Source organism: Pygocentrus nattereri, chromosome 2, assembly GCF_015220715.1.
Source record: "Pygocentrus nattereri isolate fPygNat1 chromosome 2, fPygNat1.pri, whole genome shotgun sequence".
Lineage (NCBI taxonomy): Eukaryota > Metazoa > Chordata > Actinopteri > Characiformes > Serrasalmidae > Pygocentrus > Pygocentrus nattereri.
The window spans coordinates 300,916-372,636 of NC_051212.1; the positions used below are offsets into that span (position 1 = coordinate 300,916).

The window sequence follows — 71,721 nt, forward strand, 5'->3', positions numbered from 1 at the left end:
GGAGGGGTATGATCCTGAGGGGCAAAGCTGGATAGCAGCATGGGACTAAAGCCCAAGGCTAAAAGCTCAAGCACCTAGTGAAGTAGTGCCAGTGGTTCCTGTTGCATACTGAGCATTGCTTGTCCATAAGCCTGATCAGTGTATGACCTGTTTTTTGTGTTTATTGCCTTTCCTTCCGGCAGTGCTGGCGATGGCAGCAGCTGGGCTAGCTCTCCACTAATGTGCAGTTTTTTTTGTCTGTTTTTTTTTAGTAATTTGTCCGTTTCGTCTACTGTTTGTCCACAATGTGCAAGTCTAACATTGTGTACCACCGGCAAACATTATTGGACATTGGAAAACGGTGTACGGACTTAACATTCAGCCTGCTGTTTCTCAACCCCATGCTGCATATTGTTCGATCCAGAGAAAACCATAAAACAAAAACCATAAAATAAGTAAAATATCTTCATTCAAAAAAAGTCCAAAAACAAGCATTTTACGGAAATTTTCAATAAAGGTTTTGCAGGAAAAATGTTATTTTACAGATTTTTCTGATAATATTATGATCAAATACTTCTATTAAAATGAAAGCACAAAAGGTTCTGCATACAAAACCGCTATTTTACTGATTTTACCAAATTAATATGATCAAAAACCTTCAATTAAAGAATAACACAAAAATGTTCTACAGATAAAAACTGTTATTTTACAGATTTTTTCTAAATTAATATGATCAAAAACCTTCAATTAAAGAATAACACAAAAATGTTCTACAGATAAAAACCGTTATTTTACTGATTTTACCAAATTAATATGATCAAAAACCTTCAATTAAAGGATAACACAAAAATGTTCTACAGATAAAAACCGTTATTTTACTGATTTTACCAAATTAATATGATCAAAAACCTTCAGTAGTGATAGCACAAACGTTCTTTAACAGATGGTTTTTATTTTTACAATCAAACACCTGTAACAAAGTAAGAGCCCTGAAAGTTTCTTTTCTCTGAACCGGTGGAGATTCTGGACCTGAGAGATCCAGTTTCTGAGAGCAGTGGGTGTGGACGTGTCCGCCGAGCTGGGCCGGGATGAAACCCTCCCGTTAGGTCTTCTCTTTCTAACCGCTCTAGTTTGTCGGAAAACGGGTAGGATTAGAAAAATAACACACACAGTTTCACAGTGACGACGTGCAGTCCAGGTGGGGGCGCAAGAGCTAAAACTGTAGTTCTCCAAATTCAGCAAAGCAGAAACGAAGAGGAGCAGAAACGACAGATCTGCTGAAGGTAAAGAGCCGTTTCTCTCTTTTTCTCTCTGTTTCTCTGTTTATAACTCACTCTAACAGAAATAGAGAGAAACGGGAGCCGATCTGCTGAAGGTAAAGAGCCGTTTATCTCTTTTTCTCTCTGTTTCTCTGTTTATAACTCACTCTAACAGAAATAGAGAGAAACGGGAGCCGATCTGCTGAAGGTAAAGAGCCGTTTATCTCTTTTTCTCTCTGTTTCTCTGTTTATAACTCACTCTAACAGAAATAGAGAGAAACGGGAGCCGATCTGCTGAAGGTAAAGAGCCGTTTATCTCTTTTTCTCTCTGTTTCTCTGTTTATAACTCACTCTAACAGAAATAGAGAGAAACGGGAGCCGATCTGCTGAAGGTAAAGAGCCGTTTATCTCTTTTTCTCTCTGTTTCTCTGTTTATAACTCCCTCTAACAGAAATAGAGAGAAACGGGAGCCGATCTGCTGAAGGTAAAGAGCCGTTTATCTCTTTTTCTCTCAGTTTCTCTGTTTATAACTCCCTCTAACAGAAATGGAGAGAAACAGGAGCCGATCTGCTGAAGGTAAAGAGCCGTTTATCTCTTTTTCTCTCTGTTTCTCTGTTTATAACTCACTCTAACAGAAATAGAGAGAAACGGGAGCCGATCTGCTGAAGGTAAAGAGCCGTTTATCTCTTTTTCTCTCTGTTTCTCTGTTTATAACTCCCTCTAACAGAAATGGAGAGAAACAGGAGCCGATCTGCTGAAGGTAAAGAGCCGTTTATCTCTTTTTCTCTCTGTTTCTCTGTTTATAACTCCCTCTAACAGAAATGGAGAGAAACAGGAGCCTAAGTGGTCTATTGTAGGAAATGCCGTACTAAGATCAAGGAGAACCGTTAAAGATGCATTTCCTTTGTTAGAGAATAACAAGATACTTTTATTTATTTATTTATTTATTTATTTTAATACAATTTTCACTAGTGCTGTCTACGTACTCTGATGTGGTCTTATTCCAGACTTAGAATGTTCATGCATATGATAACTTAATTCCTACTTGCATAGTAATTTTTCTCTGCTGAAGATTGACAGATCACTTTATTAATCCCAGAAGGAAAGTTCTATTGCAGGAGTGCGGTGCACATTAAAGAGCTAAATGAACAGGAGCAAAGTGTTGTCGTACACTGTTTACACATGCATAAATATAAAGATAAATAATAAAATAACTTGTATTAAAACAATACAAATAATGTGCAGTACAAAAGAAGTAAGTTGCATACATTCTATGCAGTTAACAATGCAGTGGTGCATGTCCCTACCAGTGAATGAACTAGTGATTATGTACAGTTGTGCAATATGACATGTGTATATACATAAATAAAGAGGCAGTGCAATATGGAACATGTAAAGATATATAATCAAAGTGGCAGTGTATGGTAATATGAGTGGAGAGATGTAATGTCCAGTTGGTGCCCAATGAGCAAGCCCTGTTAGTGTCTCAGTATTCAGTAATGCCCTGCCACAGTGATTAGGTGTTGTACAGTGTAATCGCTGTGGGTACAGTACAGTACAGTCTCCTGTACAGTTCCTCACTACAACAAAGCTGATAGAGTCTGTTGCTGAAGGTGCTCCACTGTCTGACTAGTAGGTCGTGGAGGGGGTGTAATGTTTTGTTCAGGATAGCAGTGTGTTTATTGAGTGACCTCCTTTCAACCACCACCACAAAACCATCCAGTGAGCATCCCAAGAGTGAGCCAGCCTTCCTGATCAACTTGTTGAGATTAGAGGGGGAGATGTAAATAATGCTGCCTCCCCAGCAGACTCCTGCAAAGAAGACAGCGCCTGCAACAACAGACTGGAAGTAGATCGCTGACATCTTGGTGCACGCATTAAAGGACCTAAGCCTTCTCAGAAAGTAGAAGTTCCTGTACACAGCCTCCATGTTGGCTCTCCAGTCCAGTTTGTTGTCAAGCAGGACACCCAGATATTTGTAGCTGTCTACCAGCTCAATGTTTGACCCATGATGTTAGCAAGACTGATCGTTGTCCTCTTCATCCTGAAGTCCACCACCATCTTCTTGGTCTGGGTCACACTGAGTATCAGGTGGTTCCTCATACACCACTCAACAAAGCTTTCCACATGGTTCCTATACTATCCTTCCTGCCCATTCCTAATGCACCCAACTACCAAAGAGTCATTAGAAAATTTCTGAAGGTGGCAGTGGTCTGACCTATTTTGGAAGACCATTGTGTACAGGGAAGGGGGAGATCAGGAAGGGGGAGATCACAGTTCCCCGAGGTGCTCCAATGCTTCTGACAAGACGATCTGACAGGCAGATTCTCAAAAACACATACTGGGGTCTTCCAGACAGGTAGTCCAAGATCAGTGTAATCAGAGACGTGTCCACATGGGTTTTCTCCATCTTTTCCCCCAGTATGAGAGGTTGGATGGTATCAAATGCACTTGAGAAGTCAAAGAAAGTGATTCTCAGTATGGTGGTGTTCTGGTCCAAATGGGTATGTGCCTACTACAGTAGATAAATAACAGTGTCATGCACACAAACCTGCTGTTGATAAGCAAACTGCAGGGGGTCCTGAGGCCTGACATGTGACAGCACTAGTCTCTCCAGGACTTGGGATGTAAGGGCCACTGGTCTGTAATCATTAACAGAGGAGATTAATGACATCTTTTGAAGAGGAACTTGGCAAGATGTTTTTCCACAGCTTTGGCACACACCCTTGTTTAAGGCTCTGGTTCAAGAGATGCTGAAGAATCCTACAAGGCTGATAGGTGCAAAACTTCAAGACTCTATGGCTGATCCCATCAGGTCCAGCAGCTTCTCACTTTCAGCTTCTCCAGCTGTCTCTTCACCTGGCTGGTTGTCAAGTGAGGGGTTGCGAATCTTCTGACGGTGGCTGTGAAGTGGGTGTGAATATGGGTGTGAGAGAGGTGAAGGTGGAGGGAGAGTTGTCGGTTGCCGTTGCTGATGGAGGGGGATGGTATTGTGCTGAACCTGTTGAAGAATACATTCAGCTTGTGTCCACACTACCCCCAGCAGTTTGTTGCTTTGTCTTGATGCCAGTGATGATCTTCATACCAGCCCACACATCCTTTGCATTGTTTTGCAGAAATCTTCTTTCCAGCTTCCTTTTGTAGGCCTCCTTGCACTCCCTCAGTCACACCTTCAGCTCTCTCAGTACACACTTAGTAGCTCTTTGTCCCTCAACCTAAAAGCCTGCTTCTTCCTGTTCAGCAACTTCTGGTTCTTGTTGATCCATGATTTGTTGGGTAAACAATGCACCCACCTGGTTGGGACAATAGTATCCATGCAGAAATTGATAATTAAAATTTAGAATCATTTACCAACTGTGTTTGCACACAGTTTAGACACCACATACACACTAGGGAGCAGTAAGCACATTTGGCCCACAGTGGTGGGCAGCCATATCCACAGTTGCCTGGGGAGCATTTGAGGTTTAAGTGCCTTGCTCCAGGGCACTTCAGTCATGTCCTGTCAGCTAAGGGGATTAGACCTGTGACTTTCTGGCCCCAAGCTGGTTCCCTAACCTCCAGCCCACGGCTTCCCCAGTGTCATCTTGTTGATGCACTTCTTTTGTATTTTACATCAATGGGCAACAATGTACAGCTGAACCAAAGATGGAAGATGTGATATGGTTTATATTGAAGCTGCATCAGCAGCACTTGAAGCATTTTAAAGTTTTACCCAGAAAGTTTTACCCTGCTAAAGTTTACTGCAGAAAGTGCAGGCAGTGCTGGTCTTTATTCATGACTGTTATCATGTGTGTGTCCTATTTGAGCTCCTACTGAATGATGGTGCTTAGAAATTTCTAAGATTCTGGTTTGGTGAGGGCTTCTCCCTCAGGGTCGTGGGGGGAGGGGGGGGGGTGCTGGAGCCTATCCCAGTGGTCTTTGGGCGGAAGGCAAAAAACATCCTGGACAGGTCACCAGTCCATTGCAGGGCAGACAGACAGACACAGACAGTCACTCACACCCAGGGGCAATTTAGCATGTCCAATTGGCCTAACTGCATGTCTTTGGACTGTGGGAGGAAACCGGAGAACCCGGAGGAAACCCTCGCAGACACAGGGAGAACATGCAAACTCCACACAGAGAGGACCCCGGTCACCTGGCCGAGGAATTTGTTTTTCACGTCTTGAGTGAAATATGTTTAGCTTGTTTGTGAATAGAGGGTCTGCAACATTGCAGGCTTTTGGTTAGTAAAGGTCTAGAGCCCTCTTCAGATACAGGAACTGTCATTTGAGAAGCAACTCTATTCCAATTTGTCCTTATTTGCATTCGACACCCTTTGATGACTGCACACGTATATCCCTTTCATATGGACCATGGTCAGAATAGCTTTAGCTTCATTCTTGCTTATGGATAGTGTGGACGAAACCAGTCCTGCGTGTTCGTTGATGCAAAATAAATGAGACGAGTAGATCAGACTGAAGTGAAACAAACGGTTTTATTACAGAATTCTGGAGAGGTTACAAACAGAGAACATGCATCATGTATCTCCCAAGTCAGCTCTGACCCCTTCTCATCTGACTCCCTTCTTATAGTCGCATGACCGCTCCTTCCTTACCCAAGATATCAGTAGATTCCATCAAGCCTCCAAATGTGTGTGTTAGGCCATCTCACTAATCCACATCATAAAAGTTTAAGGATGCGCTCGAGACGTGAGCGCGTCTGCAAGGTCAGCTTAAGGTATTCCCTGTGTTTACCAACTCCCCCCATTTTCCAGACAATGGCTCTGCTTATCTGACCAGATGAACCACATGTGTGGTGTGCTAATCCCAGTGTCTACTACTATTAGCTTCGAGGTATTTCCTGTTATCTAACGTCCTTGTGTATTCCACCATTAGTCAGCACACAGCCTTATGTGCTGACTCTTAGCTCTTAGAATTGTACAATATAACCATTAAGCGTTCAATGCTAAACATAATACATCTTAAAAAGTAATATGAACAATACTAAGGCTAATAATTCCACAATTCCCCCTTTTGACCTTTCACCCGAAAGGTCAACATTCAGACATAGCATCGTAACCTCTATATGTTGAGTTCTGACCTGCGCAGTTAATGACAAATCAAATATCCATGCTGTGGAGCTGCCTAGGGTCTAGTCTAATTGTATTCCCCCATATCTACTAATACAACGGTCTTTGTTCGTAGTTGATCGTCTATACACCTCATATTCCCCCCTTCGTGGCTATACAGGGCCTCAAAAAACAAAAGATGAACATGAGTGCGACTACACATATAACACATTACATTTGCTTAACAACTGGACATTGTCTGGAGTGTGAGAGAGAAAAAACCTGTCAGGCAGCCAACTTTCCTGAAATTTCCATCAAACAATTTGGACAGGAAAAATTCTCTCACGGTTCTCCTGCCACAAGCAACCTCCTTTATGGAACTCCAGTCCAACGTTAAAAGAAAAATTCAATATGTATGCAGCTGACTTAAGCTAATACATATGGAACCCCAAAAATAAACAAATTAAAATAATGTTCGTTAGCGGGCTAGACGACCTATCGGACCCGATAACAAACCTAAAACCCATTTCCCTAACTCGTAAAAAGAAAAGAAAAGAAAAGAAAAGACATCTGAGGTCCCAACGTACTCAAGCAAAGACATATGAACACATCAGTGTATCAGACTGAAACTCTTCCACATGTCGACTCCCCAAGTGGTGTTGATGGTGTTGGGTGTAGACCTTCTTATTCAGAGTCTCTCAGTCCATTTTTATCGTCCATCCGTGAAGGTGTGTACCCCTTCAACGCATCCCGATCTCCAAACACTAAACCTCCCCCCTTTCTTTCTAAAAGGGAAAGAAAACAACAGCGAGTCTTTGGCAAAAACAACAGACACATCATATGCGAATCACAACTCCATAAGATAATGCCAGATCCACTAAGAATGAATATAAAATGATTAAATATTCAAAAAGAATATTCTTCCACCAGTTCACCTTCTTCCACCTCATCCTCGTCTTCATCATTAATGTTAATGGGAGTGCTGCTACCCAATTTAAACCTGTCTGCTGACAGATTTTGGCAATGCGATTTTTCAAACTAGCATTCATTTTTTCACAATTCCCTTGACTTTATGGGTGGTAAACTGCTCCAAGATGTTGTCTAATCCCCAATTTTGCAAAATCATTCTTACTATCTTATCCACAAACTCTTTCCCATGATCTGAGGAGATATGGAAGTCCCTATCTACCTATGACTTCTTTACACAAAATTTAGGTACTGATAAAGCTACTACCACTAATAAATATCTTTTCCCTTCAACTGGTTTTATGATGCCAACAAAAATCCACAACAACTCATGCATAGGACCCCTTGGAGTCGGAATGTGACCAGGAGGAACTATCATACCCTTCTGAACATTATTTCTCCAACAGATTGTGCACCTGCCTATGACATAATCAATCTGCTCAAATAAGTATGGTGCCCAAAATCCAGACGCCTTTGTGATTTTACTTCTAACTTCCCCTCTTGCAAGATAAGCTAACCCATGTGCTTCATCAGAGCATGCAACAGCTGGAGGTATCAATGATAGCTGAGATAGTTAGAGCTGAACCTGACTCAGCTATTGTTGTGATGATAGCTGATTTAGCAGAGACTGACTCTATTTGACCAAAGCCTGCTTCTTCTCCTTCTTCTTGTCATCCCCACCTGGTTGGCTATATGATCTGTATTCACACCTTTTGCCATACTTCCAAGGCCAACCACCTCTGCCAGTTTGCTCCTCACTGGTAGGGGCAACCTCTTCTGTATTTTGGCTCGCAAAATGGACTGTTCCATTTGATTCAAATCCGGATCATTTCCTGTAACATTTCTCCACACTTGAAGGGCTCTTGAAACATAAGCTCTCGGGTTTTCTTTCAGTCCGAGTGGCTCAATCAGAATATTATCAGGATGCGCATTTGTCGGAAATGTATCACTCAATGCTCTCTACATTCGACCTTAAACTGCAGAAAACAGCTCTGGATCATTCACAGCAGTCCCCACATATCGATTTAGTCCAGCTTTCTGTAGAATCTCGTCCATAGCTGGAACCCCTAGGAGATTAGCTAAAAGTCTCCTGATACCTCCTATGGCAGGCTGTGTTCCCACCATAAACTCTTCTGCACAACATCAACCAGATTTACATTTGACACCTTAGTTTGCTTTTTGTCTTTTTTAACAGTTCCCTTATTAACCCTTTTTGTTAATTACAAATTTCTTTATTCATCAATAAATGAACACACACTGAAGATTTATAAACAGTGCTAGCTAGAATTAAATGCCCTTACATCTAAATACTAATTTCTAAGTTTGTGAAAGAGTTTGTGGATAAAACAGACGCCTCTTAGACCCCCACAGATGTCTTCAATGGAGCTCAGGTTACGTAATGCACTGGTTCTCCGCCCACAGTCATCTGGCTCTCTCCTGCTCATTCAAACAAAAGTGAATATGACACAACAAAAGAGTTAATCCCAATCCATTCTTTTAACAATGCACACATTTATACACTTATCTGTCAGCACACTGGTTATTTACTTCCTCAACTATTCTGTCCTTTCTTGGGAGCTCATCTCATTTATATATATATTTTATCGACGTCTCTGAAAAGAGGTTCATAGATTTTACTTAACTCTTAGATGTCCACGATATAATCAAAAGTCCTCTTTTGTCTCCCAAAGAAGACTCATTGTTGTTTATAACCATATAAAGGTAAAACAAAACATAGGACTCCTTATCCATATGACTTTTCCTCCTCACATTAAGAATATTCAAATTTTATAAACATTAGTTACTTTAACTAGTGATTTTAAGTTTAATTGTCCTCCATATAAGACGCTCATAAATCTATTTATTTATTTATTAATTTTTTCAGCAAAGTCCCCTCCAAAGGCTCCTTAAGTTTTAACTATATAAAGCAAATATCATTCCTTATCAATCCTCAACTCTCATAAAGTTACTCTATAGACACACAGCAGGTCAGAGAACATAAACGCTTCACCCCCAGAAAGAGAAGAGGGAGGGGTGGCGCTCAGACACACACACAGACCCAAATCTGCACACACACACGTCTTACTCAGAAAAGGAGGGGCTGACACACAGACGAAGTCCAGCTTCACACACACACACACACACACACACACACACACACACACACACACAACACACAGAGAGGGAGAGAGGGAGAGAGAGAGAGAGAGAGAGAGAGAGAGAGAGACCAACCCCCCTTTCTCTTCCTTTTTTCTCTAAGAACGAAAAACTATACAACACACACAGAACGAGCTCAGCATTTTCCTTAAAGTCGACTCATTCATACATTACTATAGCATGCTTTTGCCACCATTCACTTTTCTTTATTAACTTTATCTACCAAATTCCCTGGGCCCGGGGCATTCCCCATATTTTATCAAGCCAAATCCGACTATTTCTCAAAGCCAATTTTCACACAGTGGCTAATCTACAGATATCTTACCATTTAAGAAGCTATAGGCCTAGTACTTGTTCTACCCATGCCAAGGCGTTACTTATTAAGTGAGTACCATTATCTGAGTGAATTCTTTTGGGAAACACGTGTTGGGGAATCCAGTGATTGATCAACATTTTACGGACTGATTTGCCATCTTTCCTCATAGTGGGGAACGCTTCCACCCAATCCAAAAATACGTCCACGAGCATTAACAGATACCTGTACTTCCTGACTGTCTGAATCATATCTGTATAATCTATCTGAATGTGTTCCCCTGGGCCATTGGGCTTAGGGAATTTTCCTACCCCTGGTTTGCAAGTTTTTTGCCACATTATTTACATTACATACTTCACATTCTTTTACATGTGTGGCTATCATAGCGGTTAGAAATGGATGCCACCATCCTTTCAAGTTTTCCCTCATCTGTACCTTTCCTACTTGTGCCAACCCGTGAGCTTCTCCCAGCCCTGCTTTTACCAAAGTCCAGTGGGACCATCCCAGACTAATTCACTCTTTCTACCACCTTTATGCAGCCACATAGACTTTTCTTCTGGGCTAGCCTGGTCCTGCACTTGCCTGAGCTTTTCTCCTGTCGGAATTGGTTCCCATGGTTCACCTTCCTTCAACACCATCTGCCAACTTCGTTCTTTTATAACCTGCTGCTTCCTTTGCTGCCTTGTCTGCTGTCTCATTACCTCTTTCCACCAATGAGTCCCCTTTCTGATGTCCCTTGCACTTTATGATGGCGACCTGTTTTGGTAGTTGTATCGCTTTCTCTGGTGCTAAGAACTCTTCCTTGTGTTTTATGGGTTTGCCTGCACTGGTGAGATAACCTGTCTCCTTTCATGGTGTAGTCTGGTCTAGCAAGGTCAGCCGCATGCACTAGTTCCTGCTTTAGTTCAATGAATGCCTGCTCTAGCTCAGGTGTCTGTGTCAAAATGCCTGGCGTTAGGTTATCATAGGAGGGTGGGGATACTCGGGGATACTTACCATTCTATCCAGGTTGCCATTATATGTGCACTTCAACCTTCTGACCTTAGCTATTTCCTGTTCTGCATCTGATAACCTCTTCCTGGCTTTTCCCTTCTTAAACATTCCTGCCTTTTCATGTTCTGCCTTAGCCTCGTCTAATTCCTTTATTGCTCTAGCTGTAAAATCATTTAACGCCTGTCCCAAGGAAATCTGGTCATGGGGAGACAGTTCTTTATCCAACATCCATTTTCTCAACAGTTTCTCTGTTTCTGCCTTCACTTTTTTCCACTTTTTTGGGTCTATCTCTAAGTCATAAACCGCTTTAGCCAAAATGATTATCTGTCTCTCCAATGTTTTCCATTGCCAATTCCCCACTCCAACTGTATTATCCAATTCTTTTCTAAATCTCTTTTACTGTATTCAGCCATGTTGATCAAAAACTGGTACTCACCAAGACGTCTTTGAAGTTTTACTTGCTCGACTCACAATGCTCAGTTGTCACCGTTAGGTTTGCTGCATGTGAGGAACTTCAAACTTATCACGAATGGGCGCTTTAGAGGACCACCCTCAGGGACTCCAACCCGGTACTTTAGAGGACCACCTTCAGGGACTCCAACCCGGTACTTTAGAGGACTCAAACCTCAAGGACTCCAACCTGATACTTTTAGAGGACTTGAACCTCAGGGTCTCCAACCTGGTACTTTAGAGGACTTGAACCTCAGGGACTCCAACCCTGTTTTAGGGAGAGCCAATCCCAGGGACTTTCAACCCAGTCCTTATCCCATTCACTCGTCAGATGACGGGAGGGGTTCACCAATTCCCGGCAAAAAACCACAGACCCAATACTTATTAATCACTCAGTATATTTTTACCTTATGTTTGTTCTAATTCAGTCCTTTAAATTTAATCACCTGATCCAACCTCTTTTACCCATCCATAATTTAGCAGTTGTCAATATGCAGAATTTATTCAAATAGGTTTCTGCCAACCTGAGTAAATGGCGCGCCTGTGATGAGTAATGGAGGAGAAAGATCAAGCCTGTTTTTCCAATGGTCTCCTTTGCATCACGTCGGGGTCATCAAATTGTGGACGAAACCAGTCCTGCGTGTTCGTTGATGCAAAATAAATGAGACGAGTAGATCAGACTGAAGTGAAACAAACGGTTTTATTACAGAATTCTGGAGAGGTTACAAACAGAGAACATGCATCATGTATCTCCCAAGTCAGCTCTGACCCCTTCTCATCTGACTCCCTTCTTATAGTCGCATGACCGCTCCTTCCTTACCCAAGATATCAGTAGATTCCATCAAGCCTCCAAATGTGTGTGTTAGGCCATCTCACTAATCCACATCATAAAAGTTTAAGGATGCGCTCGAGACGTGAGCGCGTCTGCAAGGTCAGCTTAAGGTATTCCCTGTGTTTACCAACTCCCCCCATTTTCCAGACAATGGCTCTGCTTATCTGACCAGATGAACCACATGTGTGGTGTGCTAATCCCAGTGTCTACTACTATTAGCTTCGAGGTATTTCCTGTTATCTAACGTCCTTGTGTATTCCACCATTAGTCAGCACACAGCCTTATGTGCTGACTCTTAGCTCTTAGAATTGTACAATATAACCATTTAAGCGTTCAATGCTAAACATAATACATCTTAAAAAGTAATATGAACAATACTAAGGCTAATAATTCCACAATAGCTTCAAAAATCCAGTGGAGAACCATTGTTGTTTGTTGTAGATAGTCTATTTTGTGCTGCAAGTCTCATCACAGCTCAAAATATAAAATGAGTCACTTCTCTCCAACCAGGACCAGTGGTCTGGCTTTTACAGTTCCCAAAGGTGCATCATTTGCCTTTTTTCTGAAGCTACAGTGAATGCAGGGATGACAGATTCTCACGACATTGATCAGAAAAATACAATGCTGTTCATAGAAAAAATAAGTTTTGATCAAATCAAATCAAATTTATTTGTAGCGCTTTTTACACCGGATGTTGTCACAAAGCAGCTTCACAGAATTCCAGAAAAGACAGAGTTTTAATATGAATGTAAAACCCACAGGTGAGCAAGCCAGGGGCAACAGTGGCAAGGAAAAACTCCCTTAGAACTAAGGAAGAAACCTTGGGAGGAACCAGGCTCACCAGGGGGGAGCCATCCTCCTCTGGTCAAACTACCTACAGAGTTATTATACTACTATTAATAGCAGTAATATTGGTATTAGGAATAGCTTGGAGTCTATGAGAACATCAGTGTAGGGTGCGCAGCTAGTCCAAGGCAGGTGGTGGTAGCTGGGGCGTGGGCAGCTGGTCTGAAGTGGGCAGCAGGAGGGCTCAACAGTCAGTCGTCCTTCAGTGTCCAGCCGGACATGTGGGTGATTGTATACTCGGAAAGAAAGCAGGGAGAGGGAATTAGTTTTATTCTGTCTGTTTGTACATAAACAGGGAATGTAAACATTTCCAGAGTGTGGCTAACGACTCCGGCAGATCTGACTATGACAGCTTAACTAACAGGAGAGAACCAGAAGGACACACAGACACGGCAGCACTCTGAAACAGTCTGGCATCCCTCCACTCCACCGTCCACAAACCTGAGTGACCGCGTGCGAGCAGCGGGACGACAGCACCAGCGTCTCAGTTTACTATAATTCCCTGTGTCCATGGACCCCTGGATCTGCTGCCTTTATCTAGGGGGTAAAATTAGCTACCAAAAGCTAAACTGAACAAGTGAGTTTTCAGCCTAGTCTTAAAGATTGAGACTGAGTCCCGAACAGTTTCTGGTAGATCATTCCAGAGTTTGGGGGCTTTATAAGAAAAAGCTCTTCCCCCAGCTGCAGCCTTAGGAATTCTGGGGACTATTAATAAGCCAGCACTCTGTGATCTGAGTGGTCGTGATGGCTCATAATGAGTAATAAGGTCTTGCAGGTACTCAGGAGCGAGACCATGTAGGGCTTTATACGTCAATAAAAGGATTTTATAATCAATACGGAATTTAATAGGCAGCCAATGAAGTGATGATAGCACTGGACTGATATGATCAGATGTTCTAGTTTTAGTGAGGACCCTGACTGCGGCGTTTTGGACTAGTTGGAGTTTGTTTAAACTCCTGCTCGTGCATCCTGACAGTAGCGCGTTACAGTAGACTAGCCTAGAAGTAATAAAGGCGTGTACTAGTGTTTCTGCATCACGCAGGGACAGGGCATTTCTGATCTTGGCGATGTTGTGAAGATGTAGAAAAGCTGTCCTAGTGATGCCGCCTGTGTGTTGATCGAATGATAAATCTGAATCTGTTACAACGCTGAGATTTTTTGCTGCTGATCCAGGTGTGGCTGGAAAGTCGGCGAGATTTAAGATTAAATCTGGTAATTTACTTCTTGCTAATTTTGGACCCAGAAGGAGAACCTCTGTTTTGTTACTGTTTAATAGGAGGAAGTTGCGTGACATCCAGCCTTTCACGTCTTTTACACAGTCCTCCATTTTCTTTAACCTGTATTGGTCATCAGGTTTGGCTGATGTGTACAGTTGAGTATTGTCTGCATAACAATGAAAGTTTACGCCATGGTTACTTATAACTGTGCCTAACGGTAACATGTATAGTGTAAATAATAATGGTCCTAAAATAGAGCCCTGTGGAACTCCAAATCTCACTTTTGAATAATTGGAAGATAAATTGTTTACCCTAACGAACTGATAACGTTCTGATGGGTAAGATCTGAACCATGATAGGGCCGTCCCTGTGACTCCAACCATGTTTTCTAACCTTTCTAGGAGAATATTGTGGTCTATTGTATCGAAAGCCGTGCTGAGGTCAAGTAGCACTAAGAGAGATATGTAGCCTTGATCAGAGGCAAGAAGAAGATCATTAGTTATCTTAACTAGAGCGTCTCAGTGCTGTGGAGTGGCCTGAATCCAGACTGGAATTTCTCATATATATGGTTCTTGTGTAGATATGAACTAAGTTGTTGGGCCACAGCTTTTTCGAAGATCTTTGATATAAACGGTAAGTTAGAAACAGGCCTGTAATTAGACAAAACGGCGACATCAAGATTTGGTTTCTTGATCAGGGGTTTGATAACTGCTAGTTTAAAAGCTTTGGGTACATGGCCCAGACTAAGGGACGAGTTTACCATAGTTGCAATATGGTTTATAATGACTGGCAGTGCTTCTTTGAGTAATTTTGAGGGAATTGCATTGAGTGTGCAGGTTGTGCAATTTGCAGAAGAGATAATCTTCTCTAGCTCCAGCTGTGGGAGGGGGTAAACGGTTTCCAGGCTCTTTTCTACAGCTGTGTTTTGTTTTATATCAGCCAAGTCAGATGACGGACAAGCTGGATTTAATGCTGTGGGTTGAATTTGTCGTCTAATATTATCAATTTTACTATTAAAGAAGTCCATAAAAACTTCACTGGTGAGAGTTGCTGGAATTTCTGGTTCATTACCTGCCTGATTTTTGGTGATTTGGGAAATCACATTAAACAGAACTCTAGGATTATACTTATTATTCTCGATCAGCGAGGCCAGATATGCTGAGCGAGCGTCAGTGAGAGCATTTCTATCCTCTATAAGGCCGTCTTTCCAGGCAGAGCGGAACACTTCCAGCTTGGTTTGACGCCATTTACGAACGGTTTGTTTTAATGTCTGGATTTTATCGTTGTACCACGGGGATTTTTCTGCCTTATCCTTTTTATTTTAAGTGGGGCCACATTTTCTAAAGTGGATCGTAAGGTATTTTCTAAATAATCTCAGTAAATCTAGTTCCATTGGGTCTGATGGAGTGAAGACCTGGGTTGGTAGTTCCGGGAGATTTTCTATAAATTGTAGAATTTGTAACGTGAGTGGAAAGAAACTCAAAGGAAGTAAAGGTGTCACATTGTTTCTGACTGATATTGAGAGTATTTTGGTAGATTAAACAGACTCCACCTCCCTTGCCTGATAATCTTGGTCTATGTGCATAATTATAGCCTGTAGGCGTGGCTTCATTTAAGGCTAAATATTCATCAGGTCTAACCCGTTTCAGTGAGACAGAAAATGTCAAATTTATGATCGCTTATAATTTCATTTACGACGACTGCTTTAGAGTTTAGTGATCTTATATTGAATAGTCAAAGTTTTAGATCTAAGGTGTTAGTGCTATCATCAGAACATGGATATATGTTGATTAGGTTATTTAAACGGACTGATTGAGTTTTTCTATGATTAAATTTAGTTTTAATTCGGGGCAAAGACACAGTCTCTATAAAGCTGAACCTGGGTAACGCCTCAAGGCGGATTGCAGACGGTCGGTTTAGCTGGTCCTGGCTCTGGACTCTCAGCAGCTGTTTACACTACTCTGCCGACTAACTAAAGACTATAAGCTGTGCTGCACGAAAGTAAGGCAGCACCCTCCTGCGTGGGGTGGACACCATCCCTACCTATAAGACCAGGCTTGCCCTCAAATCGTAACCAACTGTCTATAAAGCCCACTTGATTTGCGGAACACCACTTGGACATCCTCTGGGCTCTGGCTCCCGATAAACATCTAACTGTAACCGCTGGCGCCCCTAAAGGAGTAGCTAACTTCACATGTCGAACACTCGAGTCTCCTATGACCAGAGTGCTTTTAACAGGCTTCACAGTGGGTGCTTCACTGAGCACTGGCAAACCTGTTTGACACGCGAATGGGAGGAGCGTGGTGTTCTGGTGGGCTAGCTTCGGCCTCAGCGTTAGCATTAGCCTTAGCTTTCCGGCTAGACCACCGAGTCGCCACCCATTCGCCCCGCTGTGAGGGCTCTGACGCCGGAGTCGAGGGGGTGCTAACTCTCCCTAGGGCACCCGGAGCTGCTAACGCTGCCTCTGGCTGCCTATCCCATAATAATCCCCGGATGCACCTCCAGCTGACTAAACTAAACATGCCACACTCTGCGCAGACGAAACAACCAGCAGAAGCCATGATATTTTAGCCACTTACCACTTTTGGCCGATATAGAAGCTTATAGCACAAAACATTACCACAGTGACATGGCGAAGCACTCTCGGCTGCTCGTGGCGACTCCATTTTACCATTTGATTGAATTGGCTTGTAGTCAGTTCTTAGTATACCTTGATTCTTTGAGTATACCTTAGTATGCCTTGAATCATTTTTTTAAAATTATTTTTAGGAGTTGTTCATAGGAAAAATATCTTCTGCTTCTGTTTTTTGTTTCCATTCTTTTGGTTTGGAGTCCAACTCCTTGTAGAAGCTCATATTAAATTGGCTGCATTTTAATTGTCAATAATGTTCTTTTAACTACTTCAATATGGTGTTCCTAACAATATCCTATATTAATAGCCTCATATTAAGGCCCTTACTAAGACTGCATTCTACCACTTGCATAACATTGCTTGTCTCCATGCTATGCTCAACAACATTGATGCCAAATTTCGGTCAGTGCCTTCATTTCCTCCTATATTGATTATTTCAGCTCCCTCTTCAATGGCCTCCCTGCTAAGTTGCTCAACCGGCTTCAGTTCATTAAAAACCTGGCAGCCAGAGTCTTCACTGTTACCAAGTGCCCTACACACATCACTCCCATCCTTCATCAGCTTCACTGGTTACCAGTATCCTCCTGTATCAAATATAGTCTTCTCTGTCTAACCTTCAAAGCTCCTCATGGTCTCACCCCTATTTGTCTCAGTGAACCCCTTCATACGTACTGTCCCTCTTGTTCCCTCAGATCTTCTGACTCTGCTGTCCCACACACAAGTCTCTCAACCGGCAGATCTTTCAGTGCTACTTCTCCCAAACTTTGGAACTCTTTACTACAATCTCTTCTGTTGAACTGTGGTGTTATTATTATTATTATTATTATTATTATTATTATTGGGTAATATGTGGGAGGGCAGCTGCAGTGATGGTCAGGGCAGTTCTCATATCTCTCTGCAGGGCTATACGTTCAGTAGCAGTGGCACTGCCAAACCAGACTGTGAAGCAGCTGGTCAGAATGCTCTCCACAGTGGTCTTGTAGAACTTGCAGAGGAGCTGCTGTGACAGAGTGACTCTCCTGAGCCTTTGGAGGAAATGGACTATGTGTGATGTGTTGGGTGACCAGGGGAAATCTTTGGCTATATTGACGCTGAGGAACTTGAAGCTACTCCCATTTTCCACCACTGTCCTTTCAATGCTCAGTGGTTTCAGAACTCTACTTTCACTCCTGAGGTCAACAATCAACTCGTTGGTTTTGCCAACATTGAGGAAGAGGCACCACTCTGTAAGGAGCTTATATCATCTCTCATTGTTATGTTGCCAATTGCTCTGTCAGCTGCTAGCTTGATGATGGTGTTATGACTGCATTTTGAGAGGCAGTTATGGGTGCTGGTCCATCCATCCATCCATTTTCTAAGCCGCTTCTCCGTCAGGGTCGCGGGGGGTGCTGGAGCCTATCCCAGCGGTAATCGGGCGGAAGGCATGATACACCCTGGACATACAACCTGCATGTCTTTGGACTGTGGGAGGAAACCGGAGAACCCGGAGGAAACCCACGCAGACACAGGGAGAACATGCAAACTCCACACAGAGAGGACCCCGGTCACCCGGCTGGGCAATCAAACCCAGGCCCTCCTCGCTGTGAGGCGACAGCGCTACCCACCACGCCACCGTGCCGCCCCCAAGGCGGAGGCAAAGGTGTGATCACTTATTCTAATAGACAGTGGTCTGCAGGTGAGGAAGTCAGTTAATAAATCAGTTGCATAGTGTGTGACTTATTCAATGATTGTTTAGTTTGGAGACCAATCTGGAGGGGATGATGCTCTTGTAGGCAGAGCTGAAGTCAATATACAGCATTCTGACATAGGTGTTAACTCCATCCAGGTGACTTAGCACACTGTGAATTGCTAAGGAGACCACATCATCAGTAGATCTGTTTGCATGGTAGGCAAACTGAGGGAGATCCATAGTGCTAGAAAGATTGCTCTTTATGTGAGCTAAGATCAGTCTCTTGAAGCACCCATCACTATGGGAGTGAGAATGGTGGGCTACTAGTCATTCGTGCATGAGATTATGGGTTTCCTTGGGACTTGGATGATGGTTGTGGGTTTTAAGCAGGTGGGAATAGTAAACTGTGCCAAGGAAATGTTTATGTCCATGAAGGAGGCAGTCAGCTTGTTGGCACATGCTATCCACCAGGCCATCTGGACCACTTTTTGAGTTGAGACCTTCATCAAGTGCACTCCCGACCTCATCTGCAGCCAGTATGAGTGCTGGTTCCTCTGTGGAGGGGAGTAAGGCAGTGGTGGTTAGCTGAGCCTGAGCAGTGGTCTCAAAGTGGGCAGAGGAAGTGTGAAATAAAAATAAAGGACAATTTTCCACTTCTTCTCAGTCCATCTTAAATTAGCTTGTGCCCAGAGAAGGAGGCACCTTATCTGGATCCTGTTTATTTACTGTTTCTTCTTAGCTTGGTTGAGTTTTATCTTGCATTTGTGGATGCAGTGACAAACTGTTCAGACAGTGGTTTTCAGAAGTGTTCCTGAGCCCATGCAGTGACAGCATCATGTCTGTTTTAATGCAGTGCTCTCTGAGGGCTCAAAGATCACAGCGTGCCAATGTTAATTTTCAGCCCTGTCCCTTACATAGAGATTTCTCTTGATTCTCTGAATCTTTTAATGATATTATGTAATGTAGATGATGAAATCCCCAAGTTCTTGTTGAAGAATGTTATTCTTAAATGGTTGCATTATTTACCCAGGTAGTCTTCCACAGAGAGGTGAATCCCTCACCCTGTATACTTCTGAAAGACTCAGCAATTCTGGGACGCTCTATTTATTTTTATTATGATTATTATATAATTTGACCAGAGAAACTACCAAACTGTGCTGGACTGGTGATGTGTACACGTATTAAGACAATGAAAAGTAAATGGTTACGACATTAATAAGGAAAGAATCTTATGCATTGCACGTTTTAAAAAGCAGTTAGTGGTGAGTTGTTGAATGCATCACTATTTTGTTGCATTTGGCATTTACCTTTTCCCCTCTTTCTCTTTCAGAAAGGACTGACCTTCTGTGGAAAGTTTATCTGCTACTGGTGTCCACTTCCCTGCTAAGTTGTGTTTTATCTGCACAAATGCATACAAAAATGCTGGCAAAAAGAATATATAATATTGCTAACATTAGAAATTTGAGGACATAATGTCCAGAAGATCCAGTACTAAGGAGACATCCTCTGCTGCTCTCAGCACAAACACGCCTCCCAGACAAACACAAAAGACTAAAGATAAAGAAAGAACACACCACTGTTCAGAGTGTGGGAAGAGTTTTACTGTACAGAGTCATCTCCGAATACACCAGCGCATTCACACAGGAGAGAAACCATATTCCTGCTCAGAGTGTGGGAAGAGATTTAATACACAGAATAACCTTCAAACACACCAGCGCATTCACACAGGAGAGAAACCATATCACTGCTCAGAGTGTGGACAGCATTTTTCTGTACAAAGTCATCTCAGAACACACCAGCGCATTCACACAGGAGAGAAACCTTATCACTGCTCTGAGTGTGGAAAGAGTTTTACTCAACAGAGTAATCTTCAAACACACCAGCGCATTCACACAGGAGAGAAACCGTATTACTGCTCAGAGTGTGGACAGAGTTTTAATAAACAGAGTTCTCTCCAACGACACCAGCGCATTCACACAGGAGAGAGACCGTATCACTGCTCAGAGTGTGGGAAGAGTTTCAGTAGACAGAGTTATCTCCAGTCACACCAGCGCATTCACACAGGAGAGAAACCGTATCACTGCTCAGACTGTGGGAAGAGTTTTAATGTACAGAGTAATCTCCAAACACACCAGCGCATTCACACAGGACAGAAACCGTACCTCTGCTCAGAGTGTGGAAAGGGTTTTAATCGACAGAGTAATCTCCAAACACACCAGCGCATTCACACAGGAGAGAAACCGTATTACTGCTCAGAGTGTCGACAGAGTTTTACAAACAGTAGGTCTCTGAAGAACCACCAGCGCATTCATACAGGAGAGGAACCGTATCACTACTTGGAGATGACAGCTTGAGAAATTCTGATTTAAGGGCAAAGAAACGCATTAAGAGGTAAAAAAGTTTTCAATATGTTTTTCTTTCATACCTTTTAATTTAATGTTAGTATGCAATGTTAATTATTTAAAATATTTTAAGTGCATTGTTTTTGAGGTAAGGAGGCACGGTGACGTGGTGGGTAGCACTGTTGCCTCACAGCAAGGAGGGCCTGGGTTCGATTCCCCTGCCGGGCGACCGGGGTCCTCTCTGTGTGGAGTTTGCATGTTCTCCCCGTGTCTGCGTGGGTTTCCTCTGGGTTCTCCGGTTTCCTCCCACAGTCCAAAGACATGCAGTCAGGCCAATTGGACATGCTAAATTGCCCCTGGGTGTGAGTGTCTGTCTGTCTGCCCTGCGATGGACTGGTGACCTGTCCTGGGTGTATCCTGCCTTCCGCCCAATGACTGCTGGGATAGGCACCCCCCCCCCCCCCCCGCGACCCTGACGGAGAAGCGGCTTAGAAAAAGTGTGTGTGTGTGTGTGTGTTTTTGAGGTGCAAAATAAGTAAGTAGGCTGTTCTGTAGTGCTGTAAAACCTTAAGGAATAGGGTATATCAACAGCCAACAGCATCGATAAACTATTAAATAAAAAAGGGTAAATAAAATTAAAGTGCTTTCCAAAATACCTCACCTGTATTCAGTTGTTTATTTTCCACTGTTAAATGTCTCTTCAATGTCCACTTGACAATTGAAAATTGTGAAGAATCATTCTGGATGTCTGAAGTATATCTTCATGATTTGTATGTATTTCTCTGTCTTTTGTAGAGAGATTTGAGAACTGAAGAGACCTCTTCGACCAATTATCAGCTCTGTAAGAAGGCATCTTGATCCATCCAAGCCTCTTCCCAGATGCACAGCATCAAGTGATTCAACTCAGGAAGAATAAAATGCATCCAACAATCAGCAAGCCGTTCAAACCCATGCAGGCATACATTAGATGAGGTTTCATCTTCTGAGTATAAAAAGAAATAAAAAGCCACAACCCGCTCTGCAGTACTGAGTGAGGAGCAAATGGTCCTGACTGAACCTCCATCTGAACTTCACAGTGGTGAGTTGAGCTGTGCCATTCTTACTGAATAACAATCACTGAATAAAAGAAACACAGATTATCCTACAGTTGAGATCATGATGAGGACCTGTAGTTGCAGGGATGAATATCAGCTCAGTCTTGCTGGGATTGAGCTTCAGGTGGTGAACTGACATCCATGAAGAGATGTCAGACAGGCATGCCGAGATGCGACTGGAAACCTGTGTGTCAGAGGGAGAGAAAGAAAACATTAGTTGAGTGTCATCAGCATAACAGTGATAAGAGAAGCCATGAGAAGATATTACATCACCAAGAGAGCTAGTGTGAAGACTTCCATGCATAGCCAGTGAAAGGAAAAATAAGTGTTATCGGTCTGTAGTTGTTGAGATAAACCAGCCATTAGGGGTGTACTTTGTGTACTTCTGGTGCCGGTCCCAAGCCCGGATAAATGGTGAGGGATGCGCCAGGAAGGGCATCTGGCATAAAACTTATGCCAAAACTATCATGCGGATCACAAATATGATTGCCATACCGGATTCGTTGAGGCCCGGGTTAACAACGACCGCCTCCGGTGCTGTTGACCAGCAGGGTGCCGGTGGAAATTGGACTACTGTAGGTTGAAGACCATCAAAGAGGAGAGGAGGAAGGCGGGTTAGAAGGCAGCGAGAGAGAAGCAAAGGCAGGAGTGTGGAGGTTAGAGTAGGGACTCTGAACATAGGGACAATGACTGGTAAAGGCAGAGAGCTTGCAGACATGATGGAGAGAAGGAAGGTAGATATTCTGTATGTCCAGGAGACCAGATGGAAAGGAATCAAGGCCAGGAACATTGGAGGTGGATTCAAACTGTTCTATCATGGTGTAGAGAGGAAGAGAAATGGAGTAGGGATAATCCTAAAGGAACAGCTTGGGAAAAGTGTTCTGGATGTAAAGAGAGTGTCAGACAGGATCATGAGCCTGAAGTTGGAGGTTGATGGTGTAATTTTGAATGTGGTCAGTTCATATGCACCACAGGTTGGTTGTCAGTTAGAGGAGAAAGATGAATTTTGGAGTAAGATGGATGAAGTGGTAGATGGTGTCCCTAGAGAGGAGAGATTGGTGATTGGTGCAGACTTCAATGGACATGTTGGTGAAGGGAACAGAGGGGATGAAGAGGTGCTGGGAATGTATGGAGTGAAAGACAGAAATGCGGAAGGTCAGATGGTTGTAGATTTTGCAAAGAGAATGGAAATGGCTGTGGTGAACATATATTTACAGAAGAGGGAAGAACACAGGGTGACATACAAGAGTGGAGGGAGGTGCACACAGGTGGATTATATCCTTAGCAGGAGATGCCACCTAAAGGAGATTGGAGATTGTGAAGTGGTACCAGGGGAAAGTGTAGCAAGGCAGCATAGGGTGGCTGTCTGTAGAATGAGGTTAGAAACAAAGAAGAGGAAGAGAGTGAAGACAGAGCCAAAGATTAGATGGTGGAAGCTGAAGGAGGAGGATGGTTGCAGGCAGTTCAGGGAAAATTTGCAACAGGCCCTTGGGGGCAGTGAGGAGCTACCTGAGGACTGGGAAACAGCTACAGCTAAGATGGTGAGAGAAACTGGCAAGAATGTGTTGGGTGTTTCGTCTGGTCACAGGAAAGAAGACAAGGAAAGTTGGTGGTGGAATGAGGAAGTCCAGGAGAGTATTCAGAAGAAAAAGGCAGCTAAGAAAAAGTGGGATAACCAGAGAGATGAAGGAAGTAGGCAGGAATGCTGTGAGGCTAGTCGCATAGCAAAAAGAATGGTGGCAAAGGCAAAGGCTCAGGCCTATGATGAGCTGTATGAGAGGCTGGACAGTAAAGAAGGAGTAAAGGACTTGTATCGTTTGGCTAAACAGAGAGATAGAGCTGGAAAGGATGTACAGCAGGTTAGGCTGATAAAGGATAGAGAGGGAAATGTACTAGTGAGTGAACAGAGAGTGATGAGTAGATGGAAGGAGTACTTTGAAGAACTAATGAATGAGGAAAACGAGAGAGAGAGGAGGACAATGGGGGGAGAGACCGTGGATCAGGAAGTGCAGAGAATTAGTAAGGTGGAAGCGAGGGCAGCTTCAAAAAGGATGAAGAATGGAAAGGCAGTTGGTCCAGATGACATACCTGTGGAGGTATGGAGATGTTTAGGAGAGAAGGCAGTGGACTTTTTAACCAGGTTGTTTAACAAAATCCTGGAGAGTGAGAGGATGCCTGATGAGTGGAGAAGCAGTGTACTGATCACCATTTTTAAGAACAAGGGTGATGTGCAGAGCTGCCGTAACTACAGAGGTATAAAGTTGATGAGCCACACCATGAAGGTATGGGAAAGAGTTGTTGAAGCAAGGCTAAGGCGAGAGGTCCAGATCAGTGAGCAGCAGTTTGGTTTCATGCCCAGAAAGAGCACCACAGATGCAAATTTTGCATTGAGAGTGTTAGTAGACACTGTGGTACTCTATGAGGAAGTCGGGTGTAGCTGAAAAGTATGTTAGGGTGGTGCAGGACATGTATGAGGATAGTGAGACAGTGGTGAGGTGTGCAGTTGGAGTGACAAATGGTTTCAAGGTGAAGGTGGGGTTACATCAGGGATCAGCTTTGAGCCCCTTCTTGTTTGCAATGGTGATGGACAGGTTGACAGATGAGGTCAGACAGGAGGCTCCATGGACCGTGATGTTTGCAGATGACATTGAAATCTGTGGTGAGAGTAGAGAGCAGGTGGAAGAGAATCTGGAGAGGTGGAGGTTTGCACTGGAGAGGAGAGGAATGAAGGTCAGTAGAGACAAGACAGAATACATGTGTGTGAATGAGAGGGAGGCAGGTGGAAAGGTGAAGATGCAAGGAGTAGAGGTCATAAAGGTGGATGACTTCAAATATCTTGGGTCAACCATCCAGAGCAATGGACAGTGTAGAATGGACATAGAAAGCAATGGACAGTCCTTTTTGTTGGCATTACATAGTTTTAGCTTTAACTAGCACAGTCTCATCCATAACACAATTTTTGAGTTGAAAGTATCCAGAAAAGCATGAACAGAGTCAGATGATTTGCATAGTGCAGAGCACAATTTTCTCGTGAAAAGTGTAGCTGGCCTGTAATTTATGAACCTTCTTGTAAAACAGATGTGTCTGGTCTTGATGTTTAGTGAGGTCCACATTTGAAAGTAAACACTGATGATCGGACAAAGCAAAGTCCTTAACAGTGGCAGATATGTTGAGACCCATTGAAATAACTACATCCAGAGAGTGACCATGACAGTGTGTGCTCCCAGTTACATGCTGAGAGAGCCCAAAAGATCAGATTGCTGAGAGAGTCAGCAATATCAAAATGATCAAAATCAGTGGAAATAAAATATAACACATCTGTAAGTTCATCAATAAAATTAGCATTGTACTTTGGAGGCCTGTAGACAATTACTAGTAATATTTTTTGTGCCCCTTTCAGAACCACACAAATATACTCAAAGGATGTTCAGTAAAGATAAGATAAACAGCAGCTACACATTCACCTTTCCTGACAGCAAGAAACATATATATATATTCATTCATATAGTCTAAAGCTTTGCTTCAGAAGCTATGACCCACACTTTATGTACAGATTGGATAAATTCACATTATCTGGCATGTACTGCCTGTTCTTTCTATTTCAATAAATACTGCAATGGGAAGTGTACTTTCATTCCAGTGTTTATCAAATAAATGGCAAACCAGGAATGTACTGCGGACCTTATCACTAGCAGCACAGATCCAAAATATATCAGTTTGCCAGATTACTTGAAAATGTGACCTCTTTCTTTACAGTGATTGAGTGTGGGTGCAATGCCTGTTGATAATAAGAGCAAAGCTGTCTTGCTGTTGATTGAAGAGCTTGTCTCTTTGAGGTGCTGCAGATGCTGGAGGACCTCTATTTAATACTTTATCAATTTGGCTGAACTTCAGCATGGCAGCTTTAACTAACACTTTGATTGGTGATTGTGATGGAGGAGGAGAGTTGTTGGGCCCCTGAGACAGTAATTGATCCCCATAACTGTGGGAATTTGAATTGTTTCAGTAAAGTTTGTCAGTCTGGCACTACTAGAGATTCACAGTCACCAATGTTCACAATGTCAGCATAGGGCATGCCATTCTAAACATGCTCATTGACGTCATGTCATTCTGTCCCTCTTGCTAGACATGGGAGCCACTGAGTCATTATTGATCCTGGCCACTTACAAATGTTTTTTCTCTCAGAAGCCACTGGAATCGCCCTCCCCATTCTGCATGACTAGGCGAAATTAGAGATTGCAGTTGCCACTGAGATACGGTAACAAGATAGTACCCAAGTTCAAATTCCATGTGAAACGTCATGGGGCCAACTTCATTGACCTTGACATTTACAGTGGTTCGGGTTTTACCCCACTAGATGACACAGGCTCAGAGATTCACATGGTTGTCAACCTCTGACAGCAACAATGGCCTGCACAATGGCCTCCACTGGCATTTTGGGACAGTATCTCAGCGGAGTTGCAAAAAACAACATTTTCTACTTGGTGGTGTTGCATGGGCTGTGCTTTTGTGTGAATTTAAGAGTAGTGAACAAGGTCATTATCCCAGATAAGTACCCCCTCCCAACAACGGAGGAGTTCACCAGCACACCATCACACCATCACATTCCAAGTTGGATCTCCACTAAGGTTATCTCCAGGTGCCGCTATACCCTTATAGTCGCAATGTCACTACTTTTATCCCTTACAAGGGGGTCTTCAGTGCATGGTTTTCAGCTTGAATTCAGCTTCCAGCTCTTTTCAGAAAATCATGAACTCTCTCCTTGCAGAGATTCCAGGTGTGGCCATCTACCTCGATGACATTGTGGTCCATTGGGCCCCAGCAGCAAGTCATGATGAAAGTCTCCACCATGTGTTCAGTGTGCTGGCACAACACCACCTCACACTCAACAACGATAAGTGTGTCTTGCTGTCCCAGCCATTGAGTTTGTGGGGTTTTGTCTCATGGCAGAGAGAATCTACCTCCTCCATTCAAATAGAGAGGCCATTTGTCAGGTCCCTGTGCCCACCACACGTGCCTAGGTTGCCTCCCTCCTGGGTTTGATGGCATATTACCTCAATTTTTTAGCTGCAGTGTTCAACTACAACCCTGAATCCTGGCTTTGGACACTGACTTACTTGGAAAAAATGCACCTCTTAAAGGCTTAACTCAACTCACCTGGCCTGGTCCTGGCCCACTTCAACCCAGCCAGCCCCACCCTTATTTGCAATGCCTCCTCCACCACCATTGATGCTGTGCTGTCCCAGGTGTATGGAAATGTGGAAAGCTTTCACCTCACATGCTCTCAGTCCCATGGAATGGCTACAAAATGGGAGCAGGAGGCTCTGGCATGCCTCTGGGCATGTGATTTCTGGACCATGTCCTTATAAGGATGCAAGTTTACTCTACAGATGGACCACCAGGCACTGCCACTTTTCTGGCAAAGTCAGGCACAGGTGGGAAGAAAAAAAAAAAACACTCCATCCTCATTGCTGGGCAAACCACATGCAGTAGAATAACTGCCTTTGGTCCACACTGGACAGTGACAACATGGTCCTATCACACTCGATTCCCAGCTCGCCTTACTTGAACGGGACCAAGACCAGGTGGAAAATTATTTCATTCAGGTTCTTCAACCACTGGTTTTGGAGACAGTTACTACAGGAGCACCAAGATGCTTTGGTGGCTGACCCCATCCTCTCTCATCTTTCCATATATGTTAGGCAGGGCTGGCCCCATAAGGTGCCTGAAAAACTCTCTCTTTACATCAGATTGAGGGATGATCTGTCCTGCTGGAATGGCACCTGTATCACATGGTGGCTCTGCACTGTCAGAATGTTTATGAATCTCCACCTGACACACCGAACAAGCCCAACAAAAAGTGTGAACAATCATGTACCAGAATGAAATATGCAATTGAAAAGCTGCAAATATACAAAAAGATCACCAAACTGTGAGTTTGTGTAACCAACAATCATGCTTGCGCAACCAAAGGTATGATATCTAACAAAAATGTAGACTAAGTAAAGGCAAAATCGATCAGTCCAGGTCTTTCCTAACAAAAATCAACAAAAATTAACAAATACAAGCCAAACAATTTTGCACAAAGCATTGTCAATTGTTGAAATAAAACTGTTCCAATTTCAATGTTTCATCTTTTAAACTTAAGCAACACCTAATCCTCAAAATTCTCATCAGTGACCCTGGCTCTGTTTGGGGTGAGAATCAGGCCTAAAAAAATCTCTACTGTTGCTGTTGTGGCTCCACAATTTTCCTCCAGTTCATTCCCGTGGACCTCAAGCTCCTAGGACGATCCGGGGTCTTGTCTCAATAGGCTGGGCTTGGTATACACCCACAGGGAGACATCCAGGGGGCATCAGGATCAGATGCCCAAACCTCATCAGCTGGCTTCTCTCAATGCGGTGGAGTAGGCTCTACTCTGAGCTCCTGAATGGCCGAGCTCCTCACCCTATCAAATAGAGTGGAGCCCGCCACCCTATGAAGAAAGACAATTTCTGCCACTTGTATTCACAATCTCATTCTTTTGGTCATTACCCACAGCTCATGCCCATGGTTGAAGGTGGGGATGTAGACTGACCGGAAAACACAGAGTTTTGCCTTATGGCTCAGCTCCCACTTCATTACTACAGTCTGGTATAGTGACCACATTACTGCTGCCGCATGTCCCCACCTGCGGCCGATCTCACAATCAAATCAAATCAAATTTCAAATCAAATCAAATTTATTTGTAGCACTTTTTACAATGGATGTTGTCACAAAGCAGCTTCACAGAATTCCAGTAAAGACAAAGTTTTAACAAGAATGTAAACCCCCCCCGGCGGGCAAGCCAGGGGCAACAGTGGCAAGGAAAGCTCCCTCAGAACTAAGGAACCTTGGGAGGAACCAGGCTCACCAGGGGGGACCCGTCCTCCTCTGGTCAAACTACCTACAAGTGATTATACTACTAATATTAATAGCAGTAGTATTAGTAGTAGGAATAGCTGGGAGTCTTTGAGAACATCAGTGTAGGGTGGGCAGCTAGTCCAAGGCAGGTGGTGGTAGCTGGGGTGTGGGCAGCTGGTCTGAAGTGGGTAGCAGGAGGGCTCGACAGTCAGTCGTCCTTCAGTGTCCGGCTGGACATGTGGGCGGTTGTATACTCGGGGGGGAAAAAAAACAGGGAGAGTGAATTAGTTTTATTCTGTCTGTTTGTACGTAAAACACGATCCCTCTTGCCATCACTCATGAACAAGATGCCAAGATAATTAAACTCCTCCACCTGGGGCAGGACCTTTCCCCTTACCTGGAGTAGGCATGCCATCCTTTTCTGGGCTAAGACCCTGGACTCAGACTTTGTCTGCTTCACACTCAGTGATCATACTTTCCCTGGAGGCATCCATGTGATTCAGCCAAAAGAACATCATCATCTGCAAACAGCAGAGATGTTACCATCTGACCTCCATACATAATGTCCTCCTGACCTCGACTACGACTCAAAACCCTATGAATGTCTAGAACAGGAGTGAAGACCGGGCACAACCCTGGCGGAGTCCAACTCGGACACTAAAAGAGTCTGACTTAAGGCCGAGCATATGAAAACCGCTCTCAGGCCGGGAGTACAGAGATTGAATGGCCCGGAGTAGTAGCCCCAGCACCCCATACTCCCACAGAACTCAATTTTTTAGGTACAATAACATAATCCTCCTTTACTGTAAAATCATTGTATCACACATTTCTCACACAGTTTTCACATTAAATGGTCTTAAACACTGGAGTTAACACACAACTGCTAATTCACCAGCCGTAAATGCTGAACACTGACATGCAGATTGCTGGTCACAAGCAATGCAGATAAAGATATGGCAAAGAGAGAGATTTAAGAAGAATATCAATAATTTATAAATGAATGGACTTACATTTATAATCACTCAACTGGTTTCCTCTTGCATTTAGTCTGTGACTAAAGTCGTGAAGCTGAAGTCGGCTTCTCGTTGTCCTGCTTCTCTTTCAAATTTTCCCATTCCACATTATATGGCGCAGCAGTACAATCAGCACTCAAACTGATCAAAAGGAACATTGTTACTCTTATTCTAAATTATGAAATGTTTCAGCTTTTGGAATTAAAGACCTAGACAACTCTCTTTTGGGAATGAGTAAAATTTCAAAGCTAACTGAACTGTGAACTGTGCTCTTACAGAGCCAGACACGATCTCATAATGATAGTACATATCTGGCAACATCGTATTCAAATTTTGGTAGTGGATGTTGATAAAATCCACTGCTAATGATGCTCCACCCACAGGCTTTCCTTCTAAGCTCTGTGAAGTATAAATGTTAATTTTACTAGTGAAACAGTGGGTGTCTCTTATATCCTTTATCGTATGTTCTCATTTCCTTTTCTTGCATTCCTTTCTCACATCTTAGCTCCTCCCTCAAAGGACACGAGGACAAGATGGGAGGATGGAGAAATCAACACCAAACTTGCTTTCCAAATGAGGTGGTCTTCACTCAGTCGTCAGTTTTATCACCTGTTATTGGGCTTAAATGATCTGTCAATAACAAAACGCGTATCCTATTATTAACTAACTTTTCACATGAGCATGCTTTACTAGAATTCACACACCCAAACAATTTAACTTTTTTAAACATTTACAGTACCCCTCCTTTACAGTGCCACCCAGAAACACTTGCACATGATCAAAACAGACTATTTTTATTGCTTATACTTTTGAGTTTTGAAACATTACCAAAATTCTGATCTTATTTAAAGTACAATAATTGGGGAACACAAAATCTTACAGCAAAATAAATTTAGTCAACCTGTGTAACAACTGCTGGCAACTCCTGAAATTCTTGTGTGTGAAACCGAACTGACGCGTATTTCGATTATACTGTATGTTATTACTTAATGTTTGCCTGAGCAATGAAGGGCACTTAAAAGGTCAACCATGACTTTCTGTTTCACTGGGGTTTAAACATGAGATGACACACAGGCCAAATGTCCTTAGTCATCCATCACTATGGGAAAGAGCAGAAAACACAGCAGGGATGTGGAATAAAGGTTGCACTCCACAAATCAAGAAATGGCTATAGGAAAATTGCTAAATACCTGAAGATGTTTCCAACTTCAGGGCAATGATTTGGAAGTTAAAAGCTGGACATCTTAGAAATCTGCAGGGAAGACGATGTATACTATATTTCCAAAAGTATCTGCTCGTCTGGCTTCGCATGCGTATGAACTTGAGTAACATTCCATTCTTAATCCATAGGGTTTAATATGATGGCGGCCCACCCTTTGCAGCTATAACAGCTTCAGCTCTTCTGGGAAGGCTTTCCACAAGGGTTAGGAGTGTTTGTGGGAATTTCTGACCGTTCTTCCAGAAGCACATTTGTGAGGTCAGACTGATGTTGAATGAGAAGGCCTGGCTCACTGTCTCCACTCTAATTCATCCCAAAGGTGTTCTATGGGGTTGAGGTCAGGACTCTGTGCAGGCCAGTCAAGTTCTTCCACACCAAACTGGCTCATCCACGACTTTATGGACCTGCTTTGTGCACTGGTGGTCAGTCATGTTGGAGCAGGAAGGGGCCGTCCCCAAACTGTTCCCACAAAGTTGGGAGCATGAAATTGTCCAAAATCTCTTGGTGCTGAAGCTTTAAGAGTTCCTTTCACTGGAACTAAGGGGCCGAGCCCAACGCCTCAAAAACACCCCCACACCATGATCCCCCCCTCCACCAAACTTTACACTCGGCACAATGCAGTCAGACAAGTACTGTTCTCCTTGTAACCAGGAAGGGTGATGTAAGGCTTGGATGCAGCTGCTCGGCCATGGAAACCCATTCCATGAAGCTCTCTACGCTGTTCTTGAGCTGATCTGAAGGCCACATGAAGTTTGGAGGTCTGTAGTGATTGACTCTGCAGAAAGTCGGTGACCTCTGCGCACTATGCCCCTCAGCATCCGCTGACCCCGCTCTGTCATTTTACGTGGCCGACCACTTCGTGGCTGAGTTGCTGTCGTTCCCAATTGCTTCCACTTTGTTATAATCCCACCGACAGTGGACTGTGGAATATTTAGTAGTGAGGAAATTTCACGACTGGACTTGCTGCACAGGTGGCGCCCGATCACCACATACACTATTGAACACACGCTAAGGGGTAGTGAGCCCTATCCCCAGCTACCAGGGAGCAGTTAGGGGTAAACGCATTGTCACATACTTTTGGCTCAGGGGATCAAAAAAAGCAACCTTCCGGTCGTGAGGCTGGTTCTCTTATCTCCAGCCCACGACTCATATTTAAATATAAGCTTTATTTTTTATTTATTTTAATCATTGTAGTTTAAATATATTAGATTTTTGCCAGTATTTGAGTAAAAAACAAAAGGTTGAGCAATGCATGTTTTTTAAAGCCTGTTTTGCTCATGTTTACCAGGGGTGCCAATATTTGTGTACACTGTAACTAAAATCTTTAAGAGAAGGTTGTTCCACAGACCTGTGTCAAAGGCTAGAACAAAAACATCTGCATTCGACATGTGTCCTTGTTCCGAAAGCCTCTTCTCCCCTCGATTCCTCTAAATGCAATTTATGCATTCTCAAAAACAATGGATTATACAGCTTCCAGCTCAGCGGTGGAAGGACAGAGGAGAAAGGACTCCAGGAGGAGTGAAAGCACCTGTTACAAAAGAGGTCTTATCCGTTCAAAATGGCAGGGAATTCCCATCTCCCATATCATGATGAAAAGCTCCTAGTCTACCAAGAAAGCATTTTAAAGGTCTCCAAATGCACCCAGCCATAAAGTAACCCCCCTGGACAGTGAACTATACAGCAGGGACCCCTTCCCCCCAGTGTGACTCCTTTCTTGACCTGTGCTAAAGTACAGACTGGTTTATGACCAGACCAACCATTGGAATGCAAAGACACACAGTATTTAATGGGGAAACCACAAAAATCAGTTTGACACTTTTCTATTAACAGCATTGAAATAGGAATTTCACATTTCATTCATGATGTCATTTTGTATAAATGCATAATAATGCATAAAAATAATTATTTTACCTGAATTGTATGTGACCTATACAAATCATGTTTTATTACATTCTCAAATGTAAAATAGGAATTGAAACACTGGGGTGATTTTCAAAGTAACAAGTTTTATATAATTTATATCATTTTGTATAACTTTTATATATATATATATATATATATATATATATATATATATATATATATATATATAAAATTCTTTTTCCTCAATTTAATATATGGCAGATACAAAATGTGCTGTTTTCTTAAATCAGCCCATTAAATGTAAAATTAAGCTTTGAAATGTTTGGCTTATTTTTAAGGTAGTAATGTACGATGTGGATATGATCTGAACTTAATGTAAAGTTTTTGCTATTGTGCTTGTTTGTTGTTTTGTTCTTTGTTTTATTTGAGTTGCAATTTAAGAGTTTACTGATTTCCAAACAGCAGCTTCTGGGTCTGATTTTTATTAGCAAGACTCTTTCTGATGCCACTTTCAACTCAGACTCTCGCTCATCAGATGATATGTTGTATGCAGATGTCTGGAATTGCAGCTCAATGGGAATATAAAGCTTCCCTGCTTTTTGTCTCCAATGCTGGCATCATGGTTTGTCTTGAGATTCTGTAATCTGGAATAATCCTGTTTGATGTGACTGTACAGCAAATAATTGTATCGTTAATGTTTATTTTGTTCCATTGTGTTCATAGAAATGATGTGTGGCTTTTTACTTGCATAATAGAGTTTCATGCTGCAGTTCATGATGCAGTGGAGGACTGTGTTAAGAGACAACAGTTTTCTAAAGTACTCCGGAGCCCATGTGGCCCATTCCACAGTGGTTTCCGGCCTTGCCCTGCAAGGACTGAGATTTCTCTGCATTCTCTGAGGCTTTTCACAATATTATATGTGATAGATGGTGAAAGACCTTAAAATGCTCTTTTTGAACAGTTTGTGCTGATCATCATGAGAGAATCATCAAAGTGGCTGCAACTTATCTTTGCTTGTAACAACTGAGCATTTGGTGAATAATCATACCCTCACCTGTTACTGGTTCACCTGCTTATTCAATGTTTAAAAATAGTGTAATTTGAATGCTCTATGAATTTTTCACTCTTATTTTGAACATTTCCTATTTTTTGGGTGTGCTTCAGACATTGAATAAAAAAAATTTTTTTTTTAATTATCTTTATAAAATGCAATTAAATTGGGCAGCCAAAAGATTAAAAGGCATTTCTTTGTACTTTTATCAGTTAAATAAAGGTTCAAGAGAAATAACAAATCACAGATTCCGGTTTTTGTTGCATTGTACTAAATGTCACAGCGTTTGTGTGTGTATGTATATATGTATATGTATGTATATATTTACAGGCACACAAACCGTGAGGTCTGAGACCACCTAGTGGAAATTCCCCAATCTTGCTTTCTTTTCTACTTTTACACAGCTGTGCTGCCATGGTTTGTAAATACTGGATCCACTTACTGAGAATGACTCACAATTCAAGTAACACCTGCTCTGTGGGGGTCCTGTGGGGGTTGTGGTCATTGAAGAACAAGGTAACAAAGTATGCAGAGAAACAGATGGACTACACCCTGTAACTAGAACTACAGAGCAAAACTGGTCAGTGGAGCTGATACAGTGTAGCGATTGTGTGAACTTACAAATATGAATTTAATTTGTTTATTTTCACTTAACAATTTGATGAAAATTTGTTTACATTCACACTATGAGTCATACAATCTATAATGTTGAGCATGTGCAGAGAACTGCTTAGTGTGGATGTTACCATGACAACCAGCACCACGTGAGTCCAGTCAGAGTGAGATGAGCAGCAGTGAGCAGTGATTGTGTTTTTAACTGCTTTAAAATGACGTCAGACTCAGGAAAACGTCCTTCACACGTCCTTATTAAAGAAGGCCGAGAGGAAGACGTCGTGCTCTGAGACACACAAGCTGCACGTCCGTCCCATCGCCGTCTTTTAAAGATCAGAGCATGAACTTCGTCTCCTCTGCAGACCAGTTTCTACTCCACCATGTCGAACAGTATAAACTCTCATTGTGATGAGACGCACATGCAGAACGGACTTAAACTTTCCGATAGGGAATGTAATCGGATGCATTCGTTTCCCGGATATTGTTCTTCTAGTTAACTGATTTTTTACAGGATTACCCAGCTTGTTCAGTTGAATAGAAGTTGTATTCTGAATGGCCTCAGTTGGACTAGACTATTTTACTATTTTGACTCAGGTGTGTACATGGACATGTTCTATTCTGATTGAGCTATTAATCGATTATTAACAGATTATTAGGCTGCATGTAAATGTGGCTACTGTGAAAGAGTGAAAGGAGAAGATCATCGCCCTCTGAATTATGTGGAGTTACAGTAATACTCTGGTGTTTTCAGTAAATTAATCTCAATGGGCTGCAGGTTTAATGTACAGCTGATTATCATGGACAATTTTTTATATATATATATATATATATATATATATATATATATACGTTTATATGTGCATAGAAAAAGATTTGCAAGATTTTTGTTTTTAGAAAATATGACTCATATAGATTAGATGAGATGATAGTCTTCAATAGTAAAGATATTTTTATTTTATTATCATTCCCAGCTGGGATAGGCTCCAGCACACCCTGTGGCTCTGAGGGAGAAGCGGCTTAGAAAATGTGTGTTTTATTATCAGGCTTTTCGTCCTTCTGCACCTATGACAGTTCAAAGCTCTCTGTGAATGCTGTGAATGAGGGTCTGTGTTTTCTGTGGGTCTGTGTAGAAAATGAAAAGAAAAAAACCAGCAGCTCTGCAGTTTTAGAGAGAAACAGGAGCCGATCTGCTGAAGATAAAGAGCTGTTTATCTCTTTTTCTCTCTGTTTACACTTTTTCCCAAAGGGAGGAGAAATATTCTCTTTTGAGAATATGTAAAATGAGTGACCTAACTCAGAAGCAGCCTTCACCCAGACTGAGCTCAGCTGGTTGATGTTGGTGCATAGCTCTGTGATTTTGTTTGATAATAATGTTTTTTTTGTTGAGATTGAGAAGGTCAGAAATGAGTAGAAACTTGTCACATTTATTCAGTTGTATGATAAACACTGAAGGACTTATATTGTCCTGAGTGTTTACAAATGCTAATATACTAGAGTATAAGAGTGACCACAGCACTCCACTTCCTCTACTTTCATCAATCCTTCTTTAATCATCAACATTTATTCCCTAATTCATTTTTTAAGGGTTTAATTTCATTCTGCAGTCCTGGTTAAGCTCCTGTTCTGCTTTACTGTTAACCCTAGAGCTTTTGTGTTTTATTTCTTACCAAAAAGAGAAGAATAAATATGTATGACTTCCTGCTCTGATAGATTTTATCTAAGTTACAAAATAGTTAAGTAGTTTTGAGTAAGGTAGGGTGTGGAAGGTCACTGGGTATGTTTGGTTGTGGGAGGTCGCCGTATGAGTTTGGGCATGGGAGGTTGCTGGGTAAGGTTGGGTGTGGGAGGGGTGTGGGAGGTCGCCGGGTAACTTTGGGTGTGTAATTTCACTTCGTTATGTTCAGGTGTGAGACATTGCTGGTTAAGTTGGGGTGTGGGAGGTCGCTGGTTAAGTTGGGGTGTGGGAGTTTGCTGGTTAAGTTGGGGTGTGGGAGTTCGCCGGTTAAGCTGGGGTGTGGGAGGTCGCAGGTTAAGCTGGGGTGTGGGAGGTCCCCGGTTAAGTTGGGGTGTGGGAGTTTGCCGGTTAAGATGGGGTGTGGGAGGTCGCCGGTTAAGTTGGGGTGTGGGAGGTCGCAGGTTAAGCTGGGGTGTGGGAGGTCGCAGGTTAAGCTGGGGTGTGGGAGGTCGCAGGTTAAGCTGGGGTGTGGGAGGTCGCAGGTTAACCTGGGGTGTGGGAAGTCGCTGGTTAAGCTGGGGTGTGGGAGGTCGCTGGTTAAGTTGGGGTGTGGGAAGTCGCTGGTTAAGTTGGGTTGTAGGAGTTTGCTGGTTAAGTTGGGGTGTGGGAGGTCGCTGGTTAAGTTGGGGTGTGGGAGGTCGCTGGTTAAGTTGGGGTGTGGGAGGGGTGTGGGAGGTCGCCGGGTAACTTTGGGTGTGTAATTTCACTTCGTTATGTTCAGGTGTGAGACATTGCTGGTTAAGCTGGGGTGTGGGAGGTTGCTGGTTAAGTTGGGGTGTGGGAGGTCGCTGGTTAAGTTGGGGTGTGGGAGATCGCTGGTTAAGTTGGGGTGTGGGAGGTCGCTGGTTAAGTTGCGTTGTGGGAGGGGTGTGGGAGGTCGCTGGGTAACTTTGGGTGTGTAATTTCACTTCGTTATGTTCAGGTGTGAGACATTGCTGGTTAAGCTGGGGTGTGGGAGGTTGCTGGTTAAGTTGGGGTGTGGGAGGTCGCTGGTTAAGTTGGGGTGTGGGAAGTCGCTGGTTAAGTTGGGGTGTGGGAAGTCGCTGGTTAAGTTGGGGTGTGGGAGGTCGCTGGTTAAGTTGGGGTGTGGGAGGTCGCTGGTTAAGTTGGGGTGTGGGAGGTCGCTGGTTAAGTTGGGGTGTGGGAAGTCGCTGGTTAAGTTGGGGTGTGGGAAGTCGCTGGTTAAGTTGGGTTGTGGGAGTTTGCTGGTTAAGTTGGGGTGTGGGAGGTTGCTGGTTAAGTTGGGGTGTGGGAGGTCGCTGGTTAAGTTGGGGTGTGGGAAGTCGCTGGTTAAGTTGGGGTGTGGGAAGTCGCTGGTTAAGTTGGGGTGTGGGAGGTCGCTGGTTAAGTTGAGGTGTGGGAGGTCGCTGGTTAAGTTGGGGTGTGGGAGGTCGCTGGTTAAGTTGGGGTGTGGGAAGTCGCTGGTTAAGTTGGGGTGTGGGAAGTCGCTGGTTAAGTTGGGGTGTGGGAAGTCGCTGGTTAAGTTGGGGTGTGGGAAGTCGCTGGTTAAGTTGGGGTGTGGGAAGTCGCTGGTTAAGTTGGGGTGTGGGAGTTTGCTGGTTAAGTTGGGGTGTGGGAGTTTGCTGGTTAAGTTGGGGTGTGGGAAGTCGCTGGTTAAGCTGGGGTGTGGGAGGTCGCTGGTTAAGTTGGGGTGTGGGAGGTCGCTGGTTAAGTTGGGGTGTGGGAGGTCGCTGGTTAAGTTGGGGTGTGGGAGTTTGCTGGTTAAGTTGGGGTGTGGGAGTTTGCTGGTTAAATTGGGGTGTGGGAGGTCGCTGGTTAAGTTGGGGTGTGGGAGGTCGCTGGTTAAGTTGGGGTGTAGGAGTTTGCTGGTTAAGTTGGGGTGTGGGAGGTCGCTGGTTAAGTTGGGGTGTGGGAGGTCGCTGGTTAAGTTGGGGTGTGGGAGGTCGCTGGTTAAGTTGGGGTGTGGGAGGTCGCTGGTTAAGTTGGGGTGTGGGAGGTCGCTGGTTAAGTTGGGGTGTGGGAGGTCGCTGGTTAAGTTGGGGTGTGGGAGGTCGCTGGTTAAATTGGGGTGTGGGAAGTCACTGATTAAGTTGGGGTATGGGAATTTGCTGGTTAAGTTGGGGTGTGGGAAGTTGCTGGTTAAGTTGGGGTGTGGGAGTTCGCTGGTTAAGCTGGGGTGTGGGAGGTCGCTGGTTAAGCTGGGGTGTGGGAGGTCGCCGGTTAAGCTGGGGTGTGGGAGGTCGCCGGTTAACCTGGGGTGTGGGAGGTCGCAGGTTAAGTTGGGGTGTGGGAGGTCGCTGGTTAAGCTGGGGTGTGGGAGGTCGCCGGTTAAGATGGGGTGTGGGAGGTCGCAGGTTAAGCTGGGGTGTGGGAGGTCGCAGGTTAAGCTGGGGTGTGGGAGGTCGCAGGTTAACCTGGGGTGTGGGAAGTCGCTGGTTAAGTTGGGCTGTGGGAAGTCGCTGGTTAAGTTGGGGTGTGGGAAGTCGCTGGTTAAGTTGGGTTGTGGGAGTTTGCTGGTTAAGTTGGGGTGTGGGAGGTCGCTGGTTAAGTTGGGGTGTGGGAGGTCGCTGGTTAAGTTGGGGTGTGGGAGGTCGCTGGTTAAGTTGGGGTGTGGGAGGGGTGTGGGAGGTCGCCGGGTAACTTTGGGTGTGTAATTTCACTTCGTTATGTTCAGGTGTGAGACATTGCTGGTTAAGCTGGGGTGTGGGAGGTTGCTGGTTAAGTTGGGGTGTGGGAGGTCGCTGGTTAAGTTGGGGTGTGGGAGATCGCTGGTTAAGTTGGGGTGTGGGAGGTCGCTGGTTAAGTTGCGTTGTGGGAGGGGTGTGGGAGGTCGCTGGGTAACTTTGGGTGTGTAATTTCACTTCGTTATGTTCAGGTGTGAGACATTGCTGGTTAAGCTGGGGTGTGGGAGGTTGCTGGTTAAGTTGGGGTGTGGGAGGTCGCTGGTTAAGTTGGGGTGTGGGAAGTCGCTGGTTAAGTTGGGGTGTGGGAAGTCGCTGGTTAAGTTGGGGTGTGGGAGGTCGCTGGTTAAGTTGGGGTGTGGGAGGTCGCTGGTTAAGTTGGGGTGTGGGAGGTCGCTGGTTAAGTTGGGGTGTGGGAGGTCGCAGGTTAAGCTGGGGTGTGGGAAGTCGCTGGTTAAGTTGGGGTGTGGGAAGTCGCTGGTTAAGTTGGGGTGTGGGAAGTCGCTGGTTAAGTTGGGGTGTGGGAAGTCGCTGGTTAAGTTGGGGTGTGGGAAGTCGCTGGTTAAGTTGGGGTGTGGGAGGTCGCTGGTTAAGTTGGGGTGTGGGAGTTTGCTGGTTAAGTTGGGGTGTGGGAGGTCGCTGGTTAAGTTGGGGTGTGGGAGGTCGCTGGTTAAGTTGGGGTGTGGGAGGTCGCTGGTTAAGTTGGGGTGTGGGAGGTCGCTGGTTAAGTTGGGGTGTGGGAGTTTGCTGGTTAAGTTGGGGTGTGGGAGTTCGCTGGTTAAGTTGGGGTGTGGGAGTTTGCTGGTTAAGTTGGGGTGTGGGAGTTTGCTGGTTAAATTGGGGTGTGGGAAGTCACTGATTAAGTTGGGGTATGGGAATTTGCTGGTTAAGTTGGGGTGTGGGAAGTTGCTGGTTAAGTTGGGGTGTGGGAGTTCGCTGGTTAAGCTGGGGTGTGGGAGGTCGCAGGTTAAGCTGGGGTGTGGGAGGTCGCTGGTTAAGCTGGGGTGTGGGAGGTCGCTGGTTAAGCTGGGGTGTGGGAGGTCGCCGGTTAACCTGGGGTGTGGGAGGTCGCAGGTTAAGTTGGGGTGTGGGAGGTCGCAGGTTAAGTTGGGGTGTGGGAGGTCGCCGGTTAAGCTGGGGTGTGGGAGGTCGCCGGTTAAGCTGGGGTGTGGGAGGTCGCCGGTTAAGCTGGGGTGTGGGAGGTCGCTGGTTAAGTTGGGGTGTGGGAGTTTGCTGGTTAAGTTGGGGTGTGGGAGTTTGCTGGTTAAATTGGGGTGTGGGAAGTCACTGATTAAGTTGGGGTATGGGAATTTGCTGGTTAAGTTGGGGTGTGGGAGTTCGCTGGTTAAGCTGGGGTGTGGGAGGTCGCAGGTTAAGCTGGGGTGTGGGAGGTCGCTGGTTAAGCTGGGGTGTGGGAGGTCGCTGGTTAAGCTGGGGTGTGGGAGGTCGCAGGTTAAGTTGGGGTGTGGGAGGTCGCCGGTTAAGCTGGGGTGTGGGAGGTCGCCGGTTAAGCTGGGGTGTGGGAGGTCGCCGGTTAAGCTGGGGTGTGGGAGGTCGCCGGTTAAGCTGGGGTGTGGGAGGTCGCCGGTTAAGCTGGGGTGTGGGAGTTTGCTGGTTAAGCTGGGGTGTGGGAGGTCGCTGGTTAAGCTGGGGTGTGGGAGGTCGCTGGTTAAGCTGGGGTGTGGGAGGTCGCTGGTTAAGCTGGGGTGTGGGAGGTCGCAGGTTAAGCTGGGGTGTGGGAGGTCGCAGGTTAAGCTGGGGTGTGGGAGGTCGCAGGTTAAGCTGGGGTGTGGGAGGTCGCAGGTTAAGCTGGGGTGTGGGAGGTCCTCGGTTAAGTTGGGGTGTGGGAGGTCGCCGGTTAAGTTGGGGTGTGGGAGGTCGCCGGTTAAGCTGGGGTGTGGGAGGTCGCAGGTTAACCTGGGGTGTGGGAAGTCGCTGGTTAAGCTGGGGTGTGGGAGGTCGCCGGTTAAGCTGGGGTGTGGGAGGTCGCCGGTTAGGCTGGGGTGTGGGAGGTCGCCGGTTAAGCTGGGGTGTGGGAGGTCGCCGGTTAAGCTGGGGTGTGGGAGGTCGCAGGTTAAGCTGGGGTGTGGGAGGTCGCAGGTTAAGCTGGGGTGTGGGAGGTCCTCGGTTAAGTTGGGGTGTGGGAGTTTGCCGGTTAAGATGGGGTGTGGGAGGTCGCCGGTTAAGTTGGGGTGTGGGAGGTCGCCGGTTAAGCTGGGGTGTGGGAGGTCGCAGGTTAACCTGGGGTGTGGGAAGTCGCCGGTTAAGCTGGGGTGTGGGAGGTCGCCGGTTAAGCTGGGGTGTGGGAGGTCGCCGGTTAGGCTGGGGTGTGGGAGGTCGCCGGTTAAGCTGGGGTGTGGGAGGTCGCCGGTTAAGCTGGGGTGTGGGAGGTCGCCGGTTAAGTTGGGGTGTGGGAAGTCGCTGGTTAAGTTGGGGTGTGGGAAGTCGCTGGTTAAGTTGGGGTGTGGGAAGTCGCTGGTTAAGTTGGGGTGTGGGAAGTCGCTGGTTAAGTTGGGGTGTGGGAGGTCGCTGGTTAAGTTGGGGTGTGGGAGTTTGCTGGTTAAGTTGGGGTGTGGGAGGTCGCTGGTTAAGTTGGGGTGTGGGAGGTCGCTGGTTAAGTTGGGGTGTGGGAGGTCGCTGGTTAAGTTGGAGTGTGGGAGTTTGCTGGTTAAGTTGGGGTATGGGAGTTTGCTGGTTAAGTTGGGGTGTGGGAGGTCGCTGGTTAAGTTGGGGTGTGGGAAGTCGCTGGTTAAGTTGGGGTGTGGGAAGTCGCTGGTTAAGTTGGGGTGTGGGAGGTCGCTGGTTAAGTTGGGGTGTGGGAGGTCGCTGGTTAAGTTGGGGTGTGGGAGGTCGCTGGTTAAGTTGGGGTGTGGGAGGTCGCAGGTTAAGCTGGGGTGTGGGAAGTCGCTGGTTAAGTTGGGGTGTGGGAAGTCGCTGGTTAAGTTGGGGTGTGGGAAGTCGCTGGTTAAGTTGGGGTGTGGGAAGTCGCTGGTTAAGTTGGGGTGTGGGAAGTCGCTGGTTAAGTTGGGGTGTGGGAGGTCGCTGGTTAAGTTGGGGTGTGGGAGTTTGCTGGTTAAGTTGGGGTGTGGGAGGTCGCTGGTTAAGTTGGGGTGTGGGAGGTCGCTGGTTAAGTTGGGGTGTGGGAGGTCGCTGGTTAAGTTGGGGTGTGGGAGGTCGCTGGTTAAGTTGGGGTGTGGGAGTTTGCTGGTTAAGTTGGGGTGTGGGAGTTCGCTGGTTAAGTTGGGGTGTGGGAGTTTGCTGGTTAAGTTGGGGTGTGGGAGTTTGCTGGTTAAATTGGGGTGTGGGAAGTCACTGATTAAGTTGGGGTATGGGAATTTGCTGGTTAAGTTGGGGTGTGGGAAGTTGCTGGTTAAGTTGGGGTGTGGGAGTTCGCTGGTTAAGCTGGGGTGTGGGAGGTCGCAGGTTAAGCTGGGGTGTGGGAGGTCGCTGGTTAAGCTGGGGTGTGGGAGGTCGCTGGTTAAGCTGGGGTGTGGGAGGTCGCCGGTTAACCTGGGGTGTGGGAGGTCGCAGGTTAAGTTGGGGTGTGGGAGGTCGCAGGTTAAGTTGGGGTGTGGGAGGTCGCCGGTTAAGCTGGGGTGTGGGAGGTCGCCGGTTAAGCTGGGGTGTGGGAGGTCGCCGGTTAAGCTGGGGTGTGGGAGGTCGCTGGTTAAGTTGGGGTGTGGGAGTTTGCTGGTTAAGTTGGGGTGTGGGAGTTTGCTGGTTAAATTGGGGTGTGGGAAGTCACTGATTAAGTTGGGGTATGGGAATTTGCTGGTTAAGTTGGGGTGTGGGAGTTCGCTGGTTAAGCTGGGGTGTGGGAGGTCGCAGGTTAAGCTGGGGTGTGGGAGGTCGCTGGTTAAGCTGGGGTGTGGGAGGTCGCTGGTTAAGCTGGGGTGTGGGAGGTCGCAGGTTAAGTTGGGGTGTGGGAGGTCGCCGGTTAAGCTGGGGTGTGGGAGGTCGCCGGTTAAGCTGGGGTGTGGGAGGTCGCCGGTTAAGCTGGGGTGTGGGAGGTCGCCGGTTAAGCTGGGGTGTGGGAGGTCGCCGGTTAAGCTGGGGTGTGGGAGTTTGCTGGTTAAGCTGGGGTGTGGGAGGTCGCTGGTTAAGCTGGGGTGTGGGAGGTCGCTGGTTAAGCTGGGGTGTGGGAGGTCGCTGGTTAAGCTGGGGTGTGGGAGGTCGCAGGTTAAGCTGGGGTGTGGGAGGTCGCAGGTTAAGCTGGGGTGTGGGAGGTCGCAGGTTAAGCTGGGGTGTGGGAGGTCGCAGGTTAAGCTGGGGTGTGGGAGGTCCTCGGTTAAGTTGGGGTGTGGGAGGTCGCCGGTTAAGTTGGGGTGTGGGAGGTCGCCGGTTAAGCTGGGGTGTGGGAGGTCGCAGGTTAACCTGGGGTGTGGGAAGTCGCTGGTTAAGCTGGGGTGTGGGAGGTCGCCGGTTAAGCTGGGGTGTGGGAGGTCGCCGGTTAGGCTGGGGTGTGGGAGGTCGCCGGTTAAGCTGGGGTGTGGGAGGTCGCCGGTTAAGCTGGGGTGTGGGAGGTCGCAGGTTAAGCTGGGGTGTGGGAGGTCGCAGGTTAAGCTGGGGTGTGGGAGGTCCTCGGTTAAGTTGGGGTGTGGGAGTTTGCCGGTTAAGATGGGGTGTGGGAGGTCGCCGGTTAAGTTGGGGTGTGGGAGGTCGCCGGTTAAGCTGGGGTGTGGGAGGTCGCAGGTTAACCTGGGGTGTGGGAAGTCGCCGGTTAAGCTGGGGTGTGGGAGGTCGCCGGTTAAGCTGGGGTGTGGGAGGTCGCCGGTTAGGCTGGGGTGTGGGAGGTCGCCGGTTAAGCTGGGGTGTGGGAGGTCGCCGGTTAAGCTGGGGTGTGGGAGGTCGCCGGTTAAGTTGGGGTGTGGGAAGTCGCTGGTTAAGTTGGGGTGTGGGAAGTCGCTGGTTAAGTTGGGGTGTGGGAAGTCGCTGGTTAAGTTGGGGTGTGGGAAGTCGCTGGTTAAGTTGGGGTGTGGGAGGTCGCTGGTTAAGTTGGGGTGTGGGAGTTTGCTGGTTAAGTTGGGGTGTGGGAGGTCGCTGGTTAAGTTGGGGTGTGGGAGGTCGCTGGTTAAGTTGGGGTGTGGGAGGTCGCTGGTTAAGTTGGAGTGTGGGAGTTTGCTGGTTAAGTTGGGGTATGGGAGTTTGCTGGTTAAGTTGGGGTGTGGGAGTTTGCTGGTTAAATTGGGGTGTGGGAAGTCACTGATTAAGTTGGGGTATGGGAATTTGCTGGTTAAGTTGGGGTGTGGGAAGTTGCTGGTTAAGTTGGGGTGTGGGAGTTCGCTGGTTAAGCTGGGGTGTGGGAGGTCGCAGGTTAAGCTGGGGTGTGGGAGGTCCTCGGTTAAGTTGGGGTGTGGGAGTTTGCCGGTTAAGCTGGGGTGTGGGAGGTCGCTGGTTAAGCTGGGGTGTGGGAGTTTGCTGGTTAAGCTGGGGTGTGTGAGTTTGCTGGTTAAGCAGGGGTGTGGGAGGTCGCTGGTTAAGCTGGGGTGTGGGAGGTCGCAGGTTAAGCTGGGGTGTGGGAGGTCGCAGGTTAAGCTGGGGTGTGGGAGGTCCTCGGTTAAGTTGGGGTGTGGGAGTTTGCCGGTTAAGATGGGGTGTGGGAGGTCGCCGGTTAAGTTGGGGTGTGGGAGGTCGCCGGTTAAGCTGGGGTGTGGGAGGTCGCAGGTTAACCTGGGGTGTGGGAAGTCGCTGGTTAAGCTGGGGTGTGGGAGGTCGCCGGTTAAGCTGGGGTGTGGGAGGTCGCCGGTTAGGCTGGGGTGTGGGAGGTCGCCGGTTAAGCTGGGGTGTGGGAGGTCGCCGGTTAAGCTGGGGTGTGGGAGGTCGCAGGTTAAGCTGGGGTGTGGGAGGTCGCAGGTTAAGCTGGGGTGTGGGAGGTCCTCGGTTAAGTTGGGGTGTGGGAGTTTGCCGGTTAAGATGGGGTGTGGGAGGTCGCCGGTTAAGTTGGGGTGTGGGAGGTCGCCGGTTAAGCTGGGGTGTGGGAGGTCGCAGGTTAACCTGGGGTGTGGGAAGTCGCCGGTTAAGCTGGGGTGTGGGAGGTCGCCGGTTAAGCTGGGGTGTGGGAGGTCGCCGGTTAGGCTGGGGTGTGGGAGTTCGCCGGTTAAGCTGGGGTGTGGGAGGTCGCCGGTTAAGCTGGGGTGTGGGAGGACGCCGGTTAAGCTGGGGTGTGGGAGGTCGCCGGTTAAGCTGGGGTGTGGGAGGTCGCAGGTTAAGCTGGGGTGTGGGAGGTCGCAGGTTAACCTGGGGTGTGGGAGGTCGCAGGTTAACCTGGGGTGTGGGAAGTCGCTGGTTAAGTTGGGGTGTGGGAGGTCGCTGGTTAAGCTGGGGTGTGGGAGTTTGCTGGTTAAGTTGGGGTGTGGGAGTTTGCTGGTTAAGTTGGGGTGTGGGAGTTTGCTGGTTAAGTTGGGGTGTGGGAGTTCGCTGGTTAAGCTGGGGTGTGGGAGGTCGCTGGTTAAGCTGGGGTGTGGGAGGACGCCGGTTAAGCTGGGGTGTGGGAGGTCGCCGGTTAAGCTGGGGTGTGGGAGGTCGCCGGTTAGGCTGGGGTGTGGGAGGTCGCCGGTTAAGCTGGGGTGTGGGAGGTCGCCGGTTAAGCTGGGGTGTGGGAGGTCGCCGGTTAAGTTGGGGTGTGGGAGGTCGCCGGTTAAGTTGGGGTGTGGGAGTTTGCCGGTTAAGTTGGGGTGTGGGAGTTTGCTGGTTAAGTTGGGGTGTGGGAGTTTGCTGGTTAAGTTGGGGTGTGGGAGGTCGCTGCAGTCCTGGTTGAGCTGCAGACAGTCATGCGCTGATCACCCCTTACTAGTAGGTTTAACTCCGGGGTCACAACTGAAATGTTAAGAAGAGCCATTTTGTTCTTTCACTCAGTCCACATTGCTACAGCGTTTTATGTCCTTTAATCATATTCATTGTAAATAAGTCTCAGTGTGTGCTAATGTGCTTGTGTAGGATAAAAGGATAAATGAAAGCGCTCACTTTGCTGTGCTTCAACACTTAGTTCAGCTGTAATCTTCTTACTCCTCAGGAAACTTTTCCGTGAGTTTCTTATAAAATGTCTCTCAGCATTAAAGCTTTACAGGGCTGAAACTTCTCGTTCACCAACTTCTTGTTTAAATTATACTGTTCCACTTTAAATGCTGCCTGGGGCGCCAGATTGTACTGCTGCACCATTTAAGGCGGAACGGGAAAATTAGACTAAGACGCGACTTCAGCATTGCCAGTTGTTGCAGATTAAGATTAAGTGACCCTTATTAGTCCCAGAAAGGGGAAATTCAACCTCAGCATTTAACCCATCCATGCAGTGAAACACCACATACATGCTAGTGAGCACACACACTTGCATGGAGCAATGGGCAACCTTATCCGCAGTGCCTGGGGAGCAGTTGGGGGTTAAGCGTCTTGCTCAAGGGCATATCAGTCATATAATGTTGGCTCTGGGGATCAAAACGGCGACCTTCCGGTCACAGGGCTGGGTCCCTAACCTCCAGCCCCTGACTGCCTCCAAATTAAATGTATCAGGAAACCAGCTGAGCTTATAACTGCAAATAAGTCACTTCATCTCCGAATTATCAATGTTCATCATCATCATCACTTTTATTTGTATAGCACCTTTCCCATGCTCAAGGACACTTTACAATCAAAGAAGATCAATATATTAAACAACACATTAAACAGAAGGACACTGCAGGTAAACATTCAAGTATAAACAGAACAACAATACCACAGTGAAAACAAGTAAGTCTTTAACAGAGATTTGAATGAAGACAGAGGAGTTGCATCCCGAATAGACTGTGGTAGAGTATTCCATAACCTGGGAGCTACTACCTAAAATGATCGACCACCCACAGAAGTCGAATTAAATCTAGGAACATGAAGAAGGCCTAGATTTTGCGATCTCAAAGTACAGGATGGGACATATAGATGAAGAAGCTCTGTCAAGTATAAAGGAGCCAGGCTTTGCAGAGCTTTATATGTTATAAGGAGAACCAGTGAAGACTCTGAAGGTCATTCTTTTTTGAAAAGGTGACGATCCTAGCAGTGGCATTTTGAACATACTGTAACTTAGTGAGTGTTTTGACAGGGAGGCCAGAAAAGAGAACATTGCAGTCATCCAGTTGTGACGTCACTAATGCACGCACAAGCATTTTTACATCGGCTTGACTGAGAAATGGTCGGAGGCAAGAACTATTGCGAAGATGAAAAAATGCTGTTAACAACGGAATTGATGTGGTCGTCAAAAGCGAGTGTAGGGTCAAAGATAACTCTGAGGTTGCAGATGTGGGGAGAAGGTGTAACTAGAATCCCATCAATATTGAGTTGAAATGGGTGCATTACAGCAGGAAAACTCTAAAATATCCAGGACAGGGGGTACAACAGGACCAGGGCTGATGACCTGTGGTTTAAAGGTAATAGAGTAGGGGAGAGATCACACACGTCTATTGAGTGCCAATGCTGAGGCAGACAGGTGTCTGAAATGTAGTCACTGGCTCTGGCATACCTATTTATTGTTGGATATGAAGTTGAATGCAGAGCTAAAACCTACAAACAGCACACATGCAAATTCCAGATCTGTGCAGGTGCTGCAAGATGTTTCCAAACCATTTGACTGGTTTAATCACTAACCAAGTGGTGTGATTCCATAATTTCTGTTGTGTTGGGTATTGACTTTTCTTTTTTCCTTTTTCTTCTCCAGAATCTTTTGCTGCAAATCTTCTGCTCCTCATGTCCTAAATCTGATTTGTTTTTACAAGCAAATCAACAAAACACCAGCAAAAGGAATTTGTTGCTGATGAAATTTGGAAAGATGAAATCTGAGGACACAGTGTCTGGAAACTCCAGCACTCCAAAAACATCCTCTGCTGCTATCCACACAAACACACCTCCCAGACAAGCACAGAAGATTACAAGAAAAGAAAAAAAGCACCACTGTTCAGACTGTGTAATCCCCTAAAGCACCAGCACATTCACACAGGAGAGAAACCGTATTAATGCTCAGCGTGTGGAAAGTATTTAAGTCAGCTGAGTAAACTCTGAAAACACCAACATATTCATACAGGGTAGAAACAGTATTACTGCAATTGTAGGAAGAATATCATGCATTCAAATATAAAGACACTCAAATGAAATAAAAACTGCATGTCGCATCAAAAATATTATTGTTTTTGATGATTTGGGGCTGCAACCTGGGCCCTGATATTGGTGTTGTTGGTGTTTAGAGAGCATGATGGTGATTCAAGGCTAGATTGATGATGTGACACCAAACAGACAGATCGTATACAGTATATTGCAAAAAAGTTTTCACTCACCCATCCAAATCATTGAATCCAGGTGTTCCAGTCACTTCCACGGCCACAGGTGTATAGAGCCGAGCCCCTAGGCCTGCAGACTGCTTCTACAGACATTAGTGAAAGAATGGGTCGCTCTCAGGAGCTCAGTGAATTCCAGCGTGGTACCGTGATCGGACGCCACCTGTGCAGCAAGTCCAGTCGTGAAATTTCCTCACTACTAAATATTCCACAGTCCACTGTCAGTGGGATTATAACAAAGTGGAAGCGATTGGGAACGACAGCAACTCAGCCACGAAGTGGTCGGCCACGTAAAATGACAGCGGATGCTGAGGGGCATAGTGCACAGAGGTCACCAACTTTCTGCAGAGTCGATCACTACAGACCTCCAAACTTCATGTGGCCTTCAGATCAGCTCAAGAACAGCGTAGAGAGCTTCATGGAATGGGTTTCCATGGCCGAGCAGCTGCATCCAAGCCTTACATCACCCAGTGCAATGCAAAGGAATGCAGTGGTATAAAGCGCCGCCACTGGACTCTAGAGCAGTGGAGACGTGTTCTCTGGAGAGACCAATCACGCTTCTCCATCTGGAAATCCGATGGACGAGTCTGGGTTTGGCAGTTGCCAGGAGACGGTACTTGTCTGACTGCATTGTGCAGAGTGTAAAGTTTGGTGGAGGGGGGATCATGGTGTGGGGGTGTTTTTCAGGAGTTGGGCTCGGTCCCTTAGTTCCAGTGAAAGAAACTCTTAAAGCTTCAGCTCCAAGAGATTTTGGACAATTTCCTTTTCCCAACTTTGTGGGAACAGTTTGGAGACGGCCCCTTCCTGTTCCAACATGACTGCTCACCAGTGCACAAAGCAGGTCCATAAAGACGTGGATGAGCCAGTTTGGTGTGGAAGAACTTGACTGGCCTGCACAGAGTCCTGACCTCAACCCCATAGAACACCTTTGGGATGAATTAGAGCGGAGACTGTGAGCCAGGCCTTCTCGTCCAACATCAGTGTCTGACCTCACAAATGTGCTTCTGGAAAAACAGCCAAAAATTCATATAAACAATCCTAATCCTTGTGGAAAGCCTTCCCAGAAGACTTGAAGCTGTTATAGCTACAAAGGGAGGGTCAGTATGATATTAAACCCTATGGATTAAGAATGGCATCTCACTCAAGTTCATGTGCTTGTGAAGGAACACGAGCGAATACTTTTTGGCAATATAGAGTATCTCCCTCCTATAGGCAGACTCATGATTGTTGCTTATGAGTCCAATCACAGTGGTGTCACCTGCACACTTAATTTGTTGTTTATGGTTGCACTTGACTGCAGAGTCCTGGTGAACAAGCTGTATAACTGGTGAACAGGTCATATCATCAATGTATAGGACTGTGCACCAACATCCATCCATCCATCCATTTTCCAAGCCGCTTCTCCATCAGGGTCGCGGGGGTGCACCAACATTTAAACCAAATTTTACGTTTTGGTGAGTGGAGCAGTAGGTTAGTTTTTGTGATTAGCTAATTTAGCTGGTAACGGACATTGTCACACATTGTCACATAGCCAAAGATTCAAAGGAAATTTGTAATAGTCACTGTTTTGAATGTCTCATTATTTTCGGCTGAAGGATTACAGGGAAAGGAGAAGAGAGTGAGCAGAGCTTAAAAGTGAGGACATGGAAATGGAAAGTCTGGTTAATGTTCTTTTCAGCATGTATTCCTGAATAAACCCAACCACTCCACTCAGTTGATGCCTGGAGAGTCTGATGATCACAGTTGAAGTGACAATACCAGACACTGACCAACACATTGAACCAATGAACCAAAATATTATGACCACCTGCCTAATATCTTGTTGGTTTTAAATGTGCTGGCAAAACACAGAGGCATGGACCATGACACCAAGAAATTAACAGCAGATCTTTAAAGGTGGAGGCACCACAGATTGGACTTGGCATTCCAGAGCATCCCGGAGATGCTTGATCAAGTTGAGATCTGGGGAATTTGGAGGCCAAAGCAACACTTAATTCTTTCTAATGTTCCTCAAACCATTCCTGAACAGTGTGTGCAGTGTGGTAGGGCTCATTATCCCTCCGAAAGAGGCAGCTCACATCAGGCAATATCTTTGCCATGAAGGAGGAGTACCTGGTCTGCAACAATGTTTAGGTAAGTAGGATTTGTCAAATTGATGTCCGTATGAATGCCCAGACACAGGTTTTCCCAACAGAACATTGCTCAGGGTATCACACTCCCTCCACTGGCTTCTCCCTCTTTATCTTAGATGTAAAAGATAATGTGACTCAGTGGACCAGATGCTGTCCTTCCATTCCTCCAAGATTCAGTTCTGATGCTCACCAACAGGAGCTACTGATTTCAGTCTCTTCCATGGTTGTGGCCAAAAGTGAAAATAAAGGGGGTTCAGGGTAGCTTTCAGAGCTGCAGTGCAGAATGAGCAAATGGTTTGAAAACTCACGGAAGCATTGAATCTATTATAGGAACTTTGTGTGTATGTTTTAAAGCACACACCAAAAATGCATTCCTGTTGATGGATGTAAGCAAGCAAGCAAGGTTTATTTATACAGCGCTTTTTACAACAGGTGTTGTCTCAAAGCAGCTTTACAGAACAATCAGCATTACAGAAAGAAAAAACAGAAAATCCAGGTCCAAGCCCCCATGGTGACTGTGGCAAGGAAAAACTCCCTAAGAGCAGGAGGAAGAAACCTTGAGAGGAACCAAGACTCAGAAGGGGAACCCGTCCTCCTCTGGTCAACACAGGACAGCAAACAGCAACACAGCAAAATGAACAGAGAATAAGACTTTACGTTTAATATAAAGTATTAGAATAGAGACCAACTCGGCAAAGAAAGTAGAGAAAAAACAGTTCTGTAAACAGTGGCTGACCACAGATTACAGTACAACAGAGCAGCAGAGACTCCAGCAGGTCTAGACCTGACAGGGAGACTAATCACCAAAGGCTCCACTGTACAAGTAAGTTTTTAGCCTAGACTTAAAGACTGAGGCTGAGTCTGAGTCCCCAACACTGACGGGAAGATTATTCCCATGCTGGGGGGCTCTGTATGAGAAGCTCCGCCCCCTGATCTAGATTTATTAATCCCCTCCTCTAAGTGGGAAGAGGTCCAGAGATAAAGATCCTGGTGGTGTCCAGTAGTGTGTGGTAGTGCTCCTTCAGGATCTCACTACGTCGGTCAGAGATGTCACTGGTCCGGACGTGGATAACCACGTGTAATGCTTCATGACTGTGATGTTGACATGGGTGAAGGGTGAAATCATCATGAATTCTGATTAGTCTTTCATGCTCATGAAATAAGATATTTCAGCACTGCAGCACATTAAGTTAAATGTCTGAGCAGAAATTGGTAGGCAACCACAGGGAAGTCCAACAGTAAGTCCTGGCTAATAGGTTATGTAATAAAAATAATAATAATAATTCTTTATTTTTATATAGCGCTTTATCAAGGACCCAAAGACGCTTACAATTCAAAGTACATAGATAACATACTAACACAGACTGCAAAAGCACAGTAATACAAACAAAGCGTCAAGGCAGTGTATGGGAGGTCACATGAAGGAGCAGACAGACTGAGGGCAGGTGATGAGTGTGGTGAGCCAGAGCAGTTTATATAAGAAATGCTGGATATTGACAGGTAGATAAGATTTCAGGCTAGACTTGAATATGGAGAGTGAACTGGATTGTTATTGTGGACGAAACCAGTCCTGCGTGTTCGTTGATGCAAAATAAATGAGACGAGTAGATCAGACTGAAGTGAAACAAACGGTTTTATTACAGAATTCTGGAGAGGTTACAAACAGAGAACATGCATCATGTGTCTCCCAAGTCAGCTCTGACCCCTTCTCATCTGACTCCCTTCTTATAGTCGCATGACCGCTCCTTCCTTACCCCAGATATCAGTAGATTCCATCAAGCCTCCAAATGTGTGCGTTAGGCCATCTCACTAATCCACATCATAAAAGTTTAAGGATGCGCTCGAGACGTGAGCGCGTCTGCAAGGTCAGCTTAAGGTATTCCCTGTGTTTTCCAACTCCCCCCGTTTTCCAGACAATGGCTCTGCTTATCTGACCAGATGAACCACATGTGTTGTGTGCTAATCCCAGGGTCTACTACTATTAGCTTCGAGGTATTTCCTGTTATCTGACGTCCTTGTGTATTCCACCGTTAGTCAGCACACAGCCTTATGTGCTGACTCTTAGCTCTTAGAATTGTACAATATAACCATTAAGCTTTCAATGCTAAACATAATACATCTTAAAAGAGTAATATGAACAATACTAAGGCTAATAATTCCACATTATGTAATAGAGAGATTGTAGCTAAACTTGGAAGTGCTGTTTTGGTTTTGAGCACTTAGGTCAGCACTAGTCTGAGAACTTATTGAAATGTATTACTTTGCACTTATATTGTGTCTATTTCTGTATTTGTGTTTTCTAGATATCAGTATAGATTTTTGCTTCTAGCAGTATCTGAGCTCAAGGGTGGTTTGTGGTGTGGAAGTACTTGATAGGCCCTCACAGAGCTCTGAACCTATTTCTACTAGCTAGGATACATTTTCTGAGAGTGTCTGCTAAATGTCGTTAATGTAAATGAAGATACGCTATATGGGCAAAGGTATTGGGACGCTCCTCTTAATTATTGAGTTCAGATGTTTTTGCCACACTTGTTGCTAACAGGTGGATAAATTACAGTCTCGATAGACAATCACTACCAGTAGAATAGGTTGTACTGATGCTCAGTGACTTCATCAACATCAGTGAAAAAAAACTGCACAATAAGACCTTCAGAAAATGGGTGTTCATTGCTGAGCAGCTACACACAAGCCTAAGATCAAAAGGCACAATGCCAAGTGTTGGATGGAGTGGAGTAAAGTGCTGCCACTGGAGCGGTGGAATCGTATTCTGGGGAGTGACCAATCAGCTTCTCTATCCGTCAGTCTGATGGATGAGTCTGGGTTTGGCGCATGCCAGGAAAACGTTACCTGCCTGACTGCACTGTGCCAGCTGTAAAGTTATTGGGCTGTTTTTCAGGGGTTGGTCTTGAACCCTTAGTTCCACTGAAGGGAAATCATAAGCAGACCAAGACATTTTGGACAACTGTATACTTCCAACTTTGTGGGAACAGTTTGGGGAAGAACTTTTTCTGTTCCAGCATGACTGAGCCTTGGTGACCAAAGCAGCTCCATAAAGGCCTGACTGGGTGAGTTTGGTGTGGAAAAACTTGATTGGCCCTCACAGAGCTCTGAACTCAACAAATGCTCTTCTGGATGAATGGACACACATTTTTATTTTATTAGTTTTTTTTATTAGAAAATGTATTCATTTAATTTTAAACAATCGTAAAACTAATCACAGATGAAATGAAAGGCAGCAGAAAGAAGAACAAAAATCTTATATCTGCCCTTTTTTCCCTGAAATTATTTCAAACACTAATAATTTATAGAAGACAAACTAAACAAAAACAGCACTAAACAAAAACATCAGGTCATTCTCGTACAACAGTTCACAAAAATATACATTATACTATTTCATATTTTTTAAACAAACCAACTTTTATCATCCTTTTAAATACATGCATTGATCTAGCATTTTGATCTTCACTCTCCAGGTAATTCCATAACCTTATTCCTTGAATTGAAGTGCACCGCTCCTTCAAAGTGGTTCAAAATTTAGGCTTTACAAACAACATCCCCTTAAGATTATAGCAGCTCTTTCTCTTAACAAGATTTAATTGCATGTTTGAAGGTAATGTGTTTTTATGAGCCTTATACATTAACAATAAAATATTAAAGTCAACTAAATCATAGAATTTCAATCATTTCAACTGATAACACTGTGTATTTGATGGATGTGTGTAATGTTTTCTTGTGATAATTCTTACAGCTCTTTTCTGTAGAACAAACCTAGAATTTGTAATTGTTTTGCACACTTTCCCCCAGATTTCAATACAGTAAATCAAGTGTGGAACAATTATTACAGTATACAACACATACAGAGCTTTGTCATTAAATAACTCCCTTACTTTATTCAACACCGCAATGGATTTAGCCATTTTTATTCTTAAATAATTTATGTGGGGTTTCCATGTCAGCTTTTCATCAATGATGACACCCAAAAATTTCACCTCACTGACTCTGCTAATCTCAACACCCTCTACTCTAAATGGAACATTGATCATTTTCTTTCTGTTACTAAATATCATATCATTTGTTTTATCTAAATTTAATGATAATTTATTAAGATGAAACCAAGCTTGTATTTTCACACTGTATCATATCCAACATCTGTTCAATAACTTTACCCAAACAAAGAAATGTGATATCGTCAGCAAATAAAATACATTGAAAGAATCCTGAGACATTTACCAAATCATTTACATATAAAATAAATAACTTTGGACCAAGTACAGAACCCTGAGGAACTCCACATATAATCTTACAAAGACCGGATCGTACGTCATTTATTGTTTTCTATTTTTTAGATAGCTAGATACCCACTGCAGTGCTGTTCCTCTAATGCCATATTTACTCAGCTTTTCGAGAAGAATACTGTGGTCAATAGTGTCTTTAAATCAACATAAATGCTAACACAATACTGTTTTTGATCAACCGCAGTTGTTATCTGTTCCATCAATTCTATGAGAGCCATTGATGTTGTTATTCAATCTAAACCCATACTGACTACTACTTACATTTACATTTATTACTTATCCAGAGCGGCTTACAATTTGATCATTTTACACAGGGAGGCCAAGGCGGTGTTAGGAGTCTTGCCCAAGATCTCTTATTGGTATATTGGTGTTTGCCCAGGTGGGGATTGAACCCCAGTCTACAGCATAGAAGGCAGAGGTGTTAACCACTACACTAACCAACCACATATACTTAATATATGTTGTTTATCAATGAATTGATCTAATCTGTTTACAAATAATTTCTCTAAAATTTTTGAAAACTGTGGCAACAAGGATATTGGTCTATAATTTTTAAAGACACATTTGTCAGCATTTTATAAAGAGGTACTACCTTAGCTATTTTCATATTATCCGGAAATATCCATCCATCCATCCATCCATCCATCCATCCATCCATCATCTTCCGCTTCTCCGGGGTTCGGGTCGCGGGGGCAGCATCCTGAGCAATGAGGCCCAGACCTCCCTTTCCCCAGCCACTTCCACTAGCTCCCTGGGAGGGATTCCAAGGTGCTCCCAGGCCAGCTGGGCGATATAGTCACGCCAGCGTGTCCTGGGTCTTCCCCGGGGTCTCCTCCCCGGTGGACTTGCCTGTGACACCTCCCAAGGGAGGCGTCCAGGAGGCATCCTAACCAGATGCCCGAACCAACTCAACTGGCTCCTCTCGACGGGGAGAAGCAGTGGCTCTACTTTGAGTCCCTCCCGGATGACCGAACTTCTCACCCTATCTCTAAGGGAGAGTCCAGCCACCCTGCGGAGGAAACTCATTTCAGCCGCTTGTATTCGCGGTCTCGTTCTTTCGGTCATTACCCAAAGCTCATGACCATAGGTGAGGGTGGGAACGTAGATCGACCAGTAAATCGAGAGCCTTGCCTTATGGCTCAGCTCTTTCTTTACCACAACAGACAGGTAAAGAGCCCGCATCACTGCTGACCCAGCACCAATCCGCCTGTCAATCTCCCGCTCCCTTGTACCATCACTCGTGAACAAGACCCAGAGAAGGCTCTCCACCCTTTCCCGCCTGAGAACCATGGTCTCGGATTTAGAGGTACTGATTCTCATCCCAGCCGCTTCACACTCGGCTGCAAACCGATCCAGCGAAAGCTGAAGTTCGCGGCCTGATGTCCCCAATAGGACCACATCATCTGCAAACAGCAGCGATGTGACCCTGAGGTCACCAAACCGGACACCCTCCATCCCCTGACTGCACCTAGAAATTCTATCCATAAAAATTATGAATAGAATCGGTGACAAAGGGCAGCCCTGACGGAGTCCAACTCTCACTGGGAACAAGTCTGACTTACTGCCGGCCATGCGAACCAAACTCCTGCTTTGTTTGTACAGGGCCTGAATGGCTCGTAGCAAAGAGCCATGTACCCCGTACTCCCGAAGCACCTCCCACAGAATACCCCGGGGAACACAGTCGAATGCCTTCTCCAAATCCACAAAGCACATGTGGACTGTTTGGGCAAACTCCCATGAACCCTCCAGAATCCTGGAGAGGGTAAAGTGTTGGTCCAGTGTTCCACGACCAGGGCGGAACCCGCACTGCTCCTCCTGAATCCGAGGTTCGACTATGAGCTGGACTCTCTTCTCCAGTACCCCTGCATAGACCTTACCAGGGAGGCTGAGGTTTGTGATTCCCCTGTAGTTGGACCACACCCTCCGGTCCCCTTTTAAAGAGAGGCACCACCACCCCAGTCTGCCAATCCAGTGGCACCGCCCCCGATGTCCACGCAATGTTGAAAAGGCATGTCAGCCAAGACAGCCCCACAACATCCAGAGCCTTGAGGAACTCAGGACGGATCTCATCCACCCCTGGAGCCTTGCCACCAAGGAGCTTCTTAACTACCTTAGGGACTTCGGCCTCAGTAATGGACAAGCCTCTTCCCGTGTCCCCAGACTCTGCCTCCTCAGTGGAGAACATGTCAGTGGGATTGAGATGGTCCTCAAAGTATTCCTTCCACCACCCAATGACATCTTCACTCGAAGTCAGCAGCACACCATCTTCACTATATACAGTGCTAGTGGCACACTGCTTTCCCCTTCTGAGTCGCCTGACGGTTTGCCAGAATCTTTTCGGAGCCAACTTAAAGTCACTTTCTGAGGTCTCACCGAACTCCTCCCACACCCGGGTTTTTGCCTTGGCGACGACTGAAGCCGCAGATCACTTGGCCTTTCAATACCTGCCAGCTGCCTCTGGTGTCCCACAGACCAACCATGTCCGGTAGGACTCCTTCTTCAGCTTGATGGCATCTCTCACCTGGGATGTCCACCACCAAGTTCAAGGATTACTGCCCCGACAGGCACCAACTACCTTGCAACCACAGCTACAGTCAGCCGCTTCAACAATGGAGGAACGGAACATGGCCCATTCTGTGTCAATGTCCCTCACCTCCTCCGATATCTGGTCAAAGTTCTGTCAGAGGTGTGAGTTGAAGATCAGTCTGACAGGTTCTTCTGCCAGACGTTCCCAGCAAACCCTCACTATATGTTTGGGCTTGCCTGGTCTGACCGGCATCTTCCCCCACCACCTGATCCAACTCACCACCAGGTGGTGATCAGTTGACAGCTCAGCTCCTCTCTTTACCCAAGTGTCCAAAACACATGGCCACAAGTCCGATGACACAACTACAAAGTCAATCATTGAACGGCGGCCTAGGGTGTCCTGGTGCCATGTGCACTTATGGACATCCTTGTGTTCAAACATGGTGTTCGTTATGGACAAACTGGTTTGCACAGAAGTCCAAAAACTGAACACCACTCAGGTTCAGATCAGAGAGGCCATTCCTCCCAATCACACCCCTCCAGGTCTCACTGTCATTGCCCACGTGAGCGTTGAAGTCCCCCAGTAAGACAATAGAGTCTCCAGGAGGAGCACTTTCAAGCATCCTTCCCGAGGACTCTAGGAATGCTGGGTACTCTGAACTGCTGTTCGGTGCATAAGCACAGACAACAGTCAGGACCCATTCCCCAACCCAAAGGCGTAGGGAAGCTACCCTCTCGTCCACCGGAGAAAACCCCAACATACAGGCGCCGAGTCGAGGGGCTATGAGAAAGCCTACACCTGCCCGCTGCCTCTCACCATGGGCAACTCCAGAAAAGAATAAAGTCCAGCCCCTCTCAAGGAGATTGGACCCAGAGCCAAAGCTGTGTGTTGAGGTGAGTCCAACTATATCTAGCCGGTATCTCTCAACCTCACGCACCAACTCAGGCTCCTTCCCTGCCAGTGAGGTAACGTTCCAAGTTCCAAAAGCCAGTTTCAGCTACCGAGGATCAGAACGCCAAGGCCCACGCCTTCGGACACTGCCCGATCCACAAAGCACCGAACCCCTACACCTGCTCATGTACTCATGTAGCTTCGGGCTGGGCCCATGAGTAAATGCCCAGCAACCAGACACTCGCTGGCACGCCCCTACCCCAGGCCTGGCTCCAGGGTGGGGCCCCGGAGACCCTAATCCGGGCAGGGTAAAAAAAGTCCTGTTTTTTTTATTTTCATAAGGGTATTTTTGGATCACACTTCATCTGACCTGTCACCTAGGACCAGTTTGCCTTGGGAGACCCTACTAGGAGCTTTTACTCCAGACAACATAGCTCCTAGGATCATTCAAGCACGCAAACCCCTCCACCACGATAAGTTGGTGATCCATGGAGAGGGGCCATGTACCCAAAACTTTTAAACTAGCAATTATCAAACCTCTGATCAGGAAACCAAATCTTGATGTTAGCATATTGTCTAATTGCAGGCCTATTTCAAACTTACCATTTATATCTAAGATCTTAGAAGAAGCTGTGGCCCAACAACTTAGTTCATATCTACACAAGAACCATATATATGAAAAATTCTAGTCTGGATTCAGGCCACACCACAGCACTGAGACGGCTCTAGTTAGGATGACTGATGATCTTCTTCTTGCCTCTGATCAAGGCTACATATGTCTTTTAGTGCTACTTGACCTCAGCGCGGCTTTCGATACAGTAGACCACAATATTCTCCTAGAAAGGCTAGAAAACATGGTTGGAGTCACAGGGATGGCCCTATCATGGTTCAGATCTTACCTATCAGAACGTTATCAGTTTGTTAGGGTAAACAATTTATCTTCCAATTATTCAAAAGTGAGATTTGGAGTTCCACAGGGCTCTATTTTAGGACCATTATTATTTACACAACACATGTTAGGCACAGTTATAAATAACCATGGTATTAACTTTCATTGTTAGATTAGAGGACCCTTATTAGTCCCACAATGGGGAAATTTCACCTCTGCATTTAACCCATCTGTGCAGTGAAACACCACATACACTCTAGTGAGTACACACACACTAGGGGGCAGTGAGCACACTTGCCCAGAGTAGCAAGCAAGCAAAAGCAAAATTTATTTATATAGCACTTTTTACAACAGATGTTGTCACAAAGCAGCTTTACAGAACAATCAGTATTACAGAGAGAAGAGAAAAGAAGAAAGAAAATCCGGGTCCGAGCCCCCATGAGCGTCGCCAGTGGCGACGGTGGCAAGGAAATACTCCCTAAAAGAGGAAGAAACCTTGAGAGGAACCAAGACTCAGAAGGGGAACCCATCCTCCTATGGTCGACACCGGACAGCAAACAAGATTAGTATGAAGTTTTATAGTAAAGTGGGAAAAGAAAGATCTGAGGGTGAGGACTGCACAGCGCTGTACAGCAAGAAGCTCAGTGGTGGTCAAACCGGTCCAGAAGGCTGGTGAGCGGCGGCACCAATCAAGGCAGTAGAGGCAACAGCATCAGACGCACAGGATGGGCAGCTGATCAGCTCGGCAGAGAAAGGAAAGAAAAAAACAGAGTTAGTACTGTAAAGAGTGGCTGACCACAGATTACAGTAAAACAGAGCAGTGTAGACTCCAGCAGGTCTAGACCTGACAGGGAAGACTAGTCACCAAATGCTTGACTGTACAAATAAGTTTTTAGCCTAGACTTAAAGATTGAGGCTGTGTCTGATTCCCGAACATTAGCAGGAAGATTATTCCAGAGCTGGGGGGCTTTGTATGAGAAAGCTCTCCCCCCTGATGTAACTTTATTAATTCTAGGTACCAGTAGTAAGCCAGCACCTTGTGATCTAAGTAGGCGTGATGGTTCATAGTGGGAGAGGAGCTCACTCAGGTACTGAGGGGCGAGCCCATTTAGAGCTTTATATGTCAGTAATATAGTTTTATAATCAATGCGAAATTTAACTGGTAACCAGTGCAGGGCTGATAAAACTGGACTAATATGGTCAAACTTCCTAGTTCTTGTGAGGACTCTGGCTGCAGCGTTCTGGACTAGCTGAAGCTTGGTGGGTGGACAGCCCAATCCACAGCACCCGGGGAGCAGTTGGGGGTTAGGTGTCTTGCTCAAGGACACCTCAGTCATGGACTGTCGGCACTGGGGATTGAACCAGCGACCTTCCGGTCATGATGCTGGTTCCCTGACCTCCAACCCACGACAGCCCCAATAATTACGCAGACACTACGCAACAGTACATATCAGCCAAGCCTGATGACCAATACAGATTAAAGAAAATAGAGGACTGTGTAAAAGACGTGAAAGGCTGGATGTCACGTAACTTCCTCCTATTAAACAGTAACAAAACAGAGGTTCTCCTTCTGGGTCCAAAATTAGCAAGAAGTAAATTACCAGATTTAATCTTAAATCTCGCCGACTTTCCAGCCACACCTGGATCAGCAGCTAAAAATCTTGGCGTTATAATAGATTCAGATTTATCATTCGATCAACACACAGGCAGCATCACTAGGACAGCTTTTCTACATCTTCACAACATCGCCAAGATCAGAAATGCCCTGTCCCTGCGTGATGCAGAAACACTAGTACACGCCTTTATTACTTCTAGGCTAGTCTACTGTAACGCACTACTGTCAGGATGCACGAGCAGGAGTTTAAACAAACTCCAACTAGTCCAAAACGCTGCAGCCAGGGTCCTCACTAAAACTAGAACATCTGATCATATCAGTCCAGTGCTATCATCACTTCATTGGCTGCCTATTAAATTCCGTATTGATTATAAAATCCTTTTATTGACTTATAAAGCCCTACATGGGCTCGCTCCTGAGTACCTGCAAGAACTTATTTCCCATTATGAGCCATCACGACTACTCAGATCCCAGAGTGCTGGCTTATTAATAGTTCCCAGAATTCCTAAGGCTGCAGCTGGGGGAAGAGCTTTTTCTTATAAAGCCCCCAAACTCTGGAATGATCTTCCAGAAACTGTTCAGGACTCAGACACAGTCTCAATCTTTAAGACTAGGCTGAAAACTCACTTGTTCAGTTCAGCTTTTGGTAGCTAATGTTCCCCCTAGATAAAGGCAGCAGATCCAGGGGTCCATGGACACAGGGAATTATAGTAAACTGAGACGCTGGTGCTGTCGTCCCGCTGCTCGCACGCGGTCACTCAGGTTTGTGGACGGTGGAGCGGAGGGATGCCGAACTGTTTCAGAGTGCTGCCGTGTCTGTGTGTCCTTCTGGTTCTCTCCTGTTAGTTAAGCTGTCATAGTCAGATCTGCCGGAGTTGTTAGCCACACTCTGGAAATGTTTACATTCCCTGTTCATGTACAAACAGACAGAATAAAACTAATTCCCTCTCCCTGCCTTTTTTCCGAGTATACGCCCGCCCACTTGTCCGGCCGGACACTGAAGGATGCCTGACTGTTGAGCCCTCCTGCTACCCACTTCAGACCAGCTGCCCACGCCCCAGCTACCACCACCTACCTGGGACTAGCTGCCCACCCTACCCTGATGTTCTCATAGACTCCTAGCTATTCCTAATACCAATATTACTGCTATTAATATTAGTAGTATAATCACTCTGTAGGTAGTCTGACCAGAGGAGGATGGGTCCCCCCTGGTGAGCCTGGGTTCCTCCCAAGGTTTCTTCCTCAGCTCTGAGGGAGGTTCTCTTTGCCGCTGTCGCCCCTGGCTTGCCCACCGGGGCGTTTTACATTCTTGTTAAAATTCTGTCTTTTCTGGAATTCTCTGAAGCTGCTTTGTGACAACATTCTTTGTAAAAAGCTCTACAAATAAATTTGATTTGATTTGATTAAGAAGGCTGGCTCTGCTGTCAAGCTGGAGCCCTCTGCTTGCTACACTGGATAAACAGAGAAGCTCATTCATCTGTTTATCTCTCTGTCTATCTATCTATACAATAAGCAGGTGTTGGTGGAGTTGGTCAGTCAGGCGGCTGCTTCCAGAGAGGCGGGGGCTAAACAGAGAGCGTGCTGGCAGTGGAGTTTCACATAATGGAGATGGTTGAAAGAAGGTTGCACAGGAAGAGTTGACTTCCTGAACAAGCTGCTGCCAGAGGACGTGAGCCAGCACAGGCAGTTTGTCGCAGCCTTCCAGCAGTTGCTACTGAGGCAGAGAGGGCGGAACTCATACTCTCCATAAAGACACCATGACAAGCAACACGGCAGAAGAGCTTGCCTATCAAAAAAGAAGAGCATTAGTTTTCCTCGATTTCTTCTGCACCAGAACTGCAATACTAAAAGATCCCTGATGTTCATGGTTGACTGTGACTCTATAACAGCAGCTACTGGTTTCACCGTAACAGTGACTGATTCCCACTGACCGGTTTCTCAGTGTTTCTCTGATCAGCTCCAACGGTCAGTCATCACTGATTCATCTCAGCTCTTTTGTCCAGTCACAGGCTGATTTTCTCTTTTCTCTATTCTAATACTTTATATTAAATGTAAAGGCTTATTCTCTGTTCATTTTGCTGTGTTGCTGTTTGCTGCCCTGTGTGGACCAGAGGAGGACGGGTTCCCCTTTTGAGTCTTGCTTCCTCTCAGTGTTTCTTCCTCTTTCTTTTAGGGAGTTTTTCCTTGCCACTGTCATCATGGTGATGCTCATGAGGGCTCAGACCCCCATTTTACAGATTTTTCTGTAATGCTCATTGTTTTCTGTAAAACAAGTTGTTTTGATATGAAATGGAAATGATTATTATACTGAATTGAGTTGCAGTGATCAATATTCAAAATTCAGTGATCAGTATTCAGTGCTCAGTGATCAGATTTCAATATTCAGTATTCAATATTTAGTGATCAGTGATCAGTATTCAGTGTTCAGTATTCAGTGATCAGTATTCAGTGATAATTATTCAAAATCAATATTCAGTGATCAGTATTCAGTGTTCAGTGATCAGATTTCAATATTCAGTATTCAATATTTAGTGATCAGTGATCAGTATTCAGTGTTCAGTAGTCAGTGATCAGTATTCAGTGATAATTATTCAAAATCAATATTCAGTGATCAGTATTCAGTGTTCAGAGATCACTATTCAGTATTCAGTGATCAATATTCAGTATTCTGTATTCAGTGATCAATATTCAGTATTCTGTATTCAGTGATCAGTATTCAGTATTCATTATTTGATATTCAGTATTCAGTGATCAGTATTCAGCATTCTGTATTCAGTGATCAATATTCCGTATTCTGTATACAGTATTCAGTTATCAGTATTCAGTGATCAGTATTTGGTATTCAGTGATCAGTATTCAGTATTCAGTGATCATTATTCAGTATTCGGTATTCAGTGATCAGTATTCAGTATTCAGTAATCAGTATTCAGTATTCAGAGATCACTATTTAGTATTCAGTGATCAGTATTCAGTGGTCATTATTCAGTGATCAATATTCAGTATTTGGTGATCAGTATTCAATATTCAGTATTCAGTCATCAGTATTCAGTATCTGGTATTCAGTATTCATTGATCAATATTCAGTATTGAGGTATTCAGTGATCAGTATTCAGTATTCTGTATTCAGTGATCAATGTTCTGTATTCGGTATTCAGTATTCAGTGATCAATATTCTGTATTCGGTATTCAGTATTCAGTGATCAGTATTTAGTACTCAGAGATCACTATTTAGTATTCAGTATTCAGTGATCAGTATTTAGTGATCAGTATTCAGTATTCAGTATTCAGCGATCAGTATTCAGTATTCGGTATTTGGTATTCAGTGATCAATGATCAGTATTCTGTATTCTGTATTCAGTGATCAATATTCTGTATTCGGTATTCAGTATTCAGTGATCAGTATTTAGTATTCAGAGATCACTATTTAGTATTCAGTATTCAGTGATCAGTATTTAGTGATCAGTATTCAGTATTTGGTGATCAGTATTCAATATTCATTATTCAGGGACCATTATTCAGTATTGAGGTATTCAGTGATCAGTGTTCAGTATCCAGTGATCAGTATTCAGTGATCAGTATTTGATATTCAGTGTTCAGTGATCAGTATTCGATATTCAGTATTCAGTGATCAGTATTCAGTATTCTGTATTCAGTGATCAATATTCCGTATTCTGTATACAGTATTCAGTTATCAGTATTCAGTATTTGGTATTCGGTATTCAGTATTCACTGATCAGTATTCAGTGATCAGTATGCAGTATTCAGCAATCAGTATTCAGTATTCGGTATCCAGTGATCAATATTCAGTGTTCACTGATCAGTATTAAATATTCAGTATTCAGTGATCAGTGTTCGGTATTCGATATTCAGCATTCTGTATTCAGTGACCAGTATTCAGTATTCAGTGATCAGTATTCAGTGCTCAGTGATCAGTATTCCGTATTCAATGATCATTGTTCAGTATTCAGTGATCAGTATTCAGTGCTCAGTGTTCAGTATTCAGTGATCAGTATTCAATATTCAGTGATCAGTGTTCAGTATTCGGTGATCAGTATTCATTATTCACTGATCAGTGTTCAGTATTCAGTGATCAGTATTCAGTGATCAGTATTCAGTGCTCATTGTTCAGTATACAGTATTCAGTGGTCAGTATTCTGTATTCACTTATCAGTGTTCAGTATTCAGTATTGAGTGATCAGTATTCAATATTCAGTGATCAGTATTTGGTGCTCAGTGATCAGTATTGAGTGATCAGTATTCAGTATTCAGTGATCAATGTTCTGTATTCAGTATTCAGTATTCAGTGATCAATATTCTGTATTTGGTATTCAGTATTCAGTGATCAGTATTTAGTATTCAGAGATCTCTATTTAGTATTCAGTATTCAGTGATCAGTATTTAGTGATCAGTATTCAGTATTCAGCGCTCAGTATTCAGTATTCGGTATTTGGTATTCAGTGATCAATGATCAGTGTTCAGTATTCTGTATTCAGTGATCAATATTCTGTATTCGGTATTCAGTATTCAGTGATCAGTATTTAGTATTCAGAGATCAGTATTTAGTATTCAGTATTCAGTGATCAGTATTTAGTGATCAGTATTCAGTATTTGGTGATCAGTATTCAATATTCATTATTCAGTGACCATTATTCAGTATTGAGGTATTCAGTGATCAATATTCAGTATTCGGTATTCAGTATTCAGTATTCAGTGATCAGTATTCAGTATTCTGTATTCAGTGATCAATATTCCGTATTCTGTATACAGTATTCAGTGATCAGTATTCAGTATTCACTGATCAGTATTCAGTGATCAGTATGCAGTATTCATCAATCAGTATTCAGTATTCGGTATTCAGTGATCAGTGTTCAGTATCCAGTGATCAGTATTCAGTTATCAGTATTCAGTGATCAGTATTTGGTATTCAGTGATCAGTATTCAGTATTCAGTGATCATTATTCAGTATTCGGTATTCAGTGATCAGTATTCAGTATTCAGTAATCAGTATTCAGTATTCAGAGATCACTATTTAGTATTCAGTGATCAGTATTCAGTGGTCATTATTCAGTGATCAATATTCAGTATTTGGTGATCAGTATTCAATATTCAGTATTCAGTCATCAGTATTCAGTATCTGGTATTCAGTATTCATTGATCAATATTCAGTATTGAGGTATTCAGTGATCAGTATTCAGTATTCTGTATTCAGTGATCAATGTTCTGTATTCGGTATTCAGTATTCAGTGATCAATATTCTGTATTCGGTATTCAGTATTCAGTGATCAGTATTTAGTATTCAGAGATCACTATTTAGTATTCAGTATTCAGTGATCAGTATTTAGTGATCAGTATTCAGTATTCAGCGATCAGTATTCAGTATTCGGTATTTGGTATTCAGTGATCAATGATCAGTATTCTGTATTCTGTATTCAGTGATCAATATTCTGTATTCGGTATTCAGTATTCAGTGATCAGTATTTAGTATTCAGAGATCACTATTTAGTATTCAGTATTCAGTGATCCGTATTTAGTGATCAGTATTCAGTATTTGGTGATCAGTATTCAATATTCATTATTCAGGGACCATTATTCAGTATTGAGGTATTCAGTGATCAGTGTTCAGTATCCAGTGATCAGTATTCAGCGTTCAGTATTCGATATTCAGTGTTCAGTGATCAGTATTCGATATTCAGTATTCAGTGATCAGTATTCAGCATTCTGTATTCAGTGATCAATATTCCGTATTCTGTATACAGTATTCAGTTATCAGTATTCAGTGATCAGTATTTGGTATTCAGTGATCAGTATTCAGTATTCAGTGATCATTATTCAGTATTCGGTATTCAGTGATCAGTATTCAGTATTCAGTAATCAGTATTCAGTATTCAGTGATCAGTATTCAGTATTCAGTGATCATTATTCAATATTCAGTATTTGGTGATCAGTATTCAATATTCAGTATTCAGTCATCAGTATTCAGTATCTGGTATTCAGTATTCATTGATCAATATTCAGTATTGAGGTATTCAGTGATCAGTATTCAGTATTCTGTATTCAGTGATCAATGTTCTGTATTCGGTATTCAGTATTCAGTGATCAGTATTTAGTATTCAGAGATCACTATTTAGTATTCAGTATTCAGTGATCAGTATTTAGTGATCAGTATTCAGTATTCAGCGATCAGTATTCAGTATTCGGTATTTGGTATTCAGTGATCAATGATCAGTATTCTGTATTCTGTATTCAGTGATCAATATTCTGTATTCGGTATTCAGTATTCAGTGATCAGTATTTAGTATTCAGAGATCACTATTTAGTATTCAGTATTCAGTGATCAGTATTTAGTGATCAGTATTCAGTATTTGGTGATCAGTATTCAATATTCATTATTCAGTGACCATTATTCAGTATTGAGGTATTCAGTGATCAGTGTTCAGTATCCAGTGATCAGTATTCAGTGATCAGTATTTGATATTCAGTGTTCAGTGATCAGTATTCGATATTCAGTATTCAGTGATCAGTATTCAGTATTCTGTATTCAGTGATCAATATTCCGTATTCTGTATACAGTATTCAGTTATCAGTATTCAGTATTTGGTATTCGGTATTCAGTATTCACTGATCAGTATTCAGTGATCAGTATGCAGTATTCAGCAATCAGTATTCAGTATTCGGTATCCAGTGATCAATATTCAGTGTTCACTGATCAGTATTAAATATTCAGTATTCAGTGATCAGTGTTCGGTATTCGATATTCAGCATTCTGTATTCAGTGACCAGTATTCAGTATTCAGTGATCAGTATTCAGTGCTCAGTGATCAGTATTCAGTATTCAATGATCATTGTTCAGTATTCAGTGATCAGTATTCAGTGCTCAGTGTTCAGTATTCAGTGATCAGTATTCAATATTCAGTGATCAGTGTTCAGTATTCGGTGATCAGTATTCATTATTCACTGATCAGTGTTCAGTATTCAGTGATCAGTATTCAGTGATCAGTATTCAGTGCTCATTGTTCAGTATACAGTATTCAGTGGTCAGTATTCTGTATTCACTTATCAGTGTTCAGTATTCAGTATTGAGTGATCAGTATTCAATATTCAGTGATCAGTATTCGGTGCTCAGTGATCAGTATTGAGTGATCAGTATTCAGTATTCAGTGATCAATGTTCTGTATTCAGTATTCAGTATTCAGTGATCAATATTCTGTATTTGGTATTCAGTATTCAGTGATCAGTATTTAGTATTCAGAGATCTCTATTTAGTATTCAGTATTCAGTGATCAGTATTTAGTGATCAGTATTCAGTATTCAGCGCTCAGTATTCAGTATTCGGTATTTGGTATTCAGTGATCAATGATCAGTATTCAGTATTCTGTATTCAGTGATCAATATTCTGTATTCGGTATTCAGTATTCAGTGATCAGTATTTAGTATTCAGAGATCACTATTTAGTATTCAGTATTCAGTGATCAGTATTTAGTGATCAGTATTCAGTATTTGGTGATCAGTATTCAATATTCATTATTCAGTGACCATTATTCAGTATTGAGGTATTCAGTGATCAGTATTCAATATTCAGTGATCAGTGTTCAGTATTCGGTGATCAGTATTCATTATTCACTGATCAGTGTTCAGTATTCAGTGATCAGTGTTCAGTATCCAGTGATCAGTATTCAGTGTTCAGTATTCGATATTCAGTATTCAGTGATCAGTATTCAGTATTCTGTATTCAGTGATCAATATTCCGTATTCTGTATACAGTATTCAGTGATCAGTATTCAGTATTCACTGATCAGTATTCAGTGATCAGTATGCAGTATTCATCAATCAGTATTCAGTATTCGGTATTCAGTGATCAGTGTTCAGTATCCAGTGATCAGTATTCAGTTATCAGTATTCAGTGATCAGTATTTGGTATTCAGTGATCAGTATTCAGTATTCAGTGATCATTATTCAGTATTCGGTATTCAGTGATCAGTATTCAGTATTCAGTAATCAGTATTCAGTATTCAGAGATCAGTATTTAGTATTCAGTGATCAGTATTCAGTGGTCATTATTCAGTGATCAATATTCAGTATTTGGTGATCAGTATTCAATATTCAGTATTCAGTCATCAGTATTCAGTATCTGGTATTCATTATTCAGGGACCATTATTCAGTATTGAGGTATTCAGTGATCAGTGTTCAGTATCCAGTGATCAGTATTCAGCGTTCAGTATTCGATATTCAGTGTTCAGTGATCAGTATTCGATATTCAGTATTCAGTGATCAGTATTCAGCATTCTGTATTCAGTGATCAATATTCCGTATTCTGTATACAGTATTCAGTTATCAGTATTCAGTGATCAGTATTTGGTATTCAGTGATCAGTATTCAGTATTCAGTGATCATTATTCAGTATTCGGTATTCAGTGATCAGTATTCAGTATTCAGTAATCAGTATTCAGTATTCAGTGATCAGTATTCAGTATTCAGTGATCATTATTCAATATTCAATATTTGGTGATCAGTATTCAATATTCAGTATTCAGTCATCAGTATTCAGTATCTGGTATTCAGTATTCATTGATCAATATTCAGTATTGAGGTATTCAGTGATCAGTATTCAGTATTCTGTATTCAGTGATCAATGTTCTGTATTCGGTATTCAGTATTCAGTGATCAGTATTTAGTATTCAGAGATCACTATTTAGTATTCAGTATTCAGTGATCAGTATTTAGTGATCAGTATTCAGTATTCAGCGATCAGTATTCAGTATTCGGTATTTGGTATTCAGTGATCAATGATCAGTATTCTGTATTCTGTATTCAGTGATCAATATTCTGTATTCGGTATTCAGTATTCAGTGATCAGTATTTAGTATTCAGAGATCACTATTTAGTATTCAGTATTCAGTGATCAGTATTTAGTGATCAGTATTCAGTATTTGGTGATCAGTATTCAATATTCATTATTCAGTGACCATTATTCAGTATTGAGGTATTCAGTGATCAGTGTTCAGTATCCAGTGATCAGTATTCAGTGATCAGTATTTGATATTCAGTGTTCAGTGATCAGTATTCGATATTCAGTATTCAGTGATCAGTATTCAGTATTCTGTATTCAGTGATCAATATTCCGTATTCTGTATACAGTATTCAGTTATCAGTATTCAGTATTTGGTATTCGGTATTCAGTATTCACTGATCAGTATTCAGTGATCAGTATGCAGTATTCAGCAATCAGTATTCAGTATTCGGTATCCAGTGATCAATATTCAGTGTTCACTGATCAGTATTAAATATTCAGTATTCAGTGATCAGTGTTCGGTATTCGATATTCAGCATTCTGTATTCAGTGACCAGTATTCAGTATTCAGTGATCAGTATTCAGTGCTCAGTGATCAGTATTCAGTATTCAATGATCATTGTTCAGTATTCAGTGATCAGTATTCAGTGCTCAGTGTTCAGTATTCAGTGATCAGTATTCAATATTCAGTGATCAGTGTTCAGTATTCGGTGATCAGTATTCATTATTCACTGATCAGTGTTCAGTATTCAGTGATCAGTATTCAGTGATCAGTATTCAGTGCTCATTGTTCAGTATACAGTATTCAGTGGTCAGTATTCTGTATTCACTTATCAGTGTTCAGTATTCAGTATTGAGTGATCAGTATTCAATATTCAGTGATCAGTATTCGGTGCTCAGTGATCAGTATTGAGTGATCAGTATTCAGTATTCAGTGATCAATGTTCTGTATTCAGTATTCAGTATTCAGTGATCAATATTCTGTATTTGGTATTCAGTATTCAGTGATCAGTATTTAGTATTCAGAGATCTCTATTTAGTATTCAGTATTCAGTGATCAGTATTTAGTGATCAGTATTCAGTATTCAGCGCTCAGTATTCAGTATTCGGTATTTGGTATTCAGTGATCAATGATCAGTATTCAGTATTCTGTATTCAGTGATCAATATTCTGTATTCGGTATTCAGTATTCAGTGATCAGTATTCAGTATTCAGTGATCAGTATTTAGTGATCAGTATTCAGTATTTGGTGATCAGTATTCAATATTCATTATTCAGTGACCATTATTCAGTATTGAGGTATTCAGTGATCAATATTCAGTATTCGGTATTCAGTATTTGGTATTCAGTGATCAGTGTTCAGTATCCAGTGATCAGTATTCAGTGTTCAGTATTCGATATTCAGTATTCAGTGATCAGTATTCAGTATTCTGTATTCAGTGATCAATATTCCGTATTCTGTATACAGTATTCAGTGATCAGTATTCAGTATTCACTGATCAGTATTCAGTGATCAGTATGCAGTATTCATCAATCAGTATTCAGTATTCGGTATTCAGTGATCAGTGTTCAGTATCCAGTGATCAGTATTCAGTGTTCAGTATTCGATATTCAGTATTCAGTGATCAGTATTCAGTATTCTGTATTCAGTGATCAATATTCCGTATTCTGTATACAGTATTCAGTGATCAGTATTCAGTATTCACTGTTCAGTATTCAGTGATCAGTATGCAGTATTCAGCAATCAATATTCAGTATTCGGTATTCAGTGATCAGTATTCAGTATCCAGTGATCAATATTCAGTGTTCACTGATCAGTATTAAATATTCAGTATTCAGTGATCAGTGTTCGGTATTCGGTATTCAGCATTCAGTATTCAGTGACCAGTATTCAGTATTCAGTGATCAGTATTCAGTGCTCAGTGATCAGTATTCAGTATTCACTGACCAGTATTCAGTATTCAGTGATCAGTATTCAGTGCTCAGTAATCAGTATTCAGTATTCACTGATCATTGTTCAGTATTCAGTGCTCAGTGTTCAGTATTCAGTGATCAGTATTCAATATTCAGTGATCAGTGTTCAGTATTCAGTGATCAGTATTCAGTGCTCAGTGTTCAGTATTCAGTGATCAGTATTCATTATTCACTGATCAGTGTTCAGTATTCAGTGATCAGTATTCAGTGCTCATTGTTCAGTATACAGTATTCAGTGGTCAGTATTCAGTATTCACTGATCAGTGTTCAGTATTCAGTATTGAGTGATCAGTATTCAGTATTCAGTGATCAGTATTCAGTGATCAGTATTCAGTATTCAGTGATCAGTGTTCAGTGTTCAGTATTCAGTATTGAGTGATCAGTATTCAGTATTCAGTGATCAGTGTTCAGTATTCACTGTTCAGTATTCAGTGATCAGTATGCAGTATTCAGCAATCAATATTCAGTATTCGGTATTCAGTGATCAGTATTCAGTATCCAGT

General features: G+C 44.0%; 2 protein-coding genes and 1 long non-coding RNA gene across 8 annotated transcripts in view; 2 read left to right on the top strand and 1 right to left on the bottom strand.

Annotated features, from left to right (window-relative positions):
* Window positions 1-1,222: 1,222 nt before the first annotated feature.
* Window positions 1,223-47,953, top strand: LOC108414562 (gastrula zinc finger protein XlCGF7.1-like). Of its 6 annotated transcripts, XM_037532432.1 has the most exons (6): window positions 1,247-1,262; window positions 1,782-1,814; window positions 19,691-20,751; window positions 21,498-21,780; window positions 30,197-30,269; window positions 31,042-31,098. In XM_037532432.1, exon 3 carries the CDS (start codon window positions 19,833-19,835, stop codon window positions 20,712-20,714), a length of 882 nt encoding a protein of 293 aa, XP_037388329.1. In that variant the 5' UTR covers window positions 1,247-1,262; window positions 1,782-1,814; window positions 19,691-19,832; the 3' UTR covers window positions 20,715-20,751; window positions 21,498-21,780; window positions 30,197-30,269; window positions 31,042-31,098. The 6 variants fall into 6 exon arrangements, with proteins under 6 accessions (XP_037388327.1, XP_037388337.1, XP_037388329.1 ...); XM_037532430.1 differs by lacking the exon at window positions 1,782-1,814 and having other exon boundaries at window positions 1,223-1,262; XM_037532438.1 differs by lacking the exon at window positions 1,782-1,814 and having other exon boundaries at window positions 19,695-20,751.
* Window positions 6,190-9,121, bottom strand: LOC119261996. Its single transcript, XR_005129329.1, has 2 exons — window positions 9,057-9,121; window positions 6,190-7,070 (listed from the first exon to the last, which is right to left on the bottom strand). It is a non-coding gene; the product is annotated as an uncharacterized LOC119261996 (long non-coding RNA).
* Window positions 47,954-58,173: 10,220 nt separating the features above from the next.
* Window positions 58,174-71,721, top strand: part of LOC119261625 (dynein heavy chain) — a 15,993-nt gene continuing 2,445 nt past the window's right edge. Inside the window, exon 1 of the mRNA XM_037531240.1 lies at window positions 58,174-58,259. Coding sequence (XP_037387137.1) covers window positions 58,174-58,259 — 86 coding nt within the window. The remainder of the gene's footprint in view (window positions 58,260-71,721) is intronic.

Excerpts from the sequence above, each read along its gene's own strand:
- LOC108414562 (XM_037532440.1), top strand. The coding sequence starts at position 19,833 with ATGTCCAGAAGATCCAGTACTAAGGAGACATCCTCTGCTGCTCTCAGC.